Consider the following 72,089-nt stretch of genomic DNA (forward strand, 5'->3'; position numbering starts at 1 on the left):
AAACAAAACAAAACAAAAATTATACTTTCTCGAATCTTGCCTTCATAGCGAAATCCGCGAAAGTTTCATATACCGATCACGGCCAATAATATTCCCGGTCACCCCTACATTGTTTAACCCCCCTTAATTCCCACCAGTCCTTGGCACCACCCCCTCATCCCTATATTAGGCCTATTATAGTAGCTTTGACCCTATACTTTTTTATTCGAAAAACTTCGCTGTCATACTGTTGTCGATCACTGAGCAGACCTACCTGTGCCAATCTTACGTACAATAATTATCTCCCAATGTGACAAGTTTGAGTGACATCACTTTTCAAATTGTCCAAATCGATCTCAAGTATTCAGTATTCACGGTAGAGTATAAGAGTCTAGACTACTATTGTGATCCGAAAGAGGGGGGGGGGGGGGGGGGGGGGAGGCATAGCACCCTTTTCATTGAGGGGGTGATCCAGTTCAAGTTGCTGATTGAGGTGAAAGAAGGCAGCGTGCAGCTGCCGTTTTGCACCCGAGAGTCAAGGGTCGATTCTATTGTTTGTTTACGTTATGCACGAGCGCGCGCCGCCGTATAATCCTCTCCGAATGACTCACAAAGCAAAGGGAGAACCTTACGAATATGGCGGTCTTTTTGTATTTTGTAAATCACAGTATTCGATCTCGACGTATCCTGAAAGGTAAATCTTTCACGGGAAGCTACCGTTTCACTTTGATATTAGTATTTGTGTAGGGTAAGCATGGAAAAGTAGCCAGAATTAGATAGTAGTTCCATGCAAGATTGTTACCATGCAATCTATCAATTGGGATTTTATGGTCGTTGGGAATTGGGTGCATCCGGTATCGGTACTACACCACCCCTGCCTGCCCTTGAATTTCCCAGTGGTCACAGTGCAGTGGTACTACAGTACCAGCCAGTGGAAGTCGTGCGCACATTTTAGCATAATGCAGGCCTGCATGATGATGGACGTAATGCAATGTGGGGTGCTAGTCCATTAGCATGTCTTAAAAAATCTTTCTGGCGTGTTTTTGACATCATAATCAAACGAACGTATCTTGACAGGCGATCAGATCTTATACTATAGGCATTTATATGTACCATCGATTGAACCCAAGGTATTATCACTTCCATTACTGCCAGGCATGCCAGGAACCACAGAAGCATCAGAAGTTATGCTGCAACCATGATAAAAGTATTTTTAAATCGAAAAGAATTTACTGCTACAACTTTACAAGTGTTACCATTTTTATGCAGCCACATGCAGTCTAAGAACTTCTTATTCAGTCATTGAGTGTGCCTCCCTTAATTAAGCTCTGAAGATTCTGGCAAACTGAATACAGTAGCCTATGTTTACTGAAATTAACATTCTTTCGTAATACAAATATTCATGTGCACATCATAGGAAAGACAAACGCAATTATCAATGGATTACGGAATATAAGGCTCCCATAGAAGGTACTGAAGGCACTGAAGGTACTTCTAACTATAGTTCTACAAATACAAGTGTATGAGTCTATATCCTACTGGTATGAAAGCTGCCATTGTGCAGTACACCTTTGATCATATTAATATTAAATGTGATTATTGAAATTATGCCCTGCTAATGCTAGCCACTCTGGAACAAAGTGATTAAGTCAGTAAATACATGTATTGTTGAGCGAATGTACGTTTACATTTTTTAAAATAGTGTTTTTTTGGGTTTTTTTAGCAGGGAGTTAAAAGCACTAGTGAATTAAAGGACTAAATCAGATGGATCATGGGAATTATAACAACATTACTTAAAAGCAATGTAGGCCTACATCATTTCATTTTTCATGAATTTATTTATGCCAGTTTTTACCATAGTATACTGCCTGTTGAACACGAATAGACATGCTGACAGACAGTGAGACACACAGACATACAGGCTTGCAAAAAAGTGGTTGCTCTGCTGCTTTTCATCTCTTTCCCACTCGTGTTCTATTCATCCAAGAATGTAAAACTTGATTTGCAGTATCATGCTGATTGATGCATAGTGAGCCTTTACGAGGAATATTTTATCATAATTATGTCAATTTGAACGATTCCTTTTTTTTTTTTAGTTCAATCTAGGTGTGAGAAGATTCACAACTTAACTGCAGGTGTAAGCGCCAGTTGTATGAAACTGTTTCAATCTTATGATTGATGCAATAGGAATAACTCATTTTGGATCTCTTCTTTTTGGTAACCCACTAAATCCTAAAAAGATTATAATCGTTTATTGAGAAAAAAATATGAGTCTACTGTACTTCTCAAGTGGTTATAGGAGATATATACTCAAATTCAGGCCCTAAATGTGTAATTTCTGTTGAAAAATTCACAATCTCTAGGGAATAGTTAATGCCGGCATTGTGTTTCAAGTCACCTCATAGGTTGTTTTTATCTGTCCTAGGCTGACTGGAAAAGAAAACAAACTTCTAATCAATTCCTACTGCACAAGTTAATGCCATATCAAGGAGTTGCCATGGCAACAGCTGAAGCAAGCAATGCAGTTTGTTCCGCAGCAGCTAATGCTGACAGGAAGAGGAACAGGAAAAGACAGAGGGAAGAGGAAGTGTCGATTCCCCAAATGGCTGTTAAACGACAGGGCAGCGACCCCACTAGCAAACACTGCCAGCAACAGAACAAGAGAGGGCGCCTCGACAAGAAGTTCAGTTACTTCAATCGCAGCGAGTCTGTGCGGCGGAGTGGAAAGAGACTTGCTGCCAAGCGTTCTGCTGAGGGAGGAGAGAGCGAAAATGCCAAACTTAAAGGTTTGTCTTCTGCCATGTTGGGTTGTTTCATGTGTAACAGATCCATAGTGCTAGGTCCTCAACCTACCCTAAATATACTGTAGTAAGGAACAAGATGTCTTAATTTAAATCATTTAAAGAATGAATACCAAGGTAGACATTAACACAAATATCCCCTGGCAGTACTTCTGGGCATATGTTCTGATATCAAATGTTTAGTCTGTTTTCACTACATCTAGAAAAGCAAAGTATATTATTCAACCTGTTTAGGACGGTTTGATTTTGCTAGTACACACATTTCCCATAGACGCTTGCCCGAGTATTCTCGGGACTTGTCTTCAACAGGTTAAAGACAGAAATGTTCTTTTTATTTTGATTAAAATGCTCAGTTTGTGAAGGATTCCTAGGTTTGATGTTCTACCTAAGAAAACATATTCTGAAACTTAAAAAAAAGATCTACAGTTACATTCGTAAAGAAAGAAAAGGAAAAATTGTGCAGAATGCAAATTTTTTATTTTTGTTATTTTTAATAATCCCTTCAAATGGGTATCAAGCATTTTATTTTCATTTTCTGTTTTTCTTCTGTGTTGTAGATTACAAGATATCCTTCATTGCAATAAAACGTAACTTAGAATATAAGAAACTAAAAATTTCTTACTCTTTCGAGTGAGAGCTATCACAAAGATACAAATGGTTTGTATTGATAAGATTTGATGAAAACTATTGAAGAGTACAAATTGTATTACAGATTTGATAACCTTTGCTTCTTTGACAGAAGGGAGCGCAGGTAGCATACATTTGACATCCAGTGCTAATTCCCCATGTGTTACGCAGGGCTGCACACTAACCCATTTTTTTTTTTTTTTTTTTTTTTTAATAACTGGTCCAACCTGTCTGTCAGACCATTAGCTACCCAGTTGTTCCATGTTTTACTGACCCATCCCTGAAACAGTTACTGGTCCGACAGTGATTTTTACTGACCAGTCAGGGGCCGTTGGACCAATGCCAGTGTTCAGCATTGTGTTACACATACTGGTTAAGTAGAAACTCTTGCATGATGATTGTTTCTATTTATAACAGTGTGTTTTGTATGTTTGTCTTTTTTTTTGTGTTTTTTTTTTCACAGGGCCAGCTTTAGTGAACATCACGTAACTTACTCTTTTGCAGTGTAGAGTATTTCTGTAATTGAATAGCTTCTGGAGATATTCCATGCATAATTATGTTTTTATGCTAATTCTGTAGATTGTGAAATTAACACAAATTCCAGAGTACAGTTTACATTTTACCTACATGTATTATATTCTGGTTATTAAAGACATCATATACAATGCAATGAATAATGCCTTAAATGTTGTCCATTTCTTTCTACTTTCCTTGTACAGGGAAGCTAAAGATAGCCTTGAAACCCAAAACAGGATGTTTGACAATTCATGGTAAGACTAATTACTCATTTTTCTCATTATACAGACTAGAGTTTGTGAAGTGTGGTGTTCTACAAAATGAAACATTTTTCTTTCGTACATTTAAACAACAGCCCACTAGATGAACAGAGCTGAAACTTCAAATTATGATGTAAAACAATTAAAGCAATGTGGCGTGGAATATAGTTTGCAAATGATCATTATTATTTGATGATCTTGAAGATATCATGATATGCAGTGACAAACCTGAATGATTTTATAACATGGATTTACCAGTAAAACTTGTTGATATAAAAATGTCAGAAAAAGTTATTTTCTTTTTGAGTTTGTAATAATGCTGTGAATATGAAAATTTTGATGGTAGATGAATTCAATGGAACCAAATGTACATACACTGTACATTTATGTCAAAATATCTTTTTTTTTTGAGGGAAAGATATTTGCTCAGACTTTGTGATTCTTTAAGGTGATTGTAGGCATTACATGCATTTCTTGTAACTGATTGTGCCAACTCTGTAAATCTGTTAAGTATGTGTTGTTGAAGTGCAAAAATTTTCTTTTCAAGTCCTCTTCTCTTTAATATATTCTATTGATTTTAATCTGCCATATGTCAAATTTTTCTCTAAGTCGAAGTGTACTTTAACCCGTTGAAGACAACTACCGAGTACACTCGGGCTGGTGTCAATGGGAAATACGTGTCAGGAACAGCAAAATCAGCCAGTCCTAAACAGGTTAAGATGGAAAACTTAAGATTTTTGTAACTTATCTCTGTCCTGGAACTTGGTAGAAATGAATAAGTAAAGCAAAATGAAACAAATCAAAACACATGACAATGAATAGTCGGAACAAAATAAGCTGTCATGACCATTGATTTGTTATGACTGTTGAGCGAAAGGAAAAACACTGCATGAGGCAAAGACAAGTTTGTGATCAATGATGAACTTGGTATGCTGTAATAGTACACCAATCAGTTGATGGGCAGTCTTATGATATGCTGACCTTCAGGTGCACTGCATACATGTACAATGTACTACCAGAAAATACTGGTCATCAAGTGATTAGCTTTGCCGGTGGTAGACTTAGACTTTCTCTTATCATACCACGCTTTGTGATTGTTAGTAATAATTCAGGGCTGAAATGAATTTTTAAAGGAAATAGGGGCAGGGGCAACAAAGCGTTTGATTGTGTGCATTGATGCTTACCTTGGCAAAGGATGAAGTAATTACTTGATGAGTTGTTGGTCATTAGTTTGGTCACTGCATTGAAGGTAACACCGCCGTCTCTTGAATATTTTATAGGCTCTAATCGAATGACCAGTGGATTGACGTGCATATTTAATGCTTTGATGTAATTAGTTAAAAGTCAGGTCGGCAAGAGACCTGCTGTTAGCATGAGCAAGAAAAGAAATGAAAATATTGCCAAACTTTCACTGTCCATTCTGCCTTGTTTTAGCTCTAATCAAGTGGAAACGCTATTTTTTTTTTTCTGTATAGCCCCTACTTTGTTAATGTAAGAATTATAAAGAAGGGAAGACACATTAGATGTCTGTACCATTTACATTGTTAGGAGATACACATTGTATATAAACTGACATGAATGGTAATACAATTCTCCATCACATTTGTAAACGGATACAATATTCCTGACTTTTTGTTTTTTGCCTTAATTCATTTATTTCTAAGCCACACTTGTTACCTTGAACCAGCATAATGTTTGAATAGTGTGAGGCAGCATTGTCGATCTTGGATAATCTAAACGCTAATTGTTATGACAGTAAATGTTATATTTGTAGTGGTAGAAGCAATAGAAAAATTCTGCTATAGTTGCTGCCCAGTCTAGATCTGTATTAGCTCAATTGCTCTTTGAATGTTACAAATGTATTCTTTCATAATCCAAATATTTGATTTTTTTTTCTCTCTTTCTTTTACAGTTCATTCTGCCAAGCAGCTGCAAGTAGCATGCAGACCCCAGCAGTGTGATTTGTATGTGAGAGTGAGTATCTTATCTTTTTCTTTATCTGGATAAACTATGTTCTCATGAATTGTGATAGAAAGGCTCTTTAAGAAAAACAGACGGATTATCAATAAAAGTTTCAATGATTGGGCAAATAGTGAAAAGTTATCGAAGTTTGAAGTCTAACGCGCTCTTGTAATACAGTGACAGCGGTCTCACTCATCTTTATGAGTTATACATTTTAATCTGCAATAGATGTAATTTTTTTTTATTTCATCTAAAGCTTGCATGTCCCATTAATGAAATTTTGATATAATAAGAGGCGCCTGTCATGTGTATCTACTGAACAGATAAGTTTCTATAAAGAGTTACCTGTGCAATGATGGTGTATAGGTGGGATGCTTCTGTAGAAGTTTTGACCAGCAATATGGTTTTATTTTGAATTTTATAAACTGCCAAATGGGTCACTTCTTTCCCTGAAGCTGCTGACCAGATTTGATACATTGTAATTTGTATAAAAAGGATTGTATTTCCTTGGAGAACCCCCTATGGAAACTTGGCTCAAGCTTTGGTTTGGAATTGTTAGCCAAACTGAAATTTGGGTGTGGGTAGGTTTGCGATGATCATAGCATTGATATTGTCCTATTTAAACCAGCTGGACCCAATATATTTGCCATTATAGATACTTCCTTTGGCAAATGATATGTAGATTGTCTTGTTATATTATGTTAGAGTCATTCTGCTACTCATATGAGTGATGCAACATAATACCCTTTGCTTCTGTGCAGTTCAGTGACACATGGATCCCCATCTTTGCATAAAAAAACAAGAAATACTGCTATTTCAAAGTTTGTATTAAAGAAGCTACATGTCGTATAGAGAGTATGAAGAAAGTGTAATCGTCGTTTGGCTGAGATGTTGCCATGTGTTTAAATGTGGCCAAAAGAGATGCATTGTATTGGTTGAGACCTAACTTCAGGTTTCTAACATTTTTGGTGAGATTATGAGAAACCTCTTATAAAATAAGAAAGAGAATGTAATTCCAAGAGGAAGTCAAAATTTATTTGATGAAAATTGGTTTTGAAATGGCTGAGATATCCCCCCAAAAAAGGTGGGACCCACCTTTTATTATTACAGACTGCTTTGTTTTACTTTGTTTTTGGATGTTGCAGCCTTTCCAAAACCGATTTTCATCAAATAAACTTTTAATTCCTCTTTAATGGTATGCTGTATGCTGTTTCAGAAGTGGTATATCACAAAAAGTCAAAAGCCAAATCTTAATCTCCACCAATACTATGGTATACCACCTTTTTAAAGACTAGAAAAGCTGGGGGGGGGGTGCTAAGGGGGACTGAATTCAAACACCCCTGTAAGTTTTGACTGCTAGAGGTCCTGAAGAAGGGGTATGGACCATGCTTTCTGTGTGCCCTGCTTCCATGTAAAATTCTCCCTGTTACATGTAGCTTGCTCCAAATATTGTTCAAGGGATGTAGATCTGAGAGTTTTGGTTGAGATCTTACTTCAGAATTCTAACATGTATATTTTGGCGAGATACACGTAATGACAAATCTCTTATCAAATATTTATATTCCAAGAGGGATTCAACATTTATTTGATGAAAACTGGTTTTGGAATGGCTGAGATATCCAAAACAGAGCAATCGGAATAAAAGGTGGGACCCACCTTTTATTAGGATTGCTTTGTTTTACTTTGTTTTTGGATGTCTCTGCCATTCCAAAAGTTAACCAGTTTTCGTCTAATAAACTTTGAATTCCTCGTAGAATGGTATGCTCTGTATTATCGCGTAAGTGGTTTCTTGGTATCTCGCAAAAAGTTATAAGCCCAATCCTCATCTCCACCAATACTGTACCATCCCTTTAAGGTTTGCTCAGTTACATACAATAGGAAGTATTGTAGGTGGCTCCAAAAGTGGTCAGTCTTGTGGTATTAATTGTACTCTTTTTAAAAGAAAAGTATTACCATAAGAACTGAGGGGACAACAAAATTAATGGGGAAGTTGTGTCTTTGTGCTGGCATTGTCCAGTCTGCAGAAAGATTTGGGGGTCTATTCCATAGGTCATTTCTATAAACCTGCTTGTATTTGTTTCCAAGTGGCCTCCTATACTTTCTGCCACACCTGTTCGTGATATTGACTTTCCTTATGAAGCAGAGCCAGAAAGCACTGATGATTCACATTTCTTGGCTCCTTGTCGAGTTTTTCTGGAGGAGCGCTGAGAGCATCCAGGGTTTCTTATCCGTCTGCAGCGTATTTCTCACCATCCCCCCGAGAGGGGTCTAGAAATAGAGAAAGAGAAGTTCAAGGAGATTAACAAACGTTTTGTCTAGTTTTGTCTTGTCATGTTTTTTTTTTCTCCTCCACTTTCTTGGTGGACAGCAAAAAGGGGAAAACTTCATGCTTATTATAATATTTACATCTCTTCTTTTTTCTTTTGAAAAAAAATATAATTCCTTTTTATACTCAAATTGCAAGACCACTCTCAATTTAGAAGCCGAGAATGCCAAAATTTGTTGGGAGAAGGACATATTACTAAAAATATTGACATCTTATACCTATGAAATGAGATTAAAAAAAAAAATATTTACAAAGCAAAAAGTGAAAGTGTTAAAGGGGATCATCACATCTCATTTGCATGTACATGTATGTGATAATCACTAAGTTTGAATGGTTTCACATAAACATGTTAAATATAATATCCAAATTTCATAACTCTTTTTATTTGTCCTATGCAATGCAATGTTGTGTTTGTTTGACTCTCCTCGTATGAAACTGTCCTTGAAAACCAGGCTGGATTTCCGTCTAAATTTTCTGTCAATAATGGGCACCATAGGGATGGTAGACAACAAGGGTGTATAAAGGTGCATCAAATTGTCTCCTTTTACCAGATTTCTCTTGTCACTGGTGGGAAGGAGGTGCTAAGTGAGTTCACACCGGTCCAGAAGAACACCAAAGAGCCCAAGTTTGACAAGACTTTTTACATGTGAGTATTATAGGGCTCTTCCATGATTTAATGACTTGGTGTGAGAATCGTTGATTTAAAAATATTGTGCTGTGCCCACTGCTATTATGGGATCAGACCCATATCACTGCTCTAATGGATGGAAGCTCAGTAGTCTAGTGGATAAGACACCTGTCTAGCAATCAGATTGTTGGTTCGATTCCAACCCGAGTATGTGCACGCATGCTTTTTATTATAGCTGCTACTAAAACACTGAGCAGCGGTTACTGATGTCAATGACGGGCAGTTTGTCAATCACTCACAATAAAAACAACTTGATGCAAGAATAATTGATTTGAATAAAGGACATAGATTGTAAAATCATAACGTCGCTGGGGTGACAAGACCTTGTATCTGCAATTTTGGTGAAAATGACTTTTTTATTAATGGTCAAATAATGGGTTAAGTGATGTCCTGACCAAATCCGAACTGTTTTACTCCAAAAATGAAGCCACCACGGCATGTCAAAGGAAACGCTATCCCATTCGCTATAGTGCTTTGGCCGCCATGTTTTTTAGCTCTCCTGAACATTGAAGATACGAGGTCTTGTCGCCCCAGTGACGATAACTTGATACAGCCTTTAACCAGTTGGCTACAGAATAATGGTGGATATTATTGAGGCACTGATGCTGCTAGCTACCATTCACTTTTCTTTCCTTTGAGGTCTGGCATATTGGCATGAATTCCCATAGGTAATTTGAATTAAATCCATGATTTGAGTTTAGGCCATTCACTAAAACAAGTGAGAAATAGGCATACCTTTCACATATTGTGTATCAGCATACAGTGCGTTCATATAGCATTATGTGAGCTACAGCAAACATTTTTGTTTACAAAATTTACATTATCCGTGGATAAATTTGAACCACCAATGTGAATTCCTGCCAATATTTTTTTTTTTACTACCAGGTGAGTATTACAAAGCTTTGCTGTTTTTCTTTTTAGATCCTTATAAAGTATTGTTGTAAGCCGGGTTAATGATGACGCTGACAGTCTCCATTTGACGTTGCATAGATTTATTTGAACAAATCGAACAGTCTCAGTCTGCCGATACATGTATAAACTCCGCATTATCCTCAGCTACATGTCGAATACAGATACAGGCCTATTAACTATTCAACATAGCAGAGCTCGTAGAGAATATATTTGTATGTCCATTCTCTCTCAAGTGAAAGTAAAGAATCCAGAATCAATCAAATCTGCGTCATTATATTCACATGAAAAATAAAAGTTCCGTTGTGCCCATGCCAACCACACGCACACTGCGCCATTGGCATGGACACAACGCGCCTCAACGCATTGACGCAACAATAACATACCGCATATTTCCATTTACCACAGTATTCTCCTAAAGAATGACAAACTCCCTCCCCACCACCAAAACTTTGTGGAGGTACCGGTAAGTTTGGAATGTAGTTCGCACTCCTACGTGCCACCTGTCATATTTCACGCTGTGATGCTCTTAACGTCAACGAAAGTTTAGATTCCTGAGAAGGCAAAAGGCTCTTTTCCTGCCTGCACTTGGCCACCTGCCCCTCGTCCATATTCCCTGAAGTAGCGCCCCCCTCCCCCATTATTCCATTTCCCTCCTACAGTTTGTATGTCCCATAACAGTGTTTCCCGCTTCTAATTTAACCCGTTGAGGATGGACCGATTTTACTATATTATGCATTTCCCATAGATATTTGCCTGAGTATTCTTGGGACTCGTCTTCAGTGGGTTAACATGTAGTCTACAATCTTCCTCATTAAATGCGCTTTGCAAGTTTATATGTCCCCTTGGATTTTCATGTTGGATGCGATTACCTGTACAAGGAAATCCCAACTTTAGCATCTTGTGTTTTTTTTTTTTTACATGTTACCCCTGCCAAGGAGGTTCTGTTTGTGTCAGCATTGGTTTGCTTGTCTGTTTCTGTCTGTTTATTTTTCTGTTTGCAAAATAACTCACAAAGCTATAAATGGATTTGGATGAAACTTTCAGGAATACTTTATAAATGATGCAAGGAAGAGGTGATGAAATTTTGGTACTGATCTGACTCACCATCTGGATCCAGGACACCTTTGTTTCTTTTGACAACTATTGTCAATGGCAAAAAATTTTTCGCCTGTCTTTAATTTCGTGAATAGCACCTGAATCGCGAAATTCGCGAACATACAAACCTCGTGAAATATTTGCCGTATACATTAATACCAACTGAGTCCTCATTTGCTCCTGGCCTTGGCGACCTCTTGCAAAAGGTCACTGCAATTGCCTGAAAGTGAAGCATGTATGATTGAAAATGACTCCCTCTGAAATATCAAGTTCATACCCAACATGATTCATTCCTTGCATCTAGGAAAATAGAAAATCAGAGAAATGAAAGTGTGACGGCATTCTACATGGGGGTGATGTGTCTACTGAATTAAATTTGAAACGGATGTGTCTGTGTAGCGCAATTATTGGAAATAACATTTACTTTATAGTCCGTCTCAGTGGTTGTCTCGCAGTGGGTGTAACTAGATGGTGCATAGCTTGTCTGGTAACCTTTTCAGCCCAATTTCTTGAGCAAGCATACTGTCGGGTGAAGGGAGATAAAATGCGTCCATGTACAAATTGCCAGAATTTCCTGTTAGTATCAATTTTAGCCATTCGGTGTGAGGTTTGCTGGAAAGCTATAAATAATTTCGCACACCTGTGTCTTGTCAAGTGTACTTCTTGATCCCAGAGCCTTAATGAGATGTGGTTATAGAGCACCAGAGGGACGTCTATTTTTTTAAAATTCTAATTTACTGCAAACAGAACTTGATATAAACATGCCTACCTTAAAGGAGGTCTGTCATGTAATGGCATGGAATTAGACATTATAGCCAGAATTCGCATGGGAAGTGTAGATCTAGTTGGTGGATAATGAAAACTTTATAGCAAAGGCATGTTATGCATGTCGAGTATTCCATCAGACATGATGAATGCTTGCCGCCATGCACATGTGCAATATTCAAAGTGCAGTTATTACGTGTACATGATGATTTTAGTCCCTGAACTATTAAAATTAAAGTCATTTGATTTAAATAAATTGCCCCTGTGCATTCTGGACTCTGATGTTCACTGGTCTCAAACTGAAATAACCCACTGTATACAGGAACTTGTTCTTTCATGTTTCAGATATAGATATTGAAAGTGCCACTTTTTTGTAAGCAATGGGAGTAGAAGAGAACATTGACATGTTTTATTGTTAACAACTATAATTACTTTAGAAGTGACAATTGCTGCAGATGTATCATTCATTTCTGATATTTCTGTGGAGCAAGATTAATATCCAGAAGCAATGATTTCAACACTTTTTTCCCCCACTATCAAAGATAGTATCTGCCTTCATTTGATTCTATTCTTCTCCTTTATCTCCCTCTCACTTTTTCTCTCCTTTCCTTCGTATCATTACATGTATGTATGTATCTCCTCAGTATACTGTGATACAGTCTGTCCCTTTGTCAATATGTCTTTTGATGTCCCTTTTTTCCACTTTTTTGTATTTTTGTATAAATATATATATCTAGAAGAATTTGTGTTTGATTTGATTTGGACATCTTTTCCATCTCACAGTCCCCTTGAATTGGTGCATCCCACAACAAGGCTGGTCATTCATCTCAACAGACACACTGGAAAAAGGTGAGTTAGGGTGATTCCATTTCAAAAAAAGTGGGCCAAGGGGAGGGGGGCAGCAGAGCTATTTGTTTCACCTTCTCTCTGGCCCTGTATTTGACTGATGTCATGTCAGTTCATCATGAAATATAATTCTTGTTACTCCTTTCTGAGAGTGTTGGATTGTACCCCCTTTCCAGTGTGAAAGACAGATTGATTGTTTGTAATTCTACAATAAATGAAGCTTATTAAAATCCAGTCTCTATTTCCACAGTTTCACCAGTGAAGCATACACTATCAAAAAATATATTTCTGTCCTCTCCTTAATATTCTTATCCAGTAGATTCTCTTTAATCAAGGTTTTCCTCTATGCCCATGCATACCTCTGAGAAACAACAAACATATTGTTACTGAGATAGTTATTTTGAAGCACTAGCTGATGTGTTTAACATTGTAGCAGACACAACTTGGGATACTGTAAAGAGGATATTTTTGTGTGAGTAGTTTTTTCATGTTGAGCCAGTTGAGTAAATTTGGCATGTTTCAACTTCTGCGGAATCAAGAGAAAAAATAGTGTGACTTATGACAAGCAAAAATGTTTGCTTTCTTTTATTTTTGTGCCAGTTTCTAGTTGCCCGAAATGCTCAAAAACTTCAACTTTTACAGTAGTAATGAAAGTAGAGAGTGTACAGACAGGTGACTGGTGTAACTATTAGTGTACTAACAAGTTTTCGGCCACATTACACAACATTTCCAGTCTAGCAACAGAAGTGAAGTTATGGTAAAGACATCGACTCTCACAGTCAAGTCTTCTTTCTCTGGATTTTGTTACAGATTTGACGATATCATTGGCTGCATGTCTTTTGGGATGAAGAACTTGATTTCTTCCGCAAAGGTGAGGTCCACATAATGCTAGATGTTTCAGCAAAATGCATGACAATGATTAATGGTGTCTACCATCCTTGGACTTTTACGTTTTGAATGTTTCTTTGAGGATAGAAAGGACCAACTTTGAGTATGGAACTGAGCAAATATTACTTTCTTTGTCAGTGGCGCGTAGAAAGTCAATTGCAGTTTAAACTCAAATTCAATTAGCCTTCTGCATTAAAAACAGAGGAACATGCACATGATATTGCACTGTTGAGGTATAAAGAGAGCATAACACAGATAATATAATAATTAATGTAGACTATTTAACTTCATTTAAGAATATTATGAGTAAGCCATGGACATCTGGTAGTGTATAATGTCTCTATTTATGCCTCTTTTTTTTAATCATTACTTATGTTGCCTGTTGCAGAGTTGAGTGCAGGATGGCATGTAATCACTCCATTTTCTCACATTTTCATGAATTATGCTAATCATCCTCATGGTGAGTCACAGGATATTGAATGTCTCCTTGCTATAAAACACATTAAGAAAGAGAAAGCTTGGATGACATTTAAGAGTACATGGAGGCGAGTAATGATGACGTATTGAGGGAAATGAGGAGCATACCGGTTTCTCATGTGTGTACATACATGGTAAAGTCATAGGAGGGACTAAGCCTGCAGAGGCATGGAGCTGACTACAGACCTCCCAATCATTCTGATCTTGTGGAGGAAAGAACCTTAATTTTGACCATTACCAGTTGTTTCTACTGGAGTTTCATGATTTTCTTGATGATTTTACTAGCACTACACACTCCTATGGGAACTGCTCTTTCTTTCCTACTTTTTAAAGCCAAATCATCACTATTTTTCAGTCAGAAAGGTTGGGAGGTTTGCGACTGTTAAATCAACAACCCATGAGATGCACAATTAAAAAGTTGGATATGTTGCAAGTGCAGAAAGCTGATCTTCACTGTAATTACATAATGACGGCACTACATATACCATGACATATTCTGCCACTCATTTCACACTTATATTTAATTTGCTTTCATTGCATATTTCATGGTAGATCATGAGGTGAGTTGAGACAGACATCCAATAGAGCACTAAATAGCATGGCAAAACACACATGTACTGGTATGCTGAATTCAGTAGTCAATATTTACTGCATTATGCACGGGGCATTGTAACCGTATTTGACGCCAAATAACAGTTCCCTATACTTAAAGGACAAGTTCACCTTCATAAACATAAGGATTGAGAGAATGTAGCAGTATTAGTAGAACACATCATTGAAAGTTTGAGGAAAATCGGACAATCCGTTCAAAAGTTATGAATTTTTGAAGTTTTTGTGCAGTAACGGCTGGATGAGAAGACTACTGCAGTGTGTGAATAACTTAGATGTCACATGCGTACAACAATATAAGGAAAATATAAAGAGAATTTCACAAAATTTCATCTTTTGAAAAAAGTACACATTCCCCCGACTCGTTACCGACAAATGTTATGGGTAATATTATTCCCCCTGCCTTTAGAAAGAGGCAATTCAAGTGCTCTATTATTATGCGAAAAAAGTGAAAATATGTTGAATTTTCTTTACATTTTCTTTATACTGTTGTACGCATATGACTCACAAGCTGTAGTAGTCTCCTCATCCAGCGGTTCCAACACAAAAATTTTAAAAATTCATAACTTTTGCATCGATTGCCCAATTTTCCTAAAACTTTCATTGATGTGTTCTACTAATATTGTTGCATTCTCTCAATCCTTATGTTTATGAAGGTGAACTTGTCCTTTAACACACTCATACATGTATTCTGATCTTAATGTGTACATTATATATTCCAACATTTACTGCATCATGCACAATTCTTCTTTCACAAAAATTAACAGGTCATTTATACTGAATAACAGATGCCTCAAGTATCTTAGAGATTTACCAAATGATACATGCATTCTGTTTTCTAAGATGCATGATAGCAATTATATTTGTATGTTTGCAGTCACTTTCTGATCTGATTACTAGTCCTGCTTGCGAAAGCACTCTTGTGTGTGCATGTGTGAACGCACCAAATAAAAAAAACTCCCTTTTCTCTCTGTGTCTGCACCAGCAGCTTTTAAAATCCACTACAGAGCGTCCTAGCTTACATGTGTAATGTGGTTTGGGTTTCTTTGTGTGAAGTGGAAGTGTAGTTCACATGGAGACTACAGTGCAGATCTCTAAAGGTTGGCTTGGTTCAGACGGAACTCTTGTCAAGTTTGTGATAAAATTGTGGTTTTGGTATGGCACTGTGTGATTGTATGAAATGCAGCACTATTATTAAGGTGTCCTTCAGGTCATAATGCCATAAATTTGATTGCTTACACAGACTGTACTATTATTTTGTTCTGAAACTCACCCTTGTATTAAGTCTGCTTGTTTCAGTACTGCACAGTATCCCTAACCTTCTAAATTTCATTAACCCATTGAGGACGAGTCCCGAGTATACTCGGGAAGGTGTCTACAGGAAATGCGTGTTGTAGCAAAATCTGTCCATCCTCAACGGGTTAATGTGAGAACCCTTGACAGTGAAAACCACTGCCAAATCACATTTACTAATGACAGAGTATATCAGTGTATCTTTATACAGTGTATGAATAACAAAAAAACACTTGAAGTAATCCTAACACTCTGCTGTGCTTGCTTTGAAATGAAGGAAACAAACAACTTCAAATTTAACCTGTTTGTTCTCAGGTATAGTAAATTTCCACATTGTTGATACACAGCACCACCAGCTCCTGTGTGCAATGGCTTTAAGAGGAGTGTCCAGTATGTCACACCCTGAGATGACCATTGTAGCCACAGATATCTGTTCATCTGTCTGTTTATCTATCTATCTATCTATCTATCTATCTATCTGTTTATCTATCTATCTATCTATCTATCTATCTATCTGTTTATCTATCTATCTATCTATCTATCTGTTTAACCATCAATTGTTCTATCTATCCATCCATCTATCAATCTATCAATCTATCAATCAATCAATCAATCAATCAATCAATCAATCAATCAATCGATCTATCTAGTATCAATCTATCAGTCTATCTGTCTATCTATCTATCAATCAATCTATCTATCCGTAAATGTATTCATGCGTGTGGATATGAATACATTTAGTATAATGTACATGTATCTTGTTTGCTTTGTCTTTTGTTTAAGGTATGTTTGTGTCTGCACTTAATTTTGACCTCTCCTAAGATTTTGATGGTGTTAGAATACCTAGAAATGCAATACTCTTTGAAGAATGCTTCCAGATAATATACCACCTTAACCCATGGAGGACAGGTCCTGAGTGTACTCGGGCAGGGGTCTCCATCCGTCCTCAACGGGTTATATCTGCCAGAAAAGAGAGTTGCCAAGTTTCCCTCATGCAGCAGGAGGTTTCTTGAAAACTTAAAAATATCTCTTTACGTGTCTGGCTAAGAAAATGTCAAGTCCTCCTGATTCTAAAATTATTATTTTTTACCCACTGAGATGCATGTATTACATGCACAGGTATCTTCCTGATTGCTTACTGGGTCTCCTTGCATGGTTTCTTAATGAGTGAATGCTGCCAACTCTGCAAAAGAGGAGCAACAGGGTACATGTGATATTATTTTGTTAAAACAATCCCATCATCTCCAACATATCTATTTTTTTTTTCTTTCAGACTTCTGAACCTGATTACAAGCATTACATATTGTTTCTACTCACTTTGGTAGACACTTTTCTGTCTTTTATAGCTGTGGGCTGCATGTATGTTTATGTATGTAATTCTAATCTTCATCCATTTATTTGGATTTCTTTTCTTTTTTGACGTGCACATTACTTTTTACTTTGTCCTCCCCCTCTTTTTTGTGCTGAATTTGCTTAAAACTTACCTTTCAGTACTATTGCAAACATATTTGTCATGGTTGCCTCATTCGTATACCTTATTGATCTGTGCTCTGTTGACAAAATGAAATACGTTTTGAATTAGACTGAATTGAAATTTGGTAATTACACTTTAACCTGTTGAGGATAAGTCCCGAGTATACTCGGGCAGGTGTCTATGGGAAATGCGTGTTGTGGCAAAATCAGTCTGTCCTCAACGGGTTAAGAGTAAAATGCAAAAAAAAAAAAACCCAAAACACCAAAACCTCTATCCATGGTTTTCAATCACTAGCCTGGATTGAGTTTCCTCGACCGCACATGGCATTTCACCGTGATTGCAGAGGGGCAGCAAGCGCTAACACCATCCACTCTATGACTCTCCTCCCCCCCCCCCCCCCCAACCATGACTCTTTTTGGTTTAGTTACCCCCCCCCCCCACCCTACTTGACCCCACCACATAGCTCCAGCCACAGTAGAGAGGGCTTGACATTGTGCAGGGACTTCCGCCAGAGAGTGCCCCCCTAGTTTAATACATCGGGAAGGGGGGAATAAAAGTCTCCCGCAAAGACCCGTTTCTTCTGTACTTATATCAAACCACTGGTTAACTCCTTCACCAGATTTAAGGTTTTTCTTGTCGAGTTTGGAAGTTTTTGATTTTACGTCTGTTTCCGTCATAAATTTGCACGGAGGGAAGGAACACTTTAGAAGTAGCTACAGAGGAGAAATTTTGATCATGGTCTTACTGTGCAGTCTTAAGGAAAAAAAAATTGCATATTTGTTGAAATTCTTCTGGCCCTCTGCCAACTAGCTAATTCTATGCAGCCACAAGTTAATTTCTTCTGATCCCGACTGCACTGAAAAATACTAACAAAGCTTACAGTTGTAGACTATGTTAACATTTCCTTCTGAAAAACATGCCTGCTTGGTATTTTTTTCTAATTACGTTGTACAGGTCTATTTCCTGAACTGAATATGATGATGTTATGGTTTAGCACTTCTTTATTTTACTTTAACCCATTGAGGGTGAGTCCTGAGTATACTCGGGCAGGTGTCTATGGGAAATGCATGTTGTAGCAAAATCAGTCCATCCTCAACGGGTTAACATGGTAGATTTTCAGCCTCTGTCAGTGCACACAGTACTCCCAGGATATGGAGGGAACTGTGTTTTGTTTGTAACTTCAAGTAGTATGTGGCTGTTTCTCTACGTAAGTATTTCATCAATGCCATTATATCTAAGAGCGTTGCATTTTGGGGGCATGCTCATGATGTTGCACTGTTGAGGTCTAGAGTAAGCATCAAACAGTTGATTGTTCATATAATTGTATTTAGAAATATCATAAAATATATTTTCGTGGCATGAAATTTTCGGGAATCGGAGCTGAGGGCCTTTTTCATGGCATGAAATTTTCGTGAAGTGCTGCTGGCATTCAGTGCATGTAGTGTAGACAAGAACTTTTGTGTGCATTTTGATATTGCGAAGCTTGGCTCATTGCAAAATTCGCAAAATTAAAATTCACATGAACATGTTTACTTTAATTTTTTACTTGCACTTAACCTGTATTGATCGCATGGTGATATGAAAAGAAACAGCATTGATAGTTTATTTGTTTGTTTGTTTGTTTGTTTGTTTGTTATTTTTTTTTGGGGGGGGGAGGGGGTAGATGAGGATGACATAAAGTGGAAGTAAATTGAGGAAGAACACTCTCAGACATAATTGATGAAGAGTGGACGAGGGAGAGGAACCAGGTGCGCCCATGTCTGACAGTAGGTAGGGAGCAAGGCAAGCTGGAAGATGGTACAGCTTCCAGAGCACTTTCACACTTGCAAGATGACTCGTTCAGTAATGTGTGAACCGTGCTGGGGACGAGCAGAATTTCCTACATTGTATAACATGCATTTGCCACAGACACGTACCCGAGTATGTTCAGGACTAGTCTTCAATGGGGATAAGAAGCAGACAAGAATCAGACGAGGTTGTTATTTTTTTTTTTCAGGTCTGAAAGCAAACTTGTTTCACAAGTGGCAATTTTCTATTCATGGTCTGGACTCGTCTTCCAATTGATATTTGCTTGATTCTGGTTTTGGTCATGGTAGTCAGACTTTTTAAACGTAAATGACATGCGAGGATGCCTAGCTGAGCTACACACGTGTAGACCGTCGTTCTTTTCTGCCAACAAGCCATACTCTTGTTTCAAGAGTTTATGTGTCTGTTGCCTGCTTATACATGTAGCTACTTACTCTTGCGTGTGTACATGTTTTACTGGTAGCTGCTTCTCTGATGTACAGGTCATCAAGTTTGAGACTCATCAACTGTACGCAATGTTGTTTGCAGATTACAAATGAGAAATGTTTACAATCTGAAAACAGACTCAATCTTACTTCACACATCTCCAGACTGCTTGGGGCGGGGTGGCATGGGAGGGGGGTGGAGGAAGATGTGGAGTTGAATAGAATTAGGCTAAAAAGAGGATGCAATAGTAGTTACATATCCCCCCAGCCCTGCTCGAGAGTGGCATTCCCGTATTGAATATTATCAATGGATATGATGTATGAGAGAATATATATTTTTTGTTCTTTCTTTTTTTTTGCTGCCTTTTAATGTGACCTATACCTACATACATGCATACACATGATTACTTATTTTGACCTTGTGCAAACCCATCATTTTGACCAGTAATTTGTAACCAAAAGATGAGAGGGGATTTCATGAAGTGAGGGCAATGATGAAACATGACAGGTACCGCTCACAGCTTTACCACATAGTATTCACGCAGGAGAATTTATGTTTCTAGCAAATACAGGAAGCGAGTTGCCCTCTTTAAGGGCAGATTTTGGATTAGCTCCATCCTTGCTTGAGTCATGTTATATATCAGATTAACATTTGTTTTGGTCTCCTTTGAAGTATGGTAGCAGTTCATAATGACTGATGAATCATTCTTTTCTTGCTCATATTTATTTTTATGTGGAACAATGTAAAATATACTCCTACTCACTTGAGGTGACAAGGAATAGAAGCTGTTCAACCAAGTGCTGACAATATGTGACCCGCTACAACAAAATGGTCCTAAAGTCGCGCACGGTCGAAGCCGTGAAAATCGAGTTTGAAGTTAGAGCATCAAAATTGGTCAAAACTTACGAATTTCTGAATTTGACATAATATTAGAGTCTGACATGTCTTCTATCATCTGTCGAAATTTTGAAGCAAAATGATGAAAGGAAAGACCAAAAAATAGCGTTTTTCTGGGCCATGTTTTTTTGGCGTTTCAACGAAGCAGAAACTGGTTCGAACATTTGGATTGAGCGCCAAACATAGGCTCCGCCCCTAACAACGACCAGAGTAATCTCATTGGTCAGTTTGCTGCTTGCCGCTAACCAAAGCGTGAAGCTCGCACACTGCCCAGTCGACTGGTGCGTGCAGGCGGGTTGCGCTATGCCTAGCCGCTTCTCCTGACATCCTGGTCACTGATTGGTCGGTGAGGAGACCGCCGACGCTGTGTTTGAATGAGCATTTCGGGGGTTGCTAGGGCTTAACTTCTATTGTCTGGAGGTGAATACTGACTTGCGTGTCTCTTGATTGTGATTGCGTTGCAAGGAGAACTTTTAGGGCGCTTTTCTCGAAACAGTGATTTCCCAGACGTCTTGACATGCCCCCTTTTAAACATCGATATCTCCGCAGCCGATTATTTTTATAAGACGTGTTATATATCAATTTAAAGCAGAAAGATTAGGGAATTGTGTCATGCAATTTTCAAATAATCGACCTCGCCCGACTTTAGGATCATTTTGTTGTAGCGGGTCACATATTCCGTTAGTGGCAAATGTCAGAACACTTTCAGTAGTTGTTTCAAACTTTTTATTCATTTTGCTATTAGAATTTTTGATAAGTTCCCATTTTGATTTGCAGAACCCAAATAATCCTTTTCTTCAAGTGCAACACTTGGAACACAAAATATTGATTCTTATATTTTGTGAAACTTTGCTAACTTTTATGACAAATAGCAGTAAGGGATCTTTTAGTAAATCAAGTCAAATCCATCTTGGTATATACCTCAAAATAAGAGAGAGGGATAAAAAAAAAGAAAGAGAGAGAGAGATAGAGAGAGAGAGAAGAGGAAATTTGCAAATTAGAAGAACTTGAATCTTTCCTTGCATGCTCCATGACAATGAAATATTGTAAAGTATCTTTGCAGGGAACATACTGGCTAGTGTGTTGTATAAAGACAATGACCAGGAAAAACAAAGACATCCTTAAGCTTCATGCAGGGGGAAGAGTTCTAACTCTCCCCTCCTGGGCCCACTTTCAGTTCCCCAGCATGACTCACCCTTTCCCCCCTCCTAGCTCCTGGACTGGTCATGTGACAGGAACCAGGGCGTTACCGTGGCAACAGCAATGACTGTACAGTCCCACCTCTAATATTGAATCTATGAATCTGAAGAAGAGAAAGAAAGACAGAAATATAGGGAAAGAGAAAGTGAGAGAAATAGTTTTAAAGATCGGTGTATCTCTTTTGCAGAGAAAGGGGAGGGGAGGGGGTGCATGATGTCACCTTTTTCTGAGATCGCCTTATGAGTGCTGCCATCGACGTGTGTCTGTTCGTGTGACTCTGTCGGGGGGAAAGAGTCAGATTGGAAAGACGGATCCGTGCGGTTCAGACTCTTCCGGGGACCAGCTAATTGTGCGTGTGCGCTCGCTGCTAGTCCATGAGTGGCACGTTCCCCTCCGGCTGGTTCAATTTTGTTTTGACCGTGAAATGTTTGTTTGGATTTAACGGCTGGTTGCAGCTCTTACGGAGTCGCAGCGATATTTTGGGAGTATTTGGAATATCAGAGGAGGCGACTTGAGTTTGGTGGAGTGGTAAGCTATTTTTTTTTCTTTTCTTTTTGAGGGAGATTTCAGAAAAAGAGACAATTGTTTTTTTGTCCACTAGAGTTTGTCTGTTAAGCTTCTTGATATAAATTGAGGTGACAATTAAGAAATTATACCATCTTTTTTTTAATGCAGTGGCTATGATTAGGTATTAAGATATCCACTGAAAGAATGCGTAGATTATTTACATATTTTGAATTGGAATATCACAAGCAGCATGGAACATAATCAAAACAGTTATTTTGATAAGATTGATTTGCATGTAAACCCATTGTAATGTCTTTGGTTATCTGTAAATCAGAGATGGAGTGTTATTTTTTAACCCGTGCTTGAAAACTGATTGCATTTACAGCAAACAAACAAACAAATTCTTGATAATTTCATTTTTAGTGGTCATTCAGAGAGCAGTTGACCAACAACTTTAAATAAAAATATGTTCTGATGTAACCTCTGACATCATCTGAGGCATGATATGTATGGCAATTCCCTGTAGAGATAATGTGTAGGGGACCAGAGAAAGAAAAGCATCTTAGTGTCTTTAAAGTGAGGCAGTCCTCACGAATTTTAAAAAAATATGTTGTTGTTGGTACCCCCAATGAACTACTTTCACCAAAAACAAAATTTCAAATCACCAAATAAGCTCGTAAATTTTGGTTGAAAAAGTGTGAATCTGCATGGTGAATATGCTAATGAGCAAGTCTTGGCGGAGAGTCAGCGAGGCACAACTCTTCCCAGAAGTGTTCTGCTCGTTAGACGGAGTACTGAGTACATTAGTATGGTAAGAAAACGCGCGCGAGAGTGGTTTGTACGCAAAGTAGTATGCAACACGGACGGAAGCTAGAAAAGGACCATGCCTATTTGATGTCAAGTACATGATATATTTGATTTTAAAATATATATAAATTTATGTTTACGATATTAAATTACATGAATTATATTTATATATAACTAAGCTTGAAATATTTTGTTTAAAATAATAAAATCACATACTTTCACATTTTATGATAAAAAATTACAACTAATCATTTGAACACTTAAATTGTTTTTTAGAGGCATGGTTGTCAACTTGGTGAGTAGGGCATGAATGATGTAGCATCTTTTTGCAGGCTCTTACACGATCGCCTGCAGGAATTATTTTTCAAAAAATTGCTTACGGAGACAGTTTTTAATTTCCGCGCGTATAAACTGGTGAAAGGTTTTATTTTCTACTCTTCTTATGTATATAGTGTATCAGTACAGTGAAAATCTCAGGACTGCCTCCCTTTAATAGTGAAATGCCGACGACATTCTGGAAAAATTTTAGGCTGTTTTTACTTTGAAAATTTGGCTAACAATTGCCACAGCACGTTAACCTGGCCATTGGAGAGGTCCACCAAAATTGTATGGCTTTGCATCATGTTCTCTTTATAGATGCAGATATATATCAAATATTTCTGAAAAAAAAAGATAAGATTATTCACCGTTCACATTTTCATTTCCAGTCCACAAAAAAGTAATGCTTACATAGCTGGTAAGTGAAAACACAGCAAAATGAATAACAATCATAAATATTGTTTTAACACCTAGTACTATCAAAGAAAAGTTATTTAGTAGTCATACAAAAACAAGATTTGTAAGGGAAATTATCAGAAAAAATGTTAGAAATGAAAATCATCTTGAAAGTAGGGCTTGTAGTTATGCGGAGCGTCAATAAAATACTGCCATCTGTTGCAAGCGTGATAACCTTCAACGTCACCAGGTGTGTGCGACTTATCAGACTGACAGGCGTCGATTACAACCCTGGACATATCCGTGTCTGTTCCAATCACCCGATCCAAGGATCGACGGGAGATCAGGAAGCGCCTACGATAGCACGGCTGCCGGGATGGGTGCGAATGGAGAGAGGGCATTTCTCTCTTGGTGTCAATCACGGTTGTCACTCACAATCCCCCCCTCTCTCTCTGTCCCATAGGTGTCTGATAGAGCCTGCTTTTCAGTGGTTTTTAACGTGATAGATGTGTGAGGAATGCAACCACATTGTTGCATATAGGAGAAGTTTTGAGGGTAAGGATCTGCATGGCTATCGCTTCTGGAGTCAGTATACCATAACGAGTTCTGCTTCAAGAGCGATGTTTGGGCCTTGAGGTCTTTTTAAAGGGTATGGCCGTAAGAAAAAAAAAATCAAGCAACAAAAACAGTAGGAATCGGGGAGTTGTCATACTGTGGAATTTATTTCTAAAGCAACAAATAAAGATGGATGAAGTATGTAAAATTCTTTAAAAAAAAAGCTTTAATAGTGAAAGTTAGCAAGGTACCAACAAATGTACAGCATTAATTGCAGATGTAGAAACAACTGTCACAACAGAAATGTTGTACTTGACCAAAACAACAACAACAGCAACAACAACAACAACAACAACAACAACAACAACAACAAAAATTCCAAAGAACTGTAGTCATGAACAACAGAAAGAGCACTTTAATAGCAATGTGAACAGCAAAAAAAGAAAAAAAAAAGAAGCAATATTTAACATTGGCCCCATTCCATTTTTTTATTAACCCTTTGTGTGCTTTGAGTGTGGAATAGCACAGAAAACCCCATAGCCCTGAACACACAGTCCTATGTCCCTGACACAGAAAGGGTTAAAACTTCCAAGTTAACATCCAGGGAGGGGATTTTTTTTTTTAAGCTTGTCATAGCCAATATTTGTGACCCGCTACAACAAAAGGATCCGAAAGTCGGGGGAGGACAATTTTCTGAAATTGGCATGACATTATTCCCTTACTCTTCTACTTTAATTTCATATATACTACAACTCATAGAAGTACTCGGTTGCAGAGATATCGATGATTTATTAGTGCATGTCAAGTGGTAGTGGAAATAAGACTTTCGAGAAAAACGCCTTCAAAGTTTTCCTTCCAACGCTAACATGATCAAGGGAAGGCGAGACAGTTTACACGGCTTGACAATAGAAGGCACGCTCCTAGCAACCTCTGCAATGTTCATTGAAGCTTAGCGCCAGCGGTCTACGCACGACCAATCAGTTATCACGATGCCACCCGCTGACCAATAAGATCACTCCGTCGTTGCTTTGGGCGGAGTCTAGCTGCGGTGCTAAATCCAAATCTTCGGACACGTTTCTGTTCCGTTGAAAGTCGGAAAATCATGGCCCAGAAAAACGCTGATTTCTTGCCTTTCCTTTGAACATTTAGCTTCGAAATTTCGGCAGATGATAGACAAAACATTAGACTACAAAATTATGCCAAAAACATAAATATGATTCGTTTGACCAATTTTGATGATGTGACTTCAAACTCGATTTTCTCGGCTCAGCCGTCAGCGACTTTAGGATCCTTTTGTTGTAACGGGTCACATTTGGTTAATTACATGTATTTGTGAAGAGCCCAAAGAATTGCATAATGGACTCATGAGTCATGAGGGTACCTATCTACACATACCATGTCATGAAGAATGAGTGGTATAACATCATTGCATATGCGACTGCCCAGCTAACAATCCACTAAAAGTAAGCCAAAATGAATTTCCACTTTTCTACAGAGCTTTGAACAATTACCTCTGAACTTTAAAATGATACACTGTACCGGTAACTCATGTTAGAATGAGACCATCCACATCCATGCCAAAAACAAAGAATCTTATTATACATTTATATTAGATAAAGAGAGAGTTAGGGGTGCAGTCTCATAGAAAAGGAGACTCGCAGAAAAGGGAGAAAAGATGATTGAAAGATTATAAGATCACTCAGGTGTGCTGTGCAGCAGTATCGATGAAAACATATTCCATTTCACAGTTAAAGCAGTGTCTGTCTGTAAAAATATCGTCCAGAAAAAACTGCTAATATCTCAATTTTGGTTCAGTTTTAGGCCTCCAAATTTTGACAGTAGATAGAGAAAAGATTGCTCTTCTAGATATGACAAACTGTAAAAAAAAAAGATCAGTCGGGCAACACAAATGGCGTATTTTTGTCCATGACAGACTAGAGAATCCTAATTTCTGACTTTTGTGGGTTTTGAGCTTGGCAGTCACATGGCATGTGGGGGTAGGGAGGGGGTATCAGGGAGTGCTTGCCAAGAATGATTACAATGCTACATAACATATAAAGTACATTGTTTCATTGGTCATCTTGGGCATGATGACTAGTCTCAAGTCCAGGGTAATGTATCCCTGAACTTTGCTTCAGCATGGGTTTCTAGGACAGCTGCTACGCAAAAGTGTGCAGCATTATTTTATGAAATAATTAGGTGATCCGAGTATCCTCTCGGATCACCTTCTGTATCTGTACTGATTCTTTATTCTTCTTTCTTTGTTTCTTTCTTTATTTCTCCTCAAAAGTTGTGCAGAGGTTAGCTCAGAAAGTGCTATGCCTATCAAGTTCAAACTTATACCATGTATGTATCGTGTCCCAAAGACGACAGATCAAGTAAAATCATTGTGATCAGTTGACCGTGACGTCACTATGACGTCATTATATGAAAACACATTCTCAATCATATCTCATTAATGGGATGGAATTTTTAAATGAAATTTACGTCACATATATTTCAAGTCAAGCGAATTCTATTCATATTGTCAAAATTTATATTTTCTCTTAAAACGTGCGCGTACGCGCGCGTTGAAATATTTGTATGCTCCAATCAAGCCCAAAATTTTTTTGCACACGTTTCAGACCATTTAGAGCATTTTTTGAAAAAATGAAAAAATCGGACGGACGCGTACGCGCGCGCGCATATACGCACGCACAGCTCATATGCAATCGAAATTTCCCATTTTTTTCACTGTGATCAGATGTCTGAAATGTGAAGGAATATTTCTACCAAGTTTCAAGTCAATCCGACTCAATATGACGTCATACGGGCCCGTCAAAGTTGAAATTCCGCGCGCGCGTCAATGGCGATAGACAGTGCAACTATGCCAAAAAACCGCAAATCTTAAATCCGATTTTACTCGTCAGGATGGACGGTGACCCCCCATTTCCTTTACATATTCTGAAAGCTGATGAGTTGTATATGTCATTTCATGGGTTGGCGATGCTGAAAAAATGATTAAAAGATATCAAATTTCTTAATAAAGTAAAAAAAGTAAATTTTCAAAATGACGTCATCAAATTTCAAGTTTACTCGAGCGTATCTCACTTATCCTTTGCCAATTTTCACCCAAATTTCAATATGTTGTAGCTTATGAAATGCTCTTTCATAAATTAAATACACAATTTTCATTAGATGACGACATCACCTCGAAAAAATGGATTGAAGGTAACCTTGTCAAATTTGACCAGTTTACGTGTAAATCTCTATGGGAGTGCAATTTTTATGGAAATGAAAATTGACATGACTATCTTTATCGAGCACTAGCTCACTTATGCTTTAGTGAATTTCTCTAAGGTTTTAATATGTTGTAGCTGAGACGTAGGGCTATCGTAAGTGTGCCCTTTGTTTTTTCATACGTTGTCGGGATCACGTGAAAAAACTTGGTTGAAATTAAAGTTTATCTTCGATGTATTGAGATATTCCTTTCTTTTTGCAACTTTATGTGCAATAACTCAAGAAAAACATACCCTATCACCACCATATTTTGCACATGTTTAGTTCATGTCACGAACATTATTTCATAAAATAACAACTACTTGATCAGACGCCATCTTGGGTATGTAAATTAGGGTCAAAGGTCATAAATGTTTCATCCTGTATCTTGGTGAATACATGACCTATCTTTCCCATATTTTGCACACGTAAAATCCATGTTACAGGGATCATTTCATAAAATAACCACTTTTTGCTCAGATGCCATCTTGTCTGTGCAAAGTGGGGTCAAAGGTCATATGTACTTCTTTTTCTATGTTCGCTATGACGTGTTATCTCTATGGGAGGGAATTTTTTAGATGTGAAAATTGACATGACTCTCTTTATCGAGCACTATCTTACTTATGCTTCGGTGAATTTCTCTCAGATTTTGATATGTTGTAGCTGAGACTTTGCAGTATCAGGACTCGAATCATTGATAAAAAAAATCGGATCACCTTAATTTGTCAGTGATGACAAATTACAATCTCTAGTTTTTATTGTTTTGTTTTGCATGTCATGTGTTCATTAATTGTAACAAAGTTTTGCCCATTGTTGCAGAAAGCATTTTGTGATTCAGTCTGATTAGAGAATCAAAAGTTGTCAAACTTGTGTGCTCAGATGAATCATCGCCAATGCAATGTCAAATCAACCCGTTGAGGACAGACTGATTTCCCATAGACACCTGCCCGAGTATTCTTGGGACTCGTCCGTAACGGGTTAACTCCTTGTTGGTACAGAAATCAGTTCTCATCTTTAGTGTTAATTGAACTGTGAACAAATGCTACTCGACTAGACTGCTTGGAAGTTTATAAGTTAGGTAACCTAGTACCCTGTTTCTCAAAGTGCTTTAGTGTGGCTCAATTGTAAGATTAACAATGTGCAATAATTGCAGGTTGACATGGCAACAGCTAGATATGAACTAGTTGGCATTTCCCGTTGCCTCGTTGCCATGGTAGCTGCAACTTTTAATTGTTGATGATCCGGGGACCTTCCTCATTAAGCAGGATGATGACCTGTTAATGATTTCATTCCTTTGTACTCGTCTTGTTCTATCAATAACCATATTCCTGTACAAGAGAAATCTGTAGACAGTGGGATGTCCAATTACTTGATCTGTTAAATACAGTGTACTTAAGTTTGAACAGTTGATCCATGTTTTTTGGTGATGTGTTTAGTGCATCCATATCACCTATCTGAAGCCTTTACTCTTTACAATCCACAGAGATTCAATGGAAAAGTTTTACAAGGAATGCATTGTTCAGCAAGTTTTCCCAGAGGGATAGGAAAGCATGGATAACCCCACTGCTGACTTTGGCTGATTTACTTGTGAATTGATAGATCAACTACAATATATGCACTATTATTCTTATCATTGCTGCATTGTACAGTATCATGTGCTACGCACTTGTTCCTTTTTTTTCTGAAATTAGGAACAGAACAGACTTCAACAAATGTATAATGGTCTCTGCGTTTCTGTTTCTGCACATGAGTACTTGTGGTTCAAATTTGCACACAGGGTGAAGTTACTGGGGTAACTTGAAATGGCAAAACTATAAAGTGATGGCATTTTACTCTATTTGAGACAGGTGGAAAACTTGATACCTGACATGTGTAGTATGAAATGCTGATCAGAAGCTGGAAATTGTACATGTATAGGTGGCAGACTTGTGACGTCTGTGCAATTGAGTCTCTAGCAACATAGCTCTTCTCGATTACACATTTCCTAGATTGTCATCCTAACACTTCCATATGTGATATGTATTCATGAGTTCAAAACATTGTAGCAATCTGCCACTTTAATAGTGGGACAGAAATTTTGTGCTTACCAGTAATTCCACCTGAAAAAAAAAGTTGCTTGTCTCCACACACACAGTTCTAATTAACTGACAAGTCATTTGTATGTAATGGATGTGATTTCAAAGAAAACAGAAGATAATGAAACAAAGTCCCAAATGTAGCAGCAAACTCTATTCTTCTCTGTGTATGTAGGAGAAGAGAAAGAATTTATTTAAAGAGGCCAACATTTGAAAGAGTCAAGGAGTTTATACCTTCACCCTATTTTCAGCTTAACCCGTTGAGGACGAGCTGATTTCGCTACAACACACATTTCCCATAGACCCCTGTCCAAGTACACTTGGGACTCGTCCTCAACGGGTTAACATGGGATTAAGCTGTAGCACCTCTATCTGCCATTTGAGGTTAATTGCAAGTACTTAGTCAGTTTCGCAGACACTTTTGAGGCTCAGGAAATGCTTGTTAAGGTGCTAAGTCCATTACAATAACCCTGCTAAAGCCTCCTATTGTATTAGACACTTGTACTTTCTGATAAAAGTTGGCTGTATACCTTTACTGAGGTCTGTAGATCTAAAGTGTTAATGAATATTCCTCTGGATAAGCTATCAGGTGCAAGCGTGCTACTGTTGACATTTTGTCAAATCAGGTTACAGTACAGAACTGTTAGGTCAAATCACTTTGACATGTTGAAATGACTAACAAGCAAGAGCTCTGTGCATGATATGTGTCTGGATACACTTAATGTCTTTTCTGTTTAGCGAGTATCTTAAAGTGTATTTGTTATGTTCTTACTTTTTAAAAAGTGTTATTGTGTAGTCTTGTGCAAAGTAAAGGAAACTTGAAAATAGAAATATATATTAACCAAAGTAGCAATAAACTACTCAAAAAGTGTGTTTTGTTTTGTTTTGTTTTGTTTTTGTTTTTTAGCTCAGTCCGGTAAAATGAATTTCGCGTACAATTAAAGTTTTACAGTTAAAAGTTTTATGCTTATGAAATGCCTTTTGCTTAGAGTTTTTATTCCATGGAATCAAAACATAAAATAGCATTATATTGAACAAGCAAAATATTTGACTTAATGTGTGCATTTTTTTGTGTGCTATAGTTTCATGTCGTGTGAAATGCATGAACATTTCACACCATGAAAATTTATACTTTTACAGCACAAGTTTAAGAGTTGCAGCAATGTGTTGCTTACCGCAACAAACCTGTTCATGCATCAGCATCGTGTGAACACTGTTCATGGACAATGTGTGACCGCAAGCACCTCATTTGCAACAGTCTCACATGGAAATGCATGTATGGAAGTTGATGAGTAAGAATAACTAGTACTGAAACATCTGTGATCTCAGCCAGCCCCAGCCTTCGTCAAAGGCTGTCTTGCTATAATCTGATAATTGCAAAAAGAGTGAGAAAGACTTGTTGGGTGAGACCAGAGAGCTTGTACTAGAAGAAACCTGGAAGTGTAATCAGAAAGTTGTGCTGAAAAACTTTTTTTTTTGCTCGTTAGCTGATGAAACTCGGAAGTGGCAAAAGAAATATAAACTGGCCCCCCCCCCCAATTTTAAAAATGTGGCGCCAATCATGTTAGAGTGCTTACTTGCCATACGCCCGGTATAATTCCTTATAATTGCTCTGTGATTGCGCGGAGAGACCCGCGACACTAGGCTTACCCCTCATATGATATAGCTAGCTAACCTGTTAGCATGTATGAGCAACCAAGGAGCAGCCATATCAAGGAGTGCGGATCGAGTTGCGTAAGAGTCAAGTATGCCCTGTAAAAATGTTACTCGAGTGTGTAGAGTACACATGCCGGTCGAAGTCCACCATTAGGCCTACTGTTAAAAGTTGGTAACATATATGGGTTCTTGTGATCACAAATATTACTGTATACGCATATAAAAAGTCTAAATTTTCGCGAATTGTCACTTCCCGATGATTTCGTGAGTGGTTAGATTTGCGATTGTGGAGTACTGTACTAACTGGAGAAATATGCGTGGGTGTCACATTCATATCAGGATCAGAGTCATTAGTTTTGCGTGTTTTTAACAAAATTCGCAGCTAGCACCTGACTCACAAAATTCGTGAAAATAAAAACCTCATGAAATATTCGCCATTTACAGTATTCCATAGTTCGCTGTCTATAGGTAGAAAAATCTCTTTGAGCAAGAGAGAGCTGAAGCCACCAGTTAGGGGCAGGCCCAATTGAAAGGGCCTTAATCTAAACCTGTCCATTATATCTGTTACAGATGTTACAGATGAGTCCCATGGTTACTCGTGCAGGTGTCTATGGAAATGGGTGTTGTAGCAAAATCAGCCCCTCCTGAAGGGGTTAACTTGGACTTTTGAATTACCCAAGTTTGCTAACACTCATTGGTAGAGAAACACGACAAATCAAACCGAGTTCTTTTGCGCTAACGGTCAAAAGTGGCAAATGTAGCTATTCGTACCATTGGTCAAAGTGAGAACTGAATTATTCAATAGCTGGATTTTGCAGTAGGAGTTGTGTGCCAGTCAAACTTTTCTCTAGCTCATAAATTGTATCCACATTTTGCAGACCTCTAAAGATCCTTGTGCTGATTATCCCTTCTTGCATTGTATATCAGTGCATGCCAACAGCAGTGGAAGGGCCTTCCAAAAAGGCGAAGCCAGCTCAGGTTTTCTTCTATTTTGACAACCCGGTGCTGTATAAAGGAAGCAAGACTTCAGGTGAAAGATTGTTGGGATATCCCACCTGCAAAAATGGTGCGAGATATCGAAGCTATGGATGATGTCATCGGCAGCGTGGATGAAAAATTAGGTCGCAAGCACGCAATGTGCATTATGACAAATTTTGATTCAAGGCTGTGATTTGAACAACAATGGGACTCCGCAGATTTTATCGTCAGATATTGTGAGGGGGCATATAAAGCACTTGATAAGGAGAATGAGAATGAGAAAATAATTTTAGGAACGACTTGCATGTCTCTGTTTCTTTCCCAAGGGCAAAGTTGTCTCGCCCAAAAATGACACATTCTTTTCTGGCAGTCACTGCCATGTGCAGGTAGAACGTACTGGCAAATTTGAAGGATTCGCAGATGCACTATGGATTATAGTGTAGATGCCCTGACTCCCATGGCCTTCTCTGGCCAAATGAGGCACTGCTTTATCAACATATCAACAGCGCAGACACTTTAACCCGTTGAGGATGAGTCCTTAGTATACTCGGGCCAGTGTCTATGGGAAATGCATGTTATTGTAGCAAAATAGTCCTCAACGGGTTAAGAAGAGAAAGAACTCCAGCATTTTCCTCTGATGTATATCTAAGAATTCAGTCAGAGATGGTTGAGTCTGACCTACAAACAACCCATGTGGAGGGGAAAGGAGCTCAATGGGTGTCGGCAGCAGATAAACCCTGTGAGGGAGATGGATACAATCCGCACAGCACCTGTTTCAAATGACCCTCCCTATACTTCACTCTCCCCCTTCTCTCTCTCCCTCCACTCTTTTAAATCTCTCTGCTCTCTCTCCTTCTTTCCTTCTCTCTCTCCCTCTCTCTCCATCTCTCCTTCTCTGTCCATCTTTCTCCCTTGATTTGATTTGATTTGATTTTGATTTGATTTGATTTCATATTCTATCCATGGGCTCCTTGTTGACATTTGAAGGGGCCCAGGTATTCCTGGGTCCCTCTTGTTGGCTCCGCTGGACAGCTCCATGACATTTGCTCCTGCGACAATTGCACCAATGAAATATCTGCATGCTAGCCCAAATATCAAATTCTACCCACAAACATAACCCTAACCCAAATCCTAATCCTCACATTAAAGATAATATAAAGTTTTGGTACCTCAAAAGTTTTCCTGAGTTTCCTTGTCTTAGTTTGTGTTTCAGGTTAAAGTACCTGTCATATAACTAACACTGTGAGACTTACTCGCCCCAAAGTGCTCTCATGTCTGAATAGTAATCATGCAATAATGGTTTCGTACAATACGTGTATATTGATTGTCGCGGTACCGCGTCGAGTCAAACTAACGGCTCGTTCGAATTTTTCAGAGCCCGCTCTGCTCTGGTACGAAACCATTATTGCATGATTACTAAGACATGAGAGCACTTTGGGGCGAGTAAGTCTCACAGTGTTAGTTATATGAATTAAGGTACTTTAACCTGAAACACAAACTAAGACAGGGAAACTCAGGGAAACTTTTGAGGTACCAAAACTTTATATTATCTTTAAACTAAACCTAAAACCATACCACAACCCTAACCCTCTTAAAGTCCCTGGAGAAAATTAGACCCGAGCAATTTTCGCAGGAGCAAATGTCCTGTTACCCCTCGCCATATGTCACAGGAACCTGCAGGAAATGCCAGTCATTGTGTTAAACATAGTCATCATGATGGTAGGTAATAGTCATTGTGATAGAGCATCAGTCATTTTGACAGATCATGCCTTGTGACATGTAGTCATTGTGCTGAGCATGAAATGTAGTTCAAACTGTCCAATATAGATTGTACGGGTCTGTATATCAACCAAACTTGCAGAAATTTTCAGCAAGGGGGAAAAAATATGAATACAAAGAGCAACGCAACATTGCAAAAAATGGAATGGATATTGTACATCTTTTTTTTTGTGTGTGTGTATGTGTGTGTGTGTGTGTAACTGACTGTCTATTAATAAACCTGGTAGACTCCAATTATAGGACTAGCCTATTACTACCACAAGTTAGAATGCACGTACTGTACACACACACAAAATGTCAGCACATGTAATGGTGATTTTGTTCAGGCAAAATTCTGACGAATTACCCCCAAATTGACACATCTGTGACTTCTTTGGGCCATTCAAGAAGAAGAAGAAAAAGGAGGAGGAGAAGGAGGCGGAGGAGGAGGAGGAGAAGAAGAAGAAGAAGAAGAAGAAGAGAAGAGATGTCAACAGTGACATCTAGAATTAACAAACAAAAATCCTTTAACAATTGCTTATAAACATCCAAGCCAGCTGTTTGTGATTCAATTTCAGAGTTTATCTTTCAGTAAGCCAAGGAATTTCTCTACCCTACTTTGATGGACCCAGTGGAAATATCAGGTTGCCCCAAAACTCACCTGGAGTTGCAAGATAACGCCAGGAGGGCTGGAGACAGAATTTGAAATGAGAGATTTCTTTTTTTCCCCCCTTTCTTTCTCGAGGGGTAGCTAGAGGGGCGGGGACTGGGGTGGGATTGGGTTCATACTGTTACGGTTTGCCTTCATTGTTGCCATGGTAACTTTCACTTGTGAGATAAACAAAGTTTAAAAGTTACCTACCGGTATACAGTACCTCTGTTGGGGCTCCCCCTTTCAACGCCACACCCGTCTTGTTTTGCCAGGAAGTTGAGGTCTGGTGTCATAGGTGTCTCATAGTCTTTCCTCCCAGACTCGCCTTCTCCAGAAATTCCCATGCTACGATGGTGTATCAAATGTGAATATCAAGAAGGAATTGTGTCTATTCTGTCTTCAAGTGACAACTCAACTAGTAACCCCCCCCCAAAAAAAAAAGAAAGAGGAAAAAAATAAGAGAGAAAAAAAGAAGATAAGAAAATGAATTTCTCCATTAATATTGCTAGAAAAAGCTCTTACCCCTTTATGTGGGAGCCTCCATAACCATAGATACTCCTGAAAGAAAGATATTATTCAGAGGGGTGAAGACTCAGGTTTGAGTTTCTTCAGTTTGTCTCCCTCTACAAATGAAAATTTGTTAAGGTCGCAACTGCTGATCTGTAAATTAACAAACATGTCGGAAAAAAGGAACCAGTGGGACTCGAACCTGTCATCTACTGCTTTCCGGGCAGCGACACTACCACCAGATACTCCTGTACAATATGTGTATGGGGAATGTAAAATCCCATATCTATATGTAGCAGTTTCATCAATATTGCTGTTGTAATTTAGGATGCTGTATGCTTTATTATTTAGGTCATTACAAACAGCTGATGATACTCGCAAGTCTGTTGCAGTCTTTGTTCAGAGAAATTGCTACAAATATTGAAGAGGTACAGTATAAATTGTAATGCCCGGTTGTTTTTTCTTAACATTATGAATATTTCAATGTGATAAAGTAACCTGCAGTTCAGAGCCAATCAAGATTCCACCAATTCATCTTATGATGCCATTTGTTACCAAAATGTCACATGCCATATTTCAAATGGACTTTAAGTTTCTCTTATGCAAAGGAAATACAATGTTTTCCTTGAATCAGCTCTTTCCATGCAAGATTCTGAAATTCACATCGATTTTGTTTATACACTACAACAATTCCTGTAGCCAATACATGTATGTAGGTTAAAGGGATAGTATAGTATTGGTGGAGATGAGAACTGGGTTTTTAAATTTTTGCAAGATACCAAGAAAACACTTTAGTACAGAGCGTACCATTTTAAGAGGAATTCGAAGTTTGTTTGATGAAAACTGGGTTTGGAATTACTGAAACATCCAAAAACAAAGTAAAACAAAGCGATTGTAATAAAGTGTGGGTCCCACACTTTCTTAGAAATCACATGCTTGCTGTGAGTCTGAAAAAAAAAATGCCTTCCTCCAAAGAAAAGATGGTATATAGCATGACCATGAATGACGCACAGTATGCCTCCTTTTATCATTTCATATACTCTCCGATAGTTTGCGGAATAATCTTTCAAAGGCATATCCGTACAGACCATTATTTGCTAAATGAATGAAATAAGCTACCCTTTTGAAACTTTGGAGACTTCTTGAGACCTGTGCCTATCAACTCTCGATAAGACGTCAATAGTTGCCACAATTTAAGCTGTTAAAATTTGGGGACTTCTTGACCACTGCGGCCATCGACTCCTCGACGAGACGTCTTCCTCTCAACTCCAAACGATGGGAGTAGTTAACGATATTAGCCGAGGTGATAGTGGATTACTTCCGGAGGTTCCTGGTGGAGGAAACGCCCGATTAGTGAGACGGAGAGAAGCTCTCCTGGATTAAGCCACACTTTCCCTGGCAACAGGTCCTCTCTCATTGGTTTATAAGGCACCTTGGTCTCTGAATCATGCCTCAACGTTAACCCGTTGAGGACGGGCTGATTTTTGCTACAACATGCATTTCCCATAGACACTTGCCTGAGTATACTCGGGACTCATCCTCAACGGGTTAAAAGACAGGAAATCTTTCTTGGGCAGTAACTGATACTTTGATTTTGTGCTTAACCCATTGAGAATGGGCTGCTTTTTCTACAATATATATTTCCCATCAATAGACTCTTGCCTGAGTATATGCAGGACTCATCCTCAGTGGGTTAAAGGACTTATGCAGTGCAATTACATGGTACCTTGTATCAATTTTTAATGCCCTCAACATCACTTAACAACAGCATATCTAAATATGTGGCATGTATTTTATGGTAATTTTTCTACAATTTTTCTTGGGATTACTATTAGATGTAATGTCTTTTGGTAGTCATATTTGCTCATAGTCTACGGGAAGGTGCATTCCAATGTCTTTTGTTTATGACATTAGTACTTTAGCAGTGAATGACAGATGATGTCATTGACAGAATCTAGGTTTGATTTTTTTTTTTTTTTTTTGTGGGAGTATTCAAGTAATCTGAAAAAGAATTTGGTAGAAAATGAAAGTGAAAGATTTGATATGTCTTTGGATGTTTATTTGATGATGTTGAGGGTGTACTGAATCAACACAAATCAATGCGTATACTGTACATGCCGAATATTTCGCGAGGTTTTTATTTTCGTGAATTTCACGAATCGGATGCCATTCGCAAAATTAAAAACACGTGAAAATATTGACTCTGATCCCGATGTGAATGTGACGTACCTGTGTACATTTCTCCATTCAGTACAGGACTCCAACATCGCGAATTTAACCACTCGCGAAATTGTCGAGAATTCCCGAATTGCGAAAATTTAGACTTGCGAAATATATGGCTCATACAGTAATTGCACTGTGTAGGTCCTTCAACACTTATTGTGCTTTATTCGCCGAATGACACACACGCTGGAATGCCTTCTTTGCTGGTTGGCAGTGATGTCTGGAAACTAATTATCATTGAATAGAGATTACCAAATTCCTATTGTGTCAACATACAACTGTATGACTTTCTGTAATTCTACTGAGGCACACTGCCACACTTGAGTGGGCTTGCTAATCTAAAACTACCCTGGTATACTTGCTCAAGTTTGGATGGATTCCTAAATGCCTGGGAAATGTTTGGCAAGTTATGCTTGAACACGTAAGTGTCCTGGGCACACGATAACAAATTTGAATTACTAGTATTGGTAACGTGTCACTTCATCCCGTATTTTCCCCCTTTTTGGCAATCCCTGCAGACAATATGTGGTGGGCTTGCTGACATTCTAGAGGTCTTGAGCATGCATGGAAGAGGTTTTTGGTATCCGTTGATCCAATTTGGGCCTGGATTCAAGCAATTAATGGCAGTCATTGCCGTCCCAGTTTGTCTAGAGGCCCCTTCTTCGTGGGAAATTTGAATTTGTTCTGCTTCCTCCATTTTTTTTTTCCTACTGGCTGTCTTCAAAGTCATCTGTCAAGAAGAAAAAGAAGAAAAAAAAAAGACATGACACTTAAAGCAGGCTCATAGCACTTTAGTATGTACCAATACTAGTCAGATCTTCTCATTTATATATTTTTCCTTTTTTGTTGTTGAAATGTACACAAATGAATTTGGAATCTGTTACATTTTTTATGGATTTTTCAGTGATTATGATTAGGATTAGGCCAACAATGTGATATTAATGATACTTACAGTTATTATGGTTATGATAATGATAATAATGATACTAGTTACCAAGTATCTTTGTATAGTAATACTGAAAGCTAAAGCAATAATAATAATGATAATAATAACAATAACAATAATAATGATGGTAATAATTATAATGATAATAATAATAATAATAATAATGATAATAATTGTACATGTATACTGAAAAACAAACATAGTTATTATCTTCATCTGTAAGGTAATAGAAAAAGTGTTATCAGAACAATGCAGAATAAAAGATACAGAATGGTAGCAATAACAAAATAAGCAATTCAAACGTGAAACAACAACAAAAAAGTTAACAATGATTATTTTTTGAATACACTAAAGGTAACCTTACAAACTCCAACAAAATAGTATAAAAACGGCAATGCATCAGTGGAACAAAAACAGTGGCAATTGAAGTGAAATGAGAGCAGTCAGCATATATCAAACCATGAAAGAAGTTAAGCTATAAATGACACTCTGTGTCAGGAAGTAATCCCCCCCCCCCAAAAAAAAAATAACAAATGACCAAATAGTTAAGGGATGACATTATACCCCTGTTTGCTTCTTACTGGGCTGTTCCATTTCCAAGGTCTCTGAGTGGACTTCATGCCAGGACAGCTTTCTATCTATTGCAAGGCTTTGATGGATTGAATTTGTCTTGATTCAAAAGAAAGTTTTGAGTTCTTTTCACTTTTTTTAGTATAACTGTAACCGTAAATGATGCAATGTCCACCTGACAATGATCTTTGTATGGGTGTTGTGAGGCAACACAAGGGATGTCAGGCTAGAAATAGAATTGCTATATGTGTATCAATTTATTCAGTAGGGCAGGGACAATAGAAAATAATTTTTATGGTCACTGAAAAAAAAAATCAGTATTACATGACACATTTATTTGGCATGGTTATGTTTTAGTTATTAGAAGCACAGTTCAACTGCATCCCCACTTCCCACAAATATATGATATAGACTACTACAGATAACAAAAGCTAAACATTATGATATTTGGAGGCTTCATTGATTGGGGAAAAGAGACCTTGTTGGAGTTTGATGAGGTCCTTTGTGCAGGACAAGAAGAAGACAAAGTGTATCCTTGAAAACTTGCTTAATCCTTTGATAATGGTCTGATTTTGCTACAACACGCATTTCTCATAGACACTTGCCCGAGTATAACTTGGGACTCGTCCTCAACGGGTTAAAGACACCTTATTTAGGTAATGATAATGAAAAAGAAAATTGTTGGCACTTCTAGGGTACCTTGTTGAATACGAAAAAAGTGACAAGGTACCTTGTTAAAATGCACTGACCTATGCAATCTGTTTAGTTCAAGAAGATGAGGCAGCCAAAACTCAACAAGGTGCCAAAGTGAGTGCAAATGAGCCGCCACCTCATCTTAAATAAGGCACGTCAGCAAGTTTCAACAAGGCATCCTTCCACTGCATGTTTTGGCTAACATACCAATACGACTCATAGCTTGATGGTGCTTTGTAGAAGTGATCTTGTCATGATGACCCAGCCCACTTTTAGAATGTCTTACAAAGGACGTTAGAGTGAGATATTTTTGGCTTTGGTCACTGTCCAAGAATTCTTTATGCTCAAAATTGGCTCACACTTGGTGCAGCATGTTAGTAGAATGCACCATGGGCATCTTTCATAATTCAAGTTGGCGTGGAATTGCCGGTTTCTGGATTTTTGCCTAAATTTTGAAGATGGAGAGTGGAAAATAGTGATGCAGCTGCTCGGACTGAAGAAAAGTAAATTACATGCAAACTATCCCTCCCCCACAAACACACATGGGGGGGGGGGGAGGGGTATGGCGCTTGAAAATTGAAGAGGTGATGCTATTGTTTACAATTGAATTTTGTTTTTTGAGGCATCTTCTTGATTGCAATAGGTTACCATAGATTAGATGGTTATTGAAGATCATTTATGGAATATAAGGTTTGTACTAGTATACTGTAAAACGAGGAATGTGAAAAACTGTTTGCAAAATTAAAATGCGTACATGTGAAAGTTCTTGTCTACACTACAGGCATTGAATGTTAGAGACAACTCGCGAAAATTTCATGTCGCGAAAAAGACCATTGGCTCCAATTCGTGAAAATTTCATGCCGCAAAAAAATATCATCGATGTTTTACAGTATTATGTAAACAACCGAATACGGCAGTTCCTGGCTGACGTGGCAGACTCTATGATGCAGGTACACTGCTTTTTTGGTCGCAGACACATTTTGGATTTTTAGCTCATTTTTCCACATGAGACCCACTCTAAAGCCAGCCAGTGAAATAGCAAGAGAACGCCACCGATCAAAAGTTGGCAACCTCAAGTAACACCACGCAGGGCATGACCTGGTAGATTATAATCTCACTGAATCCTTTCATCAATTTATTTACATTGGCGAGTACCCAATCTTAACCACCCCCCCCCATCCCCACTTTTCCACCATCCTGAGTGGTGTTTCCGTAAATCTAATCCTCTCGTTAACAGAGCATCCCCAAAGGGCCACAGATTTACTTCCAGTTTGAATATTAGATGACCGTTCAGGGGACCTTGATGTTTATTCTCCTATACCTGCCCTTCCTTTTCTATCCGCTCTCTTACCCAAGCATCCCTGATATCCTTCCGCCCATTGCGGGCGCACTACCAGCCTGCCCCCCCCCCCCCCAAAAAAAAAAAAAGAAAAAAAGAAAAAAAAAAAGAACATGTCCTCATGCTGTGAGGATCATTAGCGTTTAATCCACACATCTCAGAGTACTTAACATTCTTTTCATGAATCGGTTCCTTTAGTTTGTTCATCACCACAAAAAGTGAAGGGCCAGGCTACTCTACAAAGACTAATTTGAGATGACCCATGTAACAATTGCTATATGAGTGCTGTATTTACTCTCACCATGAAATAAAGTTAAAAAAAAGTTGAAATAAGTACATAAATGTAATCACACTTCAAGAGCTTACCACGTACATGGATCCCCTGTTTGATGTCCATGTTAGCTCAATGATTCCTCTATTTGTGATACACTACTTTCATGTCCTCTATGAATGTTGACATGTCTGGTTGCCGCTTCAGCATAAGATGTTGATTGGATAATTGTCGTATTTTATAGGGCAATTATCCACTTGAGCACTGGACATTACATTCACTGACTAAATGTCTACTCTCTAACAAGTACCCAATAATAAACACGTTGCATGCTCAATATAATTGTAACGTTTACCAGTCATTGTGATAGAACCTTATAAATGAGAAACACACAAACTGAGATGGATGAGAAGTGCTCTTTTGAAGAGTCTGGAAAAGACCTTCTTATTCAAGTGTGTTCTGAATTGGTCATCCACTTGCATCATTCTGTAATGGAATGTGTAATCTGCTCCTTTTAATCCCTGCAGTTTTACGTTGATGAAGATTATGATTACACAGTTACTTGCGACGCTTTGGTCATATAATGTTGAGCAATATGAAACTGAGGAAATACCATAATGTTAATGTGGAAATGGTGAAATTGAATTGCGCAAAATAACTACTAATGATTACTACTAACAGTACTCCATTCCGAGATCTTCAGTCATTGCTGATGGAATGGGCAGGAGTTCAACCATGAAGACTTTTGTTATTGGATGGTTATGATGGATATAACTTTTTGTTGATACAAGATACTTGTCATTTATCTCTTGAATAATACACACTCCACTTCATGGCCATGCATCACATTTGAATGAATTACATTTCCTCGAACTTGATGGAGAATATAACCTCTCGTTGTGCTCCAGGTTGTGAGTGGCTGGTACTATGTGCTGCGGGACGATGTTGGACGGACCAAGCATCTGAAGGCATCCAAGGAACAGAAGGCGCTGGCCAGGTCCCGAGGACGGGGAAAGTCCCTCAAGAGGAAGAGGGAGGAGGGGGATACCGGTGACCGGTCTTCCTCTGTTCTCTGTCTTGATGCATCAATTGCCACGCAGCCCGATCTGCGAACGTCGGGACGAGTTGGCTACAAATTGGTGGACTATCCATCAGGACTTCCAGAGCAGTCTCATGGGGTTGGAAGAGTAGATGGTGGAAGCCACACCAGATGGCCTATTAAACGTGCTCAGCCGGTCCTGGGTAATGAGAAGTTGAGTAATGCTGCAGCAAAGCAGAAGTTTGAGACCTTTCCAAGTAAGCCATCTTCAGAGGTCTTCTCAGGTATTCAGGCTCGAGGAGGAAAAGAGAACGGCAGCACCGTTGGAGTGTCCATCAGACCTGAACCACCTGCCGATGCCAAGGAGGTAGACGTTGCTGGAGAGAAGCAGAATTGGCTACGCAAACCCCTGCATTTCCTCCCGGGGTCCAATCTTCCGGAGGGGAAGCACACCTTGGGCAGCAAGAGGGAGACCCTTATCGCCGAAGCACCAAACAACAGCAAGAAAGTTGGCAGTGCAGGAGGGAAGAGAGCCTTGGAGAACTGCCAGCCAGGAGCATTTCACACCTTTCCTGGGTCTCGCCCAGCTGAAGCCAAGGTCGGGCAGAACCTGGGTCAAGGCTTCGCCAGGTGCCCACCAGCTTCCACTAGCACCTTTGTCAGGTGTCCAACGGCTTCCTCTGGAACCGCCGTTCAAAGGAAGCCAGTCTCGGAGGACTACCTTCATCAGGGATCGTCCAAGGACATCCTCGGCAGCTCTGAGGAAGCAGAGGAGTGGAAGGGTAGTAGAGGAGGCTTCAAAAGACGATCACCGCAGGGCACATCAGAGGAGGGACAGAGTTCTGAGACGGACTCCGCCTACATGGACCGGCCAGACCCACTCCTTTCCTGGATCACCCTTCACTATGTGAGTACTTAATGCTGATTCTTGAATATTCATCAGATGTGAATTCACCTGAAGAAATACAATGTAGATGATGTTGTGCCATAGCTCTTTATGATATCTATTATATCATTCTGCGGTGACAAGACCTTGTATCTCAATTTAGGGTAAAAGTCACTTTTTTGGATTAATTGTCAAATAATCAGTTTAGTGATGTCCTGTCTAAATCCTAGCTGTCTTACCCCTAAAATGAAGGCATCGCATGGAGATATGTCAAAGGAAAGGTAATCCAGTAGCAGTGCTTTGTAATTGGCTGCCATGTCTTTTTGCTCTCCTGAACATTTGACATTTTTGCGATAAAAAGTTTTGTCGCCCCAACAGTGATATGTGTTGTTGTTTTCTTCATAGTTTGAAAGGCCATTGCTTTGTACAGAGCAAATCCTTGCTATTAATATGGCAGCATTTCTCTACGTGTAGCAGCTAGACAGTGTATCTACGTGCAGACTTTTACACAAACATTTATTGTAAAGAATTATTTTTGTTCACATACAGTATTATACTATAGCAGTATGATAAAGTGCGTTTACCCGATATAAGCTGTGCCATAGATAACATGAGTGCATTGCTGACATTTAGATGATGTCATAGTGAGATAAAATACCTGTAGTGCTCTTGAACCTATAAAGTCCTAGGGAAATCTTTGACGGTAAAATAATCATCTTTTCTTCATTATTGAATTGGACAACCTCTAAAAGCTTAGAAAGCATCTTAATTTTGGAAAAGATAAGATGGAACAAGTTCAGTTTAACAAATCTTACTAGAGATATTGGTAATTTAAAAATCACTGACACATTACATATTTAAAAAGTTTCTTAAAAATCTTTAAAATTGTGGAAGAAGAAAATGAGGTCAGATAAGAAAAAAAAACATACTTGTTCTTCTCTTCAGAAGACTAGCAATGAGTAATAAAAATGAAATTGAAAATATACACCAGCAAAGCACAGATATTGGTTTCTTATAAGACTTGTTGGGTTGGATTTCATTGAAATGCAAGCTTAGGGATGTTGTGGAGCTAATGACAACCTTAAAGCAAAAACAACAAGATGTAACTGTATCATATGAGATAGTGTTGGAAAGCAGTAATGTTCTTCATGTGGGAGTGTAAATGGCATTTTCTTTTTTCTGTATAGTTATAATTCAAAGAAAATGTCTCTTTTACTCACGATGCTAACTGACATTTTTGGCAATCCCTTTGCACCAAAAACTGCAGGAAAAAGCTTGCTTTGGAAATGTTAGGCAATAACCTTGACGTAGTATTTTTTTTTTGTAATACATTGGAGAACTCCTCCTCTGCCGTAGGTTGTGATCTGACTTGATCATTAACCTTTTTATGGTATTTTGCGAGAATTTGCAGGGGGGGGGGGGGGACTTGCAGCTAATGCAGAAAGTACCTCGGAGCATCACGTTTTGGCAATCGCTGTTGAAGGTTGCAGATTGATCTAACAACATTAGTCTGAAAGTATGCCACCTCTAGCGGGGGAGGTAAAGCATGATTCATTGCCTGTTTGGTGAATTACCCAGTCATCCCGATCATTTCAACAGTCGCCGCCACGTGATGGCATTTTACGATGTGGAAATAATCCATCGCCATCTTAAAGCGATCCCGCAACCCCCTGAGCCCCTGAAGTCTCAGTCGTGTAAAGATTGCAATCATCGTGTGCTCATCACCCCAGTGTATGTATTAAAAGATCTCACAAAAAATGCCAATTTTGCCTCAGACATTAATTTGTCTCATTCATGCGTGAGTAAAAGTTGCTAACGCTTTCTTGCAAGATATTATTATTCCCCACAGAATTTGAAAATGACTTGTCATATATGCAACAACTTAAATGTGCACCAACGAGTAACACTGCAAAAATGGAGTCGACTTATGTATAGACCTGTAAAATGTCTATAGGACTTTTTCCAAGACCATGAATACATGTTTTATGACCCATAACATTTTCTGTATTTTTACCTCATTTACATTGTCTGTTTTACTGTGTCGTTCTGCAGTGTATGATTCTTTTTTGATAAGCATGAATAACAAAAATATAGAAATAAAATGAATATTTACACTGTACTGTTTCCTAGATGTTAATTTTTGCCTTTATAAGTTCCTTCTATAATAATCAGGACTGCACACTAACTAATTTACAGATGGGTCAGACCAGTAGATATGGGATACCCAGTTTTTCTATGTTTTACAGTTGCATTCCTCAAAAGATAGTAATCACTGGTCCGACAGTGATTTTTACTGGTCAGGGACCGTCGGACCAGTGCCAGTGTGCAGCGTTGTTTGAAACTCGTTATTTCTCCTTTTTGAACATTAGGTTTTTGCAAAAGATTTTTATATTGGTGTGCTTATTTGTTGTTTGTTTTGGTATGGTATTTTGTCCTTTTCTTATCCCAGGTTGTGCTGTGTAAGGATGCCAGTGGCAAATATGGCTTCACTCTCTTGGACACACTGCCAGTACAGGTCGGCAGTGTGGAAAAAGGTAACATGTGCAGATCAACCAGCTGTTGATTCTTGCTCCCTCCTCTTATCTTCATGTCTGGATCTTTTTGTTTAAAAAAACAAAACAAAACAAAAACAACTATTCCCTTATTATTATTTTTTTTTTAAATTGTCTTCTTAAATTCTCTTTCGCTTATCTTTTTTCAAGGTTTCTTTTTCAGCATTTTTGTTTGTTTGTTTTTTTTCCGCCAAATTTATTGTGTTCATTGTTCTTTTCTTTTTTCCCATCTTTTTTGTTTGTATTTCTCTTTATAGATATTCTAGGTTTCTTCTTTGTTTATACCCCCGCCAAACGAAGTTTGAAGGGGGTATATAGGAATCAGCGGACGGTCGGGCGGTTGGTCGGGCGGTCGGGCAGTCGGTCCGTTGCAAATCTTGCGTCGCGAACTACTTCCTCAGTTTTCAACCAATTCCCATAAAACTTGGCACAGATGTGTGCCTTGGGTTGTAGATGTGCAAGACGTATTTTTTGACAGTACCCAAAAGTACGTTGCCATGGTAACGGCATATTATGGGCAAAAATGGGTACAAATCTTGCGTTGCGAACTCCTCCCACAGTTTTTGATCAATTTTTATGAAATTAGGTACAGATGTTCATCTGAATATGTTAATGTGCAAGACACATATTTCCGCAGTGGCAAAAAGTGCGTTGCCATGGTAACGGCATGTTATTGGTAAAATATAGGGCAAAATGCTTCATGGCAAAACTGCTTCATCAGTGTTCTTCCAATTCTCATGGAATTCATATTGAATGTTTGTCTTAGGATATAGGTCAGCATGACACATTTCTTGACAGTGACAAAAAGTATGTTGCCATGGTAACAGCTCACATATTATGAGCCAAAATGATGGAAAATTTTGTGTTGCAAACTACTTCCTCAGTTTTTGCCCAATTTCCATGAAACTTGGTACAGATGTGTGCCTTTGGTTGTAGATGTGCAAGACGCATTTTTTGACAGTACCCGAAAGTACGTTGCCATGGTAACGGCATATTAATGGCAGAAGATCAAGGAAAGATCTTGCGGATTTAACTACTTCCTCAGTTTTTTGACCAAAGCTTATGAAATGTGGCACACACCTTGATCTTGGTGGGAAGATGTGGAATACATATTTTTCGGATGTGTCGGAAGCTGCGTTGCCATGGTAACGGCATATAAATGGCAGAAGATCAAGGAAAGATCTTGCGGATTGAACTACTTCCTCTGTATTCGACTGAAGCTCATGAAATGTGGCACACACATTGGTCTTGGTGGGAAGATGTGCAAGACATATTTTTTGGATGTGTTGGAAGCTGCGTTGCCATGGTAATGGCATATTAATGGCGGAAGATCAAGGAAAGATCTTGTGGATTGAACTACTTCCTCAGTTTTTGACAAAAGCTTATGAAATGTGGCACACACAATAGTCTTGGTGGGAAGATGTGCAAGACATATTTTTCGGACGTGTCGGAAGCTGCGTTGCCATGGTAACGGCATTTAAATGGCAGAAGATCAAGGAAAGATCATTCCTTGGGTAAGACTGTCGTCACGGGGCGGGGGTATTAATCACCTTCAGTGATATTTCTAGTTTCTTGTCAGTCTTGATTCACTATCTTCCTTGTTCTTTTTCCCTTCCTTAATTGTATTTCTTCTCTTTGTTTGCCACCACTGTGTATGGTGTACTTCCCATTCCTTGAATTTGTCCACAACTATGGAGAAAAAACAAGTATGAAATGACTGAGCTGTCATAACAGAGTTTCTGTGCATGGTTCTATGCCTTCTGCAAAATGTACATTCATTATGTGTGATGGCATTTTTTCTTAACCTGTTGAGGATGGGCTGATTTTGCTACAACACACATTTCCCATAGACACATGCCCGAGTGTACTCGGGACTTGTCCTCAATGGCTTAAACTGTGCATGAAACACCATGTTCAGTTTAAAGGCTTGATTTGTGATTTTGACTTGAGCCTGCTAGAGTCTAACAGGGTTTACCTGCATTGAGTTTGTTGATCACATTCTGGTGTGGATCGGCTCCTGATCTACGCTTGTAGATCCTAATCCCACATAGACATCCCCAGCTAGGGTAACTGATTGACACGATTTTGATGAGAACCGTCGGCAGTGAGGATTTGGTCGGAGTAATCCGGGGATAGGTGCAAGGATATGAGTGACTGGAGTGATCCAGTGCATCAACAGGTGGACATGTTTTCCAATAGGGATGTGTGTTTGCTTCTTATTCCTTTCTCTAATCATACTTTGTACATCCATCTAGTCATTTATTCATCTACATTGTACACATTTTTGTCTTCACTTTTCTCTTCATTAATGTAATCATATATGTATCTATTTTGTTTATTTTCTTGATTTAAAAAAAAAATCTATTCATTTGGTCTTTTCTATAAACATGTATTTGGTTGTTCGTTCATGCCTCCCTGTTTCCAGCAATTTGATTTTAATGTAATTTTGTTCAGTTATTTGTTTCTCTTCATTTAACCTTTGCCGTATAGTAAACTGCAGTTACTTTGTTGCCTCACCTTATGGCCCCTTGGGCAACTCTGTGGATAGGTACAATGTACATCCTCAAAATGTTATAAAAATCTCTGCAATCAACATTACCTCTGATTGAATTATCCTGTGTAGTCTGGCTCTCGAACCATCAGAAAAGCAACTGTATCATACTATTAAAAAAAAATAGAAGAAGAAATGATGCAAAGTTTGCTGCATGACTCCTTCTTGGGGAATAATGAATGGATCCTTAAACTATGAGTCAGCTTTTAGGGACCCTGCGGTTGCCCACAGTTCTGAAACCTCTATGAGTGGCATAGGTGTGTTGTAGACCGCTTACTGTGTTGATGGGAATTTTTGGCTAAAGATTCCTCTAGAAATTGATATACTGATGACAGGAAGATGATCTAGCGGTCTACCATGTCCTGTATGTTGGGTAAAAAAAGAAAAAGAAAAAAAAAAGAAACAGATGAACACAAATCAGGGCAGTAATAGTCTTGGGGGTGGGAAAGATAGCTAAGGAATATGGGGTAGGCCTACTGTTTAAGATTTCTTCTTTTTTTAAAGCTCTAAAGTGGTAATTATTTTAACATTGTTAGATCTGAATCCCACTTCTTGTATGTAAGCACTGTAATGTGCTGTAAATCTTCATACTTATTTTTGCTTTAAGCATGAAATGAGTGATGTTGTATGTACATGTATATCAGCATATCTCTTCAAAAGTATTTGCACGGTATTAATTTTTCCTCCTGTGCAGTGGAGCATCATGTAAAACAAGTGTTCGCATAGTGAAATTTTCCTGGTGTTTTTTTGATGCTTTCTTTTCATGATCACATACAGGAAAATAATTAATCTCTTGGGCTTCTGACTGTCTTCCCCCCATCAGAGTGCACTGTGACCTTAAATCGCTCTGAAATTAAAGGAACACACCAATATTTGCATGTCTCTCCTGTTAATCTCAATATCTTTGCGCGTATCGTTGCAGGCAGCCAAGCCGAAGCTGCTGGGCTCCAGAAGGGGGACTACTTCCTGGAGATTGGAGGCTACAACGTCGCTGGCATCAACAGCCGGGGAATCAAAGACATCCTAAAGTGAGAACATAACCTATGGAAGATATGAGATAGTGACATGAGATTGGTAACCAAAGATAGTAGAGATAACAAGATACGAAGGCGCGGGATAAAAATGGACACAAAATGGCTACCCTACATGACAATACAAAAGGGAGCTAAGTACAAACTCAGTACACCTAGAAACATCATTAATTTCCAAAGGTCGTGGTATTTTTATTATCTTAAAAAGATGTAAAAATTATAGTCATAGCTTTTTACCGTTTAAGGGATTATTTTGAAGAACAACATTTTGAAATAATAAGGATTATTTTGTGGAGGTAAAAATTTGGCAACAACATGATCTCACAATCAAAGACGCTTGATAAACAACAACACATCTTCAAAGACAGCGCGTCTCAGGCAAAGACGCACATCACCTGAGAAGCGCTGTCTTCGAAGTTAACTGAGTGGTCTCAGGTGATGTGCGTAATACGCATGAGGACAGCGCGCTGTCCATTTGTTGTGTACAGGATTAGCGCGCACTTTCCTGTCTTATCAGTTAAGTGTCTTTGTTGGTAACATTGTGCTAGCACTAATGCAGTCACAACTCTGAGAGCACAGACCTCCGCCAAGCAGTTACTTTCCACCGATGATCTTGCTCTTCCATAATTCAATGATTACCACCCACTGAAAAATCGCTCGATTTCCCAATATAGAAGCCTTTGTAACGTCATAAACCCTCAGTTGCATGGCGTGCTTGGCCCTAGCAGAAAATAGAGCACACACTTTAGTGCGCGCATGAAACCTCAAAAATGCGCAGCTTGAACTCCCAAGTTCATTGACCCTACCTGCCAAAATATCAAAAATCCTTCATAAAATCCATAAACATTTCCGGATCACTACCAAAATTTTATCATCTGTTCCTTGTGTCATTCTCAAACTTTCCTGCAAGTTTCATCCAAATCCGTGCTCAATTTTTGGGGTTATTTTGCACACAGACAAACTGACAAACAAACAACAATCCAACGGTGATGAAAACATAACCTCCTCCCTTGGCGGAGATAATTATATGTGCATTACCTTAATCACAGAAAGCAGTGTTGGTGCAGTGAAATGGAATTTTAGCCTCAAAACTGAAAGTTGCATGGAGATACTTGCTGTTCAGCGTGACCCAATTTCCATGAATAGTCCTTGATATCAATATACATATCAGCTCCAGAGTACCATCCATGTTACCAACTAAAAATGTTAGAAGCTAAATGCTGGAAAATGAAAATGCCTTATTGAAACTGTTACCGTGTCAGGACAATTAGCTGCAACTTGCTTTAACCCGTTGAGGACGGACTGATTTTGCTATGACACGCATTTCCCTTAAGACACCAGCCTGAGTATTCTCGGAACTCATCTTCAACAAGTTAAATGGCCAAATCTTGTTCCATTACAATTGATTTGGCAATCCCTTACACATGTTAAGACAACCCAAAAACAAACCAAGAAGGACAAATGCTAGCAACTCCAGAAATTACAATTTGCAGATTTAAATGATGCTTTTCATACTTAAATTTTAACTCCCTTGGTAATTTTGAATGACTGTGTGTCACATGAAAATGTAGTGCTTTGAATATTCTGATCTTTACGGTGCATTCTGAATTTTCTTTTTGTATGCACAGGCAAACCCACAGCAAAATTGATGCCCTGGTGCAGCGCCATTCTGACCCCACCACCAGACCGTCGATCCCTGTGAGGCCCTCCAAGCTGCGACGCAAGCACCAGAGTGAGAAGGAGGAGGAGGCGAGAAAGAACCTGCACAACAACAGGCTGCGCAGCGTCAAGGCGTCCGCTGCCCGGGCGGCAGCTCTGACTCGCAAGAAAGGATTACTCTTGATGGGTTACTCCGGCAACACAGGGAACCTGTCGCCAGTCAGCCTGGTACAGAAGAGGCTCAAACGGGAGCTGATCGCCACGGTTGCTATGCGACGAAAGCGGATGCTGCCGGAGAAGGAGGGACAAGGCGGCATCATCCTTGAGCGGGAGTCGAAGGACGGAGACTTCTTGGGGGAGAGGAAAGGGCCGGATGGAAGGTGGTCAAGTAGCACCGATGCCATGACGTCTGACAGTGGAGGTGATGAAATCATTCCCAGGCGGGACACTGGTCCCAGCCCAGATGCCCAGGTGAATGCTGATGTGGCTCTGGTGAGCGGTCCCTACAGAGAGTCCGTCAGGGACTCAGGCAGACTCTCTGTGAGGGATTTGATCCTAGAGCCACTCAAGCAGTCACCACAGACCTCCCCTCAAGATTCTTTCCGGGAATCCCTGAAGGATGCTGTCAGAGCTCAAGCTCTCAGGAATTCCTTTCAGGAAGCAGCAAAGGAATTGTCTGCTACACATCAGGGGTCTCCAAAGGAAACAGCCTCAGCCAAGAACCCTTTGCAGGATTTGCCCAGTGTGCCTCAGAGGAACTCTGTACAGGAAACAGCCAGAACAGCGTCGCAAAGCTCGAGGAATTCCACTGTCTACGAGAACGCCTGGATCATGATGCCCCGCAAGAATACCAAAAGCGAGAACCAGATCTACGAGAAAGCTACGTGCAGCTGTTCGTCGTGCCCCCAGACCCCGCCCAGGTCACCGATGAGGAAGCTCTCGGAGGAATTCAACAGACAGATCATTGTCCAGCCAAAGCTACCCACGAGACACAGCCCTGACGGGGAAGCCTCAATGCTGCTGAGTGAACTCAAGGACAGCCCCTACGAGCTGCCAGTGCTACTTCCGCAGGAGAAGCAGCTGGCAAAGTCAAGCACAGCGCTCAGCGATTTTGATGTTGCTGTGTCAAGGCCACTGAAACCCTCCCTGTCAGAGAGGCAATTAGCAAGACCCCCGATAGTCATGGAGCGCAAGAGGAGTCTCCCACAGTTGACGAAGTCGGGCTCATCCGATTTGGCGCTCCACCAGTCCGCCATGACGATAAGCGAACTCCATACTGGGGAAGATGTGCAGGAGCCTGCCAATGCTGCACGCCGCCTCGCCAAAGTCACCCCTGTGATGCGGAAGACCTCTAGGAGCAAGTCGGAGGACTACTTGGGTGCAACCCTGCTCCCGCACATCTCGGACCCTGACCTCTATGCCAACAACCACATCCTCAAGAAGGGGAAGAGCCAGTCATTTGCTGCACTTTCACGGTCGCTGCGGCGGGAGGGGAATGCAAAGCCCCCAGTACCGTCGCGCGTGTACGTCAACGAGAAGATAGGTAGGGCAACACGGAGAGATGCTGGAGGGAGAGATGCTGGAGCGAGCAGTATCAATGCATCAATGGCAGATCACCATGGCGATGAGGATGTCGATGACAGTGCTGTAAAAATGAGGTGCTCCTTTGCTCAATATGGCAAAATGGAGGAGGTTCTGTTCACAAAAGGTATTGAGGTGAGTGGATAAAGGAAAATATGCCATTCCCATCCTTTCCAACTTGACATCAATACAGTGCACTCCCGTTATAGCAAAAGCGCTTGTGACAAAACTTCACTTACAATGAAGTAAAAATTCAGGCCACAATTTCGTCCAATCTATGTTTTCTTATTGTTTATTTGTTCAGTTATAATGAAATCTCGATATAATGAAAGGAAAATGCTGGTCCCGAGGACTTCGTTGTAACGGGAGTCCACTGTACTTTACATAACATTCTCAGTAGTTTTCCTTTTTAAGTCTGTGTAATGTGTATTGTATGCAAAGTTGCTATCCTGCTAATTTCTTTGCTGCTCATCAATTTGGGTAATTGTCTATTATGTTCATACACATACATGTAATGTAGATAGCTTTTACTCATAATGATACTCTTTCAATGGCCATATTCACACGTTCACCCTGCCATTGATGGAAAAGTAGAACATAGCTAGTTTCCATATGACTGCAGGAACTGCCAATTTTTTGCTCTAAACTGGGGACATATACATGCATCTCAGAAAAGAGTGAAATAATGCTTTGTTGAAACAATTTTAGTTGGAGGAAAAAAAAAGGAGAAGAAAAATTACCCAAAAAGGTATGCTGGAAGTATTGCACTCTCAGAGCATCCCCGATTGTGGTTACTACATGTTTTCATATCGTGCCACAGCAATATCCATCATGCGAGAGTGAATCACATGCGCCAGCTGCTTGCCATTCAATACCGCTGCTTGGGCACGTCTTGATCATCACATACCAGTGATGTTCTACCTACCCACTACGCAACCAGGAGGGCGCTTCAGAAATACAAGTCGTGTACACTGACTTTTATTAATTCACACTTTTGATCTCAGAATGCTCCAAAACAACTCATCATCCTGGCAAATCACATCAGCCAGACGAGTTTTGTGGTAGAACCTTTTGATGTATTGCAAGCAAATTCCAAATGGTGGAAGATGACTCTTGAAGATGAGCTTTAAAGCTCTCAATGCTCTCAACGGTGATAAGCAAATAAGTTCCAAACCATGAAGTACTCCACATCAGGTTCCATTATCATCATTGTTAGCTAACATCAAGTTGACTTAATTTTACAGCTGATCTGTGTGAACACAACCATTGAGAGACAAGGAAATTTGCTCTGGTGTGTTCTGCTTGGATGAATGTTGTATGTACATACTGTAGATCAAAGCCACATTATATACATAATGAACTCATGTTTGCAATCTATTTATCTCTCAGCCTTTCACCCTGGGACCACCTGATCGAGAGTTGATTCATGCAGGGCGCCTGTTCTTTTTCAACAAGCGCAAGAAGTTCAGAGAGGTATGACAAATTGTGTAGTAAAATACTTCAAGTAAAAGAATAAAGGCAAAGAATTTTGCACACTGTTTAAGCTCTAGTATAATCACTAAGGGTTTACATTTACTTCTTGTTAGTGTTACTCATAATGAATCATCAAAGATAATAGAGTACCAGTAGCTAAAGTGATATGTAGAGTTTAGTGGGTGTGAGATATTGAAAATATCTCACTTGTCTTCACTATTATGATTCTCTTTCATTGCTGTAGTTAGCATAGGTTATGCTGATGTGTTTTCAGCACATGCAAACTTATCTCATTTTGTAATTTGATGTGACTTCTGGGAAATTGGAATTCTGAATTATTTTTATGTTTTTGATTGGTCACATGCACTAAAATGATTTGAGCTTTTAAATCTTATTACATTTTCTACACTGGGGCTAAGAATGGGGAAAATCCCCATCCCCGCTGAGTCAACATCAATTCCAGTAGCTGAAGACATTTTGAATCAGACATCGCCTTTAGATATCTAAAGAGCTGTCGACAAGTAAATTTGTTATTACTCCCCGATGGCCCTGTGACCTTTCGTGAAAACTTGGGAGTTTTTCTTCCCTGAACCCCTTTCTCGACCCAGGTTCTGGCTATGGTGTTTAATGATGCCCTTGTCATCGCTCGCTCCCAGCACCAGGATGGCCGCCTCCGCGTCATCTTTCCCCGCCTCCTCATCCTTGACATCAGCCTCTTGAACTTCAACTGTGAAAATGGTAGGCCCACCGCTTCATTCTTGTTCTAGTTTTTGTTTTATTTTTCATCCGTTCGAAACAAATTTAAGTCTATACTCAAAATCAGCCTTTTGAACTTCAACTGCCAAAAGGGTTGGCTCACTGTGTCATTCTTGTTCTAACTTTTGTTTTGTTTGTCGTCCATTCGAAACAAATTTGATTCTATCCTCCAAATCAGCCTTTTGAACTTCAACTGCAAAAATGGTAGACCCAACGCTTCATTCTTATTCTGTTTTTTTTCTTTCTTTCTGAAGCAAAGTTAAAAGCTTCCAAAGCAAAGTTAAAGGACAAGTTCACCCAAATCTATGTTTGGATTAAGAGAATGCAGCAATATAAGTAGAACACATCAGTTTAAGTTTGAGGAAAATCAAAATTAAAATTTGTTTGATCTGACAATCTGTTCAAAAGTTTTGAATGTTTAAGTTTTTTTTTTACATTCTTTTTTTTTTTGGTCATAAAAGTCAGAAAGAAAATGTTTCTAATGCCCAAAATTAGAAGTAGTGGTGTTTTACTGTATCTTCGAACAACTTGGTGCTCTAGTGACATCGAGTTTGCCAAACTTAGTGAAGACAGGACTCAATTGCATTTACTAGTATACTGCCCTCTATGGTGAATGCTGTCACAACTTTGGAATCAGCTGTGGTCTGGGACTGTGTGGCTGTTAACTAGGAAATTGGCCTCACGGGCATTTGCAAGGGCTTGTGAAAAATGAACTCTTGAGATGATTTTGATATAATGACTATGCCGGATAATCTTTCAAGTTTATCAATCAAAGAGAAAAAAAATCCAGGACCCCCTTTTTGTTTTGTTTGATGGCAATGTGTGGGTTAATGTTCCTCAACCCACACTACTGTTTAGATGCTGATGAAATAAACTACCTTAGCTTTTTGGCATTATTTTGTGCATTTTTTATCTTGCAAATTCCATTTTCACATTAAAAAAAGCTCAGGGACAAAGCTTTCTCTGTTGCACTTGTATTTTCTTGATGCCTTCGAACATCATGCAGATACCTTGTCTTTGCTTTTTATGGTCCTTGGGAAGAAATCATATCTTTCGGAAAATTGCTTCATAAAGTTTTAATTTTCACGTCTCGCATCGTATTTTCTTTTTCAAGCAAGCGGACAAAAAGTAACAGATACTGTTATCACCTGTACGCATACATATGTACATGTTTCTGTGTCCGTACTTTTTTTGAAACAATTTTCCCCACAATATCCTGAATTAGATTCCTGTAAACTTTTCATGGTACACCTGTACCTACAGCGTTCTCCGAAGGGGATGTTGTTGATACTCATGCTCAAAGTTACAGTAACTTTTTGAAATTTTTCACCAGCCAAAATTTCATGATAAGAAATATGTTTTTTTTTTTTTTTTCGTGGATCATGTGGGGAAAAACAAATCAACAAGACTTTCTAGAGTAAATCTTCTCAACCCAAACTTTGATTCTGGTTTCAAAAGAAAGAAGAAAGAGAAGAAAAAGCAACAACAAAACAACCAACGTGTAGGATATATAGTACACTAGGACCACACAGATTTAGTGTTCTGTATGATAGCTTGATATGTGTTTTTGCATGTTTAATAAACATGTTCTGTATATTGTATTTCAAACCGCCCTCTCTTATCAAATTAAGGCTTTGAGAAAAGTTTGAACCTGTGCATTTAAAGAGATAGAAAAAGAGAGGGGAAGAAATATAAATATATTTAGAGAGATTGTTCTGCGGATGTTGTGTAGTCCTGCCCTCGCTACGCTAGAGCATTTCATCCACCAGAATACAGTACTATATGACGTACATGTAGCCTAGGTACATGTATTTTTACCTATGCCTACAAGCAATTGTATCTCCTTAATTGGTGCCTTTCATGGTATCTGCCTGAGGGTGCTGAGTATCTGATAGCAAAACGATGTTCTTTTGATATCATAAATCAGAAAATTGATGTAATACCTGATAAGAGACGAACCGTCCCACTTTCCAATGCTTTTCCCAGTGGCGAGGTTTAGGAAGAATTGCATCAGCATTTACAGATTGTGTGTGATTAATGGTTTGTTGCACAAGAGTTTTGAGGTTTTATAGGATGTATTAGGCTGCAGTGGCATTAACAAAACAGCTGGGCTGTTCTAAGCAGTACCATTATAACAATACTGTAAACGCGGTTATTTTTGCGTGAGTAATTTTACACACTGGATGAGATGAATTTCACATGTTTTTAATTTTGCAGAAATAAGACTTTTATTCGTGAAATATGTGATGTGCAAAAATATTTGCGTGTTTTTATTCTTGCACTGGTTTCTGGTCGCGCGAAATGTGCAAAAATTTCCGCACCGCGAAAATTTCCTCTTTCACAGTAATTTGTGGAGCAAAGTATTAAATGTTTTATTCTGATGTAATATTGCATATACAGCTGTACATTGTCCTCTCATAGTAATAGTGACATCGTCAGCACATGTGATTTTATGGTGTTAGATGTAGGATTTGACTCTTGGTCCTTGTGGCTGAAGTGCTGGCACTGGACTGTGAAACCACCACACCCAATCATATAACCACACTTACTGAATCTCCTTCTGGTTCTGACCACACCCTTTCCTTTCAGCCCGAGAGTTCAGCATCACCCCCGTGCTGTCGTCCAGCGGCCATGAGGCAGCCTGCCACCATGGCAGCATCATCTTCCGCGCCCCGTCGGTCAAGCTGAAGCGGTCGTGGCAAAGGGTGCTGACCCAACAGGTGATGGCGGTCAAGTACACTAGCCTCGGGAAGGTAGGATGACCATCGAGTCCCTTTTTGTTTGTTTGTTTTGATTTTGTGGATGTTTGCAATGATTGTGTGGAGGTATTGTGGTTCTGTGGATTGCAATTTGTGCTTTACATTAAGTAGGTCAGTGGTTCTGGCTGTGCTGTTGAATTTGTGTGTTTGAGCGAGATATGTCATCAGCGATTCTTTTTGTCACCAAAGTGTGTGCAGGCTCTGGCCTGGGATGGAGAGTGCTCTTGTGGTACGATTTTGACCATGTGGACAGCTTTGCTGGAATTGCTTCGTATATACTGTCTAGAAGGGTGTTGAGAAAATTGCATATTAGGTGTCGGTTTGTGCCATGCTCATGTGAAAACGGTGTGGTCTAGTGGGGTATGTGTGATGTGCATTGAATAAGAAGGTCCTGGATCTGGAACCATCAGCTGTGGCACCGCACCGGTATAGCCACCGTGCTCCTTTTCCCCACACAGATATGTGAATGAATACCACGTGGGAAGGGGGACCATTTCTGTGGTTGGATTTTATACAGTTTGTGGACACTACGAAGCAGCGTCCTGATGAGAAAATTGCCAAGGAAGTGGAGTGCTATGGACATTGCCAGTTCTGTCTCTGTGACTTGAGTAACTAGTACTTTGTGCATTGCGCACCATGCTATGCCTGAAAAAAAAAGGTATTATATGCCAACAAACTAAAAACAAAACAAAACGCACACACGCAAATAAACACATATGCAAAATCAATAACATAAAAACCCTGAACAAATACCGAGGTCGTTATGCCCCACATGATAACAGAAATGCAGAAATGTACACAAAATGTAAAAGGACATTCACTGTAAACTTGCATTGATTAACCTGCAAAGGTCTGATGATTGGCTGCGATGAAAGTGTTGGCTGAACCGAAAAGGTTGGCAACGCCGAAGCCCTTGTCACCTCATACTGAAGATCAGCAAGCTGTTTGTAGGTGAAGTTTTAAGGTGAAGTCCTATTCAAATATAAGTTTCAACAGAGATGACATACGCAGGAATCACTACAAATTACAATGAGACTGGTACGCCATAGCTGCCAACTATTGGTAAAATCCAATAATTAGAAGTACATTCAGCATGTGATGACTGTTTTGACCACATGAAATTTGGCATTTTATTATTTCTGCTTTGATTATATTGTGTACTTCTATCCAAAACAACCCACTCGTAGTAATTGTCGTAAGAATGATTGCTAAATTGTACACAAACATGCTGGCAGATTCTAGTTGTAGTTCAAAGAAGCAAGACTTCTCATACTTTTATGTGGTGTACACAGTGCCTGCTACTTTTAATACAACCTGTACACTTGTACCTTGACCAGTCTTGACTAAAGACTATCCTATTGAAGGCATAATTTACCATTTGCAGAAGAAACAAAAGCCCAACATAAGTACTTTGAAATAGTTCTGAAATGTGAGTTATGGATAGAAACAACCACTGTAAAAAGTTTGAATCTGTATAACTGATGTTAAGTATACACCAAATATACACAATGGCTATAATAAAAATGTTTCCAGACTAAACCGTCTAAAGTTACGGTTTAATGAGAAAAGTACTGATATCTCCTTGATATATTTTAGGCTTTATTGCAAAAATGTCTTATGATAGGATATTTGTGATACAAGTGACCTGCACAGAATATGCATCAAATGTGATGTCTTGAACATTTTTAAATCACTGCTCCCAAAGGTAAACAGGACCTTATGCTGTGTTTTTAATGGAATGACATCTCTAGAAACTGCATGTATTAGGTAGGCACCTATAATCAACGTGGTTTGATCCAAACTTGTAGAGTTCTTGAAAGGCTACGGACATAAGTAGATAGGCCATGTTAGTCATCACTTTAAAAACAAAACACACAAAAAATAGCAACATAGGAACAAAGGAACAACAATGGAACAGCAAACTAGATTTAAGAAGAATATATACATGTATGCACTCTATCAATAATACCCTTTTGCATTTTTTTTTTTTTTTTAACGACATGATGTGTGTACATAACGATTCATTCTTTGCTTGCAAAATTTTTGCTAAACTATTTGCTTGATAGGAGTGGGTGCATAGATATGAGAATAACACTATTATGTCACATCAACCTGTTGTTTCTTCAAAAAGCAAATGCATAGGATCCAGTTTCCTGCCACATTTTAACACTGATTTAAGAATGCATGGTGGATTGTGCAGTCATGAGTGTTTATGGGTCAAATTTTTGTCAGGCCCATCAATTTCTAAGAAACCTTTACCCAAGTTTTTTAGTCTTTTCATATCACGCTCCCTTCAACGCAGGGAAACCCATCTGCACCATCGTCGGTTGTTTGCCTAGCAAATGTCGGCGTTAGCGCCGCCACGGCGAAAACAAATCATGATGTCAAGGTCAATTTGATTTCAGCCACACTGTACGCTGACATTTATTTTATTTTTTTGTGTCGCAAACTAGGTGAGAAATTAATCAGAATGGCTGGATCTCCCCCGCGCATTTCACTCTGCATGACCAACTCTGTTCATGTGATTGCATTTCTCTTGTAACAAGTGAGTGTTTGCCAAAAAAAAAAAGGAGAGAAAAAAACCCGACTTCTTTTGAGACAAGTACAAGCTGACATTTAGTTAGTCGCAGTCTTTCTGGTGTATGATATTGTGTAAATGTTTACGCTCGCAGTGAGTACGTGCCATGTAGCATTCGGAAGTCCACCTCCTCCACTCTCTAGTGCTGACAAAAAATTGTGAGAATGAGGGTTCAGCTAGGGTTCAATGTGTTACAAAAGTGACCCATTCTTTGTTTGACATTAGCAAAATGAGCAATTACCATATTCCCAAACACTGTACGTATATGTACACATTTCAACACCACAAATGCGTTCATGATTGAAATCATTAACATAATCACGTCATGGACAATGTGATGCATGGTTGTTCTCATGATTCTGCAGAGAACAAATAAAAATTTGGAACACATTTAGACGAAGAAAATCGATTAAATATATTAACGTATTATTATGAGGATGGTACATTCATGACTTTTGAGAAAGCATTACAGTCCACAAATATCACAAAACAAAGATATTTCTGTATGAAGACATATTTTCAAAGTCACCAAGCTGATTCTGTTTCCACAGGCTGCTTTTGTCATTTTTTCTTACACTTTTACAGTGCGTATGGAACAGCCGGTATTGAGAAGGAGTTGAAGTAGAGGTGGCTATATTATGAAGTCCTTGATATTCATCCAGTTTTTAATTCAAATTTCACAGTGACCTGTTGATTCTGCTGTGCCGCATCCACCCACTTATTAACTTATATATGATTTCTTCTATGGGCACCAGTCACCACCTAGTGAAGACTGACGAATGAAACGGTCCTCTGGTGTGACCTTAAAGGGGAAATCCAGTTAAAAAATAAGTTAGTCTGATAAAAAAGAGTACAATTTTATGAGTTCAGTGGTAAAAAATTGACTGAAATCAGATGAAAAACAAGGAAGTTATGAAATTTTGAAATTTTTGTAATTTCTGCAAAAGAGTTCTTGTACAGTGGATATGTTATAAAATGAGTGAGCTGACCATGTCATAACCTCACAATTTTCTGTCATTGAAGTCTAAAACATGATGTTATTTCTGATTGAACAACTTCAGGATAGTGATCAGTTAGATATATCAGGATTTGAGCCTCTGGCATAATTGTGTTTGAATGAAAAACCGGAAATTTCAAAATTTTATGTACAAACTGTATGGCAAGTTGTGAGTGGAGGGGGGGGGGGCAAAATTTGGGAGAAAAGGAGAGAGAGGGTCGGGTCAATTGTCATCTGCTGTCTTTAAAGGGGGCTGTTAGAGCTTTTAGCCCTCACGTACAGGGTGTTCAAATGCAAAAAAAAAAAAAATTATACTAACACGGTATGTACAGCTATAAGATGAATTTATACGTCTGAACGCTGACTAACGAAATGATGTATAACAAAAAGACGAATAAACAAATGGTCAGAGCATCCTTTCGAACTAGAACTCGATAACGAATCAGCATTCCATCGTGTCCATTGTGCGTCTGAACGAATGGCAACCATAGAACGGTATAAGTGGGTGGGGCTTAATGGGAGCGTGCACGAAAGGAGACCCCATATAACTGTCACTCATGACCATTTATAACAGCACGAGCAGTGTTAAACTGCAAATCTATACAACATTTTACAGAGCGGTTGAGATTAGCATCTGAACGGTCTGTCATCTATACGATGATTTTTTTTATACATTGTTTCTTTAGAATCGAGTTTTGATATAAACTGGCTTGTGTCTGAACAGTGAGACAGTGAAGTTTAGTTCTCCTCCTCTCACTCGGGAAGGCCACCTTACAAGGTGCCTCACTCATCCAGCCCTACCTCCCTCTCAGATTACTCTAGCTTGCCTCTCTGCTGTTTCAACCCAATGTGTCAAGGTGGTGTCTAAACCTACGCGTGGGAAGAAATTTCCAGGAAACGAAGGCGCCGGGGGGGGGGGGGGGGGAGTTGAAAGACTACTAAGCTTAAATTGTCAGATCGTAAAAGGTACACTTGTAGCTAAAGATCTTGTGTGATTTTTTTTTTTTACTGGTTTACATCCGTAGTTAGGGCAAAAAGAATTATTACACTATCTGTTCGATGCACTTCATGCATCATTATATTATGTCAAGAGCCTACGAGTGGGTAGAAATTACCTGGAAATGAAGGCAGCGGGGGCGTGGTGGTGGTGGGAGGGAGTTGAAAGAAAATAGAAGCTTGTCAGATTGTAGAAGTTTGCTTATGATCATGATAGTGTGATTTTTACTAGATTCTATAGGGCAAAAAGACTCGTTACATTACCTGTTCAATGCGGTCCATGTGTCACTCGTCAAACATATTTCTGTGTTTTACCTCGAAGCTTTTGTGCTGATATTAATTGATGTAGTTTAAAAGACAAACAAAACCTTGTGGTTCCCATAGGGTTCTGATGTACTGGACCTGAGCAGTATAATTGGTCTGTAGAGACAAGACACATTTATCAGCTGAGTACATTCTTTTCACGAATTATAGCTCTTTCCAGGATGAAAAGCTCCCTTGGTATTTATTTGTTCTGAATTCCATTTGACTTCACAGTCGTGTACAGCTTGTGACTTTTTCCCCTCAGGCAGTATGATCATTTTTTGTTTTTTATTAAAGCAAAGAACAATAACATTTTTAAAAGTTGCTGACACAGACACAGCCATGGTACAAATGGATGTCAAAAAGCAGTGTGTTTGTAGCATAGCTATGTTGATGATGTGCCATGGTGGAAATCCCCCGTGTGCCACATTATTCTGAGACAGCAACTGAGTCATGCATTGAGAAAACATTCTGTTTTTCAAATCTATGTTACTTTTATAGATTTCTGTTAAATTGTAGACGAAGTGAGCAAGGTTGAACGTAGAGAAAATGTCAAGCTTTGCATTGATGTAAATTCTATGACAAATCTATTGGCTTTTCTTTCAAATGCCCAGTAGCTACATTACTGTAAATGTATGACTTTTGCACACAAAGCAGAGACAGAAACTTATAATATGCACGCAAATCCAGTATGAAACACTGCTTGTCAGTCAATCATAAGATGCAAGCTATAGACAAGAGGAACGGAATCGCAAGAAACGCTTTCATTGTACTGTGGCTTGAGGATTTCTCAATCGTTTTGGGCTGGTTTGTGCGTTTGAGCGGAATGTACGAAGTTGGCATGCCGTCGACTGAGTCGGACACGCGAACGTGGCACATAAAGAGTTAAAGGGGAAAAATAGTTCTCATTAATGCCTGCAGAACTGTCAATTTTTTTGCTCCAAAATGTAAACGTATGATGCGATGACGAAAAATACAATTTATCGTTGCAAGCCAAGCCACAATGCTGGAAGATAACCTTTGAGCCCTTTTAAGAACCATGTTTTTGTTGTAAGTTGAAATAGATTATTCCTATTTTGATCATGACTGGACCACACGGAGCAACATTTACTGGCCAAACTTGCAGTAGTACAATGCATGCACTATCATTGCCAAGACTGCTGTGTTGAATATTTTGGTCTTAATAGTGCCTTTTTTGTTGGTTTGTTCGTTTTGTGTACGGTGTGGCCGATACAGTGTAAAGTGCCTTTAAGAGAAAGTTCCTTACAAGTATTATATGATAATAACTGCTTTCAGACTGAATTCACATATTGCTTGGAATGCACAACACTTTTATGAATTGCCTGAGGAGGTCTGCCTGTTCACAATGGCTGAACTGAGTTTGATCTAAGCTTGGAGCTAAATTTCACTCGATAACGGCCAACTCGTAGGTTCCTCTTCCTTTATCTTTGCTGTTGATGAAATATTTGACTTCTTGAAAAGTGGAACGCCCACATCCACTGTAAGTGGGTGACAATATTATTATTTTATTCTTTGTTCTTTACTATTTTCCATACATCAGAGATGACGACGCTGTAAGGCAGTTTGCTTTCTTAGAATCAGATTCCTGAGGCATTTCATCTTTATTTTTTCTTCCTTCTCTCTGGTCAAGGATATGTGGGCTGCTCAAGACTCTATTCCTTTTTAGAACGTGCTGCAACAGTCCTAAGGATTCTTTACTTTTCTTGATGTAAAATATATTGATTTCCCCCTGTCCCCCTTCAGAAGATCCATTCTGGTGATGGAAGTGTGGTGTTGAAAAGAAAAGAAAACTTTTAAATAATCTGATTTTCTGCAAGCTATTGAACCAATGTGATAATCTGAAAGTGAACATAACTTGTTCCATTGGCCAAAATATGAGGTTGTAAAGTTCCCTATTAAAGGTAAATTATCTTGAAATTAAAATTAAGAATTAAAAGTCTATTACACCTAATTTTAGATTTTTTTTTCAATCCTCTATTTACTGAATATCATTTGAAAATTGCTCACACATACTGAAGGGTCTGATTTCTTCTCTTATCAACCATCACTGTGTTAACGCAGCATCAAAGACAATTAGTCCCTATTCGGCTGACGACTTGAAAGTGACTGCTCGGACAATTTAATTCAAAGTAGCTCACAAACTGCATGTAGAACCTGCACTAAGCATAGACTTGCATTTGTTTTAACATGACGCACAATGGTATACAATTATTACAGTTTACCAAGATATGGGCAAGTCCAAGATAACACGCACGTTACGTATGGGACATTCAGAGACTTTTATGACCTGAAAAATAGTGTTAATGGCCTTTGATCATATTGAAATTCATCATGGTGATTGATATCTAGAAGAAGTATAATCATGTAAAAAATTGAGAAAAATGACCTTGACAATTATATTCTAGAAGAGAAAATATGTGCCGTTACGTATGGGACCAGAAAAATTTTGGTTTTTTTAACATTTTTTTCAACCTCAAAACTCTCTGAAAGTATATCATTCTACAACTTGTAACTCACTGTGATGAAAGTCACAACACTCAAGATTATCACAGGTAAGTTTCATGTCATTAGGCAAAAAGCTCTAATTACAGGTTCTAATTAAAGACAGACATGACGTGTTACGTATGGGACAGTTACGTATGGGACAGTTTGTCCCCCATTCATTTAGTGTGTGAAGAACCATGTTTTTGGGTATTTTGCATATATATTGAAGTAAAATCAGTTGAAACTACTCAAATACTGATCCAGATTGTCAAGGAAACAATATTTCCCAAATATTCACCATCATAGTCATATTCAATCATATTTTTATATTTTTATGACCAACCTGGGTATGCATGCCCTTTGTCCCCTATTCGTTTAGTGTGTGGAGAATCATGTTTATGGGTATTTTGCAAAATAATTTTGCAAAATACCCGTTTAAACAAATTTTTGCATAATTATTGAGGTGGAATCAGTTGAAATCACTCTAATACTGATCCAGATTGACAAGGGAACAATATTCCCCAGATATTTACCATCATGATCACATTCAATCATATTCTATATTTTTTTATGACCAACCTGAGTATGTATGCCCTATTTTTATCAGGATAGTTACTACTGAAAAATTGAATAGTTTAAAGTGTTTACTTGCATTGATGAAGGGCAGTTTGCCATTTAGTTTCAATAAAAAACAACTTGACACAAGAAATATTAAGTTTAATAAATAAGCAATACCTGCTGCGTGGAACCCCAGTGATCGAGTAGACATATGATGTCTGTCTAGCAGTCAGGTCATTGATTCGAGTCACAACTCAGTATGTATACCCATGAATTTTGTTGTGGCTACTTGAAAACTGAATAAGGACAATTTGTGTATCACTTGCAATTTAAAAAAAAATCATTTTACTTTTTATTCTTCTGTATATCACAACCATTTCAAATTGGATCTCCATCACATAAACTTTAAATTCCTCTAGTCTTAGGATTTTATGCTCTTAGGTGATTCATATAATTGGTTTCCAATCATCTCTTTAAATGTTGAAAACTGAATCTCCATTTCTACAAAAAACTATACCATCCCTTTAATGCTGATTTTTCATTGTGTATTTTGCCATTTTCCACTCCCCCTTTCTGAAAATTGTTCAGTCAAGTTCATGTATTGTTTCAAGTGTCTATAACTCAAAAAGTAGCTACAATGTTGGGATGCTTTCTTCAGGATGATTGACCATTTGTGCAGAGACTCCAACCCAAAGCACCTTTTGATCTGGAGATTCTCCCGCTTGAAACCCCTAGCAAACGGGAGACTCCAACTTGATGTGTGCGAAGCGCGAAGTTCCTAGGGTTCTAGATGCTCTCTGGTGCTATCTAAGGCTTATTTTTTCAGTATACGATAGAAATAAGTAAGAAATCCTTTCCAACGGGAGACAAAGAGCCAGGGCGGGAGAAATTAAATCTCAAGCGGGAGAACGGGAGATTTTGCAAAAATGGGTTTTCGGCGGGAGATCTCCCGTCGAAAACGGGAGAGTTGGAGTCTCTGTTTGTGTACTGAGAGACCTTCCCAGCTAGCTACATGCATTCACATGCAATATGTATGAGGATGTCCCATACGTAACGCATTTGTCCCATACATAACATTATTTCAATGCCTAATAAAAAATATTTCTTTTACTTTTTTTTCTTTTTTCTCTGGTATTTAATTTCTCTAAACAATAAATTAGAACTTTCCAAAAGGGCATTCAAATAACCTTAGCAATTTCAGAAAAAACCTAAAAAAATGACCTCATTTTGTTACGTATGGGACATCTCATGATAGGACACGAGCTAATTTGCATAATCATTTGCATAATCCCTAAATTTTCATACCAAGTTAAACTATGTGATGAACTTCTTATGTCCACATATTAATCAAATATCATTTGCTTTCCTTTGAATTAATATGAATTTTTATAAATGTCCCATACGTAACGCTGTGTTTCACATTTATGCAAATTAAGCCCTTGAAATTTGCATAAATTTACATAATATCATTTTTTCCTTCACGGAAATCAAAACTTCAACTCATAAGCTTCAAAATGATACCAAACATGTCAATATTGAGCAAAGATGAAATTTTGCCTTCTGAGGGGACCTTATCTTGGACTTGCCCATATTGTGAAGATTACATCTGACTAGCTCAACCCTGCTGCTGGAGGTGCTGAAATAAATAAGTTCAAAAATTTAAGTTTGAATTCAAAAGTTATTAACAGCCTTCCAACAGGCAGTATTGTCCAAGAAACTTCATAATTTGTAGTCGGAATGAAAGTGGAAGTTTTTCACTTATGGCAATAGGGAATTAGTTTTATTTTGTTCCAGTGAAAATGATGACTTTCTCTTGTAACGTTCATGTTGGGATTATGAAATTTATAATCTAAAACTATATACATGTAAAAGAGTAGTTCACTTATTTTTCAAGTTTTATAGAACACCCACAATGCATTGCAGATGAGAGCTATTTCCTTCCAAGCAGCTCAAGCACACGATCTTCCAAGGGACTGTGTTTTATGAGTTTGTCATTCTCCGGTTTCGGTACCAATAAACAAGCAGATCAATGGATGGAAGGCTCCCTCTTAATTAGTGGAGAAATTGTCGTCCCGCGGCTCGACTCATACGAAGATAATTTAAGAGGCCTGAACGAGGATGTCATCACTTCACTAGATTTAATGATGATTGCATTTTCAATTGGATCGCAAAGTGCAGTGACATCGCCAGTCTTGGTATAAAGGAACACTAGGTGACAGTCACTTGTGGATACAGATTGTTCAACAAAGAGAGACCTACATCGTCTGAACGAAACTCGTCTGACAGAACAGACGAATAGACAAAGAAACTAACCAATTAGAACAAACAAATAAAAAAACTGTGCATAGTTACAAGAAAACAAAACAAAAGCTATGCCGAAAAAGAATCATAAAGATGCTTGGAAGTCAAACAGGGATACAAGGTCACTCAGAAATAGTTTTCAGGGGTATGTGTTCGTGATATGGCTATTAAGGGAAATATTACTAATTTTACTTGCACTGAATTTCTTTAGAATATCCACAAAAAGAAAACTTGACTTGTTATAAAGAACACTTCTATATTTATATTCATATCTACATTTATAGCTACACATATCTTTATATCTGTTAAACAAATAAAAAAACAAAACCAAAACAGGTAGAGATAAGTAGATGGATTACCAAGAAGTGCAGTGAGATAACTTCAAGATGATGATCCAGGAACAACTGAGCAGAAAACTAGTTTGAGGTAAACTATTTTGAGGTAGGACAAAAACAGACATAAAATCTAGCCACTGTTATGAATTACGCTGTTAGCAATTGCAACCTCATTATTCTTTAAAAAGATTTGAAAGTGTTGCACTGTTAAACACTGGTAGACAAACTATTCCATAAAAGTGGTCTGTTACATAAACAGTTTGAACTGGTGATTGATGCAAGACCAAAATTGACGCAAATGTCATCAGCTTTTCTGTTATTGTAGCTATGCATTACAATAGCCTAATTGCACTTAAATGTGTAATATCACTGGATGATGCACTTAACAGATTATGGTACAAAGACTACAAGAAAATACTCAATATATGTATGGTATGTATTAGACATATATGTCTTATTAATATTGTTCCATGAGGAATTCTGTACTGAGTGGTTTTTTATGACCTGTGGTTATGTATAGATGGGAGGGAAGGGGGGAGGGAAGGGATGAGGGAGAGAAACAAAAAAAGAAAGAAAAAGAGCAAGAGAGAGAGAGAGAGAGAGAGAAAGAGAGGGAGAGATTTGTGGAAGCAAGAAAAGTTTTTAAAAGCATCTCCAGAATATAAAGTTAAACCTGCTTCAAAACCTTTAGGAGAGAAAGAAACCTTGATCTGATATTTAGAAAGATTTTACAGTCAATAGGTAAGAGGGGAAATGTGTCCTAGGATGAGAAATTTTAGATTTTAGAATCTTCTTTAAAAAAAAGAAGAAGATGAGCAGAACATGAAAGAAGGGGATGACATTGTGAGGCATTACCAACACCCTTGAGACTTCACTAATGCAGTATCAGGGTCTAGAACATTCCTCATAGACAGATCTTTTTGGAAAAAGAGCTCTCAAATCAGGAACAAGGGATACAAAGAGAACAAAGAATGAATCACTACGCAGAAACGCTAAGAGAGAGAGAGAGAGAGAGAGAGAGAAATAGAATTGAAAAATGATACATCATGTAGAGTATAATGTCATATATACTCATACATGTACATTCATAGTGAGGGATAAAAAGAGGAAAAGAGTTATAAAGAGAAAGATAGAGGGAGAGATGAAAAAAGATATGGAGATGTTTTATAATTGAAACATTAAAGTGAGAGGCAAAATGGAAAATTAATTAGAAATACAGAGATGAAAGAGAGAGAGAGAAAGGGAGGGAGAAAGAGAGGGAGATATCATAGGATAAGATTCAAAACTAAAAGGAAAAAAAAATTAAAGGAATGATTGGTACTTACATTAAGCTCCAGAGTTGGATTCTGTGTTCATGAATGAGAGGTATTTTGGTGAGTCGAAACTGGGGTAAGTGAAATGGAATCCACCGTGCGTTAGATCGGATTGCAGTCAGAAAACTTTGTTGGGAAGGTGAACCCCCCGTCCCGTTTCCTCCAGAAATCCAGCGGAATTTGTCTCGCAAATCTCTATTCCAAAGGTTGCTGAGCAAGCTCCGGAGGGCCGCAAAGGACCAAGCTTTAATTTTGCTTTTGGAAATGAGTAGTGCAAAAGCTGCTTCAGACTCATGAGTGTGACGATCATTTTGAGGATGCTCTATAATTCAGTCTGCTTGCTTTCTCTTTTTTCCTGCCATGTCCAGCAGTAACCCTTTGAGCCTTCAGGGAGAATTCCTGCAGAAGTAATCATTGTGCCTTCTTCAAATTGGCAGCTCTGAATTTCTCCTATTAATATCTTCCAGAGAGATTAAATGGAACTGCTTTAAAATTCACTAATTCTGCAAAGAAATCACAAAGAAATGAACAAAGATGGCAACTTTTCAAAAGAAGCAAGAAACTTGAGTCTTCTAAGATGTGTTGTCAATTTGAGAATTAAATGTATGGCTAGCAATAAAAAGGCATCTGAAAATTATGGAAAAAAAATGTACAACAGTCATGTATAACAAAGGGATTAAAATGAATGATTTCAAATATTTGTTACTCATCTTGCCAAACAGAGTGGGACCTAAGATCTTACAAGAAAAGACAACAACAACAACAACAACAACAGACAAGCATATCAGCACTGAGTCAGAAATAGGATTTCAGGAACTTGAACATCTTTTCACACTTTAATCTCCAACTTTTTAACCATATCATTCTTCCTTTCCTTTATTTCACATCTTTCCTCCCACCAAGACAGAAAATGATTATACACACTATATTGGATGGCTATGAATGGGATACTATACAAATGATGCACAGGATAGAGTGCGTTAGTGGAGATGTAGCGCACTTGAGGGTATTTGTGAAACATGCATGAGGCGAAGCCGAGTGCATGTTGCACTACATTGTAAATACCCGAGAGTGAGCTGCATCTCCACTAACGCCACAAAATAATCCTGTGCATCATTTGTTTTATAAAATGGGTCGAAAACTAACAGCATTTTTCACGTACCTTTGTGGGTCAATACCAGTCAGCTACATGTAGCACTCGTTCAAGTCAAAAAGTCAAGATGTCCGAAGATGTTCGTCCCAAACATTTCCGCACGTCGCACTCGGAAATCCCGCACATATAAGTACTGTATGTATAAGAGTATACGTACGCCACATGTTATGCACAAGAAAGGCCGGCTGGCAGCCCGAACTAGAAGTTGTTTACAGGATTGACAGCGCGTATAGTAGCGCGCGACGCACTTGTAACAACTGATTGAGTGCGCACTGCTAGTGTAAACATTGTGACGTCAGGCTAAGCATGTTAGTGAGAAATTAATGCACGCACATGTGACTCATTTCAGCGCTTCCAATTGGCTACATTCTTGAACCCATTTTATAACAGGGATTATTGCACGAGTTTGGGCCAATATTGCACAAATCGAAGACGAGTGCAATATTAGCGCTAACGAGTGCAATATTCCCTGGTATTCCATGAATTAACGCCATCCAATGTCATTATTATCATCTCCAATTATGTAGAGAAAGAATAAAATGCACAAAAATGCCAGAGGCCTACTTCTACTCGTCTTTGAAATTGATTCAGCAGTCCCAGCCCAGCGCTGAAAAAGGGGAAGCCCCCAAAACAATGTATAAAGTAAGCATTTAGCAAGATAATTGTGTGCCTGTGAATTGTAACAAAATCTCGCGCACTAGTAGCAAGCGTGCGCATTTACGTTTGTGCAACAGACGAGACAGAATACGGTGTGTTCTTGAAGAGCCAGTAACAACGGTAGCTTATGGAGAATTAATACGTTGGCCTATGCGTTCATTCAATATGCTCTCATATTGAATGGTAAAAACTGAGCGGACAACGATAAGCTTTTTTAACCCACTGAGGACGGTTTGATTTTGCTACAACACGCATTTCCCATAGACACCTGGCAGAGTATACTCAAGACTCGTCCTCAATGGGTTAATGCGCCGCTAAAACGTCGCATATAGATGATAATTGTTATTATTAAAATTTGGTTTACACATTGTGATTAAAGCCCATGATGAGCCATAGAGTGTAATCACGTTGTCTCCCAGCATGATTGTGAGCTAATTGACATCCTATTTCTCCCATCATCTATAACTCATCAACCTCCTGAAGCCACATTTGTGTGCTCTGGTTTTTTATAATTTGTATTTTGTTATATTTTCTTCTTTTTAATTCAACAGTAAAGATTCATCTAAGGCTTGTTTAGATTCTTTCCCCTTTGTTTATCCCTTTCTACATTTTCTTTTTTTGGGGGGTAATAGAGGGCTCTGCAAAAAGTTTGAAAATGCTAGATTTAAAACTAATTCTTCAAGTAGCGAGATATTTCAAATAGATGAAAGTTCCACTTCTTCTCTCAAATTGGCAATTGTTAAATCTTTA

General features: G+C 38.7%; 1 protein-coding gene across 3 annotated transcripts; it reads left to right on the forward strand.

Annotated features, from left to right (window-relative positions):
- Positions 1–9,056: 9,056 nt before the first annotated feature.
- Positions 9,057–57,646, forward strand: LOC139735064 (uncharacterized). Of its 3 annotated transcripts, XM_071645837.1 has the most exons (10): positions 9,057–9,117; positions 12,715–12,780; positions 13,588–13,648; positions 42,265–43,302; positions 45,731–45,815; positions 49,307–49,412; positions 51,044–52,790; positions 54,045–54,128; positions 54,737–54,866; positions 57,474–57,646. In XM_071645837.1, the coding sequence occupies exons 3-10, from the start codon at positions 13,610–13,612 to the stop codon at positions 57,644–57,646; spliced, it is 3,402 nt and encodes a 1,133-aa protein (XP_071501938.1). In that variant the 5' UTR covers positions 9,057–9,117; positions 12,715–12,780; positions 13,588–13,609. The 3 variants fall into 3 exon arrangements, with proteins under 3 accessions (XP_071501938.1, XP_071501939.1, XP_071501937.1); XM_071645838.1 differs by lacking the exons at positions 9,057–9,117; positions 12,715–12,780; positions 13,588–13,648 and adding an exon at positions 22,323–22,375; XM_071645836.1 differs by lacking the exons at positions 9,057–9,117; positions 12,715–12,780; positions 13,588–13,648 and adding an exon at positions 35,680–35,742.
- The last annotated feature ends 14,443 nt before the right edge of the window (positions 57,647–72,089 follow it).

Source organism: Diadema antillarum, unplaced genomic scaffold (assembly GCF_040938485.1).
Source record: "Diadema antillarum isolate AM-2024a unplaced genomic scaffold, OU_Dant_1.0 seq00000563_RagTag, whole genome shotgun sequence".
Lineage (NCBI taxonomy): Eukaryota > Metazoa > Echinodermata > Echinoidea > Diadematoida > Diadematidae > Diadema > Diadema antillarum.

Coding starts and splice junctions, on each gene's coding strand:
- LOC139735064 (XM_071645836.1), top strand. CDS start 35,683: ATGATACTCGCAAGTCTGTTGCAGTCTTTGTTCAGAGAAATTGCTACA. Junction 45,816..49,306: donor GGTCGGCAGTGTGGAAAAAG/GTAACATGTGCA, acceptor GTATCGTTGCAG/GCAGCCAAGCCGAAGCTGCT. Junction 54,867..57,473: donor GAACTTCAACTGTGAAAATG/GTAGGCCCACCG, acceptor CTTTCCTTTCAG/CCCGAGAGTTCAGCATCACC.